Below are 72,089 nucleotides of genomic sequence, written 5' to 3'. Positions count from 1 at the left end.
CCAAGACATCTAAACCAAGCCAAAACATGGATGAACAGCTGCTGCTCGAAGAAGAGGAGAATAACAAGGCCACGGCAAGGGAAGAACCACCCTTGCCGTAGCCCCATATGCCTTCTATGTCGTCCACTACAACCAAGGTAAGCCTAAATTCAATTTGTCCTGACCCCGTTTCACCAAATGTCCTTATTCCTTGCAGGATCATGCAATCTAAGGAAGAAGAGGGTGAGAAAGGCATCTTCGAAACCTTTCCAAAGAATCAAGAGCAATAGGTGGATGGGGAATGTCTAGAATTCATCAAAGAAGATACATTTGAGACGAAAATTCCCAAAGAAGTTGGATTTGATGACACGGGACAAGTCATAACTCTCAAAACACCAAATCTGGCCAAGTCCCATATCCCTGCAACCTACAAAGATGTGGTGTTCGTAATGGAGTTTGTGTTGGAGCAAGCAAGTAAGCCATCTTCTCCAACTTCGATTTTATTATATACTAACTTGCTGATTTTGATGATTCAGGCACCTACACTAGAATTTAAACCATTGCCGGATCACGTCAAGTATCACCGTCCATTCAAGAACCAATTCCATGCTATGGGCCCTATCTAAGTTTAGAAGGAAGTTTCGTCCGGCTGGAAGACGTTAAAGCAAGCGCTTCTTGGGAGGCAACCCATGTATTCAAATAAGGAAGATTTTTTAATTGCTCCACAATCAGTTTTGCGTTTCTAAAAACTTTCCTTTTTTTGTAGTTTTATTTTGCCATGATTGTCATTTTTATTTGTTGCTTGTTTAATTGTTTTTGGTGTGGGTTTATTTTTTGAAACACTAACAATTATGCAAGGTATTTTTACATTCATAAAAACGAAAAGAACATTAAGCAGATAAATACAAGAGGGAGCCTTCACAAAGGTTGCTTAGGAGAAATCTCAGTAATCGGCAGAGCCTCAGCAGTCGGCGGAGCCTCAAAAGAAGGAGGCATCGGAGGTTGATCATTTGGAACTTCATTAAGCGGTACAGCCCCAGAAGATGAAGGAAAATGCTGTTGGAACAAACCCACGAACCTCTGATGATCAAGTAAAATCTGACCATCAGATTCTTGCATCTGGTCAATCTTCTTCTTCATGTTTGTAGCATAGTTATGTGCGAGCCTGTGCAACTGTTTATTCTCATGCTTAAACCTTCTAATCTCCTACCTGAGACTCATCACTTCAGCCGCCAATGATTCAACTTGACGGGTTCGAGCAAATAGGCGTTGGGCCATATTAGACACGGAACCTGCACACTGCACACTGAGAGCCAGAGAATCCTTAACAGCCAACTCATCAGACCGTTTGGCAAGTAGTCTATTATCTTTGGGAGTGACAAGGTTCCTGGCCACCACCGCAGCTGTCAAATCATTCTTCATCACCGAATCCCTAACGGTAAGGGGACCAGTAAGGGATATGAAAGATGGGCACCATATGTTGTCTGGAGAAGGCGGGATTGCCTCTTCACCAAGGTTCAAGCCAAAACGACGGTCGGAGAGGCCAGACATTTTCAGAGGTGTTAAAGAAAGAAGAGGTCGAACAAGTCAAAATCGTAGAAGTGCAAGAAAGGAGTTTTTACAGACATAAATTCAAGTGTGCTTTGAACGTCCTGCGTACCTCTATAAAAATCAGCACTCAATGGGATTTCAGAAATCGAAGAGGTGAGCTCAGAACTCGAAGAAGCCAACTCAAAAATCAAAGAGGCGCTAGCTTTCTCAAAAGTTGGGCTTGCTCAGAAACCACGGCCAATCTTCTTTTCCAGATTTGTTCGCACTTGTCACATGCAACCTCTGCACTCGATGGGATTTCAGAGATCGAAGAGGCAAGCTCAGAAATCGGAGAGGCATATGTTTTTCCAGAGTGTCAGCATCTGTCACATGCAGAGTCAACTTTGCGGAAATCACGGGCAGTTTGTCGAAGAGCTTTTCCAAACGTGTCAACATCTGTCACTTGTAGAGTCAGCTTTGCAGAAATCACGGGCAGTTTGTCGAAGCGCTGATTCCAGATATCAAAGAGGCACTTGCTTTTCCAGACGTGTCAGCGTCTATCACATGCACACTCAGCCTTGCAAAAATTAAGAGCAATATGTCGAAGATCTCTTATGAAGTAGAAAGCATGTGAAGTTTACTATTAAATTATCTAACGGTTACTGCCAAGAGTGAAAGAATAGTACTGGTTATTAATTCCTATAAATGTCACCCTTCACCCTCTATTGCAAGTCAGACATACATAACCCTTCTTCTTCTCCGATAATGCCTTTCCAACAAACCCTCTCGAGTCACTCAATGTTCTTTATTCCTTGGGGTACCTCTGCAAACAACTCATCCAAAGCAAAAGTATTTCATATCATGAAGGTTGAAAGCAAGAGTATCTCATATCATGCTTTCTCCCTGTCCTTCTCCTTGTCATTGTTTTGGGACAAGGAGAAAGAGAGCAATCAGCCAGCACTTGGTATCAATCTTCTGATCTGGAACCGACTGCCTGGAACCCCTTCCTGATTGCTTACCTAGCCTTGCTCTCAAGTACTCATCTTCATCATTTTATGCTTCCTCTTCATCTACCATATTTTCTTGGGGAACAGATAAGGGAAGTGAAAATGATACCTCGAAGCATGTGGAGACAATTTGCCAATTCATCCTCAGCTAGGGACAAGGAGAAAGAAAGCAAGAGGTGGGCACTTGGAAAGATTGAAGAAAGAAACAGACCAACACCTCTACCTTGTGCCTGCCTGCCGTGCAGAAGAAACAAGCAGAGAAGAATGCACTGCACAATCAAATCAACCCACCAGAATGAGTCTGATTTGAAACCAAGGAACTCTCATATTCCTTGCTCAAAATTCCAAACCAGTTCGAGATCAAAGCTATGGAAAGATAACAAGATCATCTATCTCTAAAACCAGATTTGCGTTCTTAAACTTTACTCTTTCTGATTTTTAATTTGCCATACTTGTCATGTTTATTTGTTGTTTGTTTGTGTGAGTTTATGCTTGAAACATTGAGAACAATGTTTGATTTAAGTGTGTGGGGGGGGGGGGGGGGGTTAACCATTGTTTTGTATGAAATTCATAGGAGTTTATCACCCATTACTTCTAGTGTTGTTCCTTGCTTTTTTAAGTGTTTTTAAGCTGTTTTGGAGTGTTTCAGTGTGTTTTGACATAAAAATCCGAAAATCTCATAAAAACTTGAAAAATTGTTTTGAAAAACCCAAAAAGAGTTGTTTTTGTATGTTTATTTGTGTCTTAGGGTACCTTCCAACACAATGATGAGGATTTGGTTTTTAATTACATGACTATTAAAGAGGGTTATAAACATGGATGAAAATTTGATTTACTCTTTGGTGTATGCTTGGTTGTGGTTATAATTTATGAATTCACATGCAATCATAAAAAAAATAAAAAATAAAAAAAAATCAGTTTTTGTAACATGCTTGAAAGAAAGAACTCAAATGAACGCTACAACCTTGTGAGACTTAAGCCTAAACGTTTATTTGGAGAGTTAATGATCTGTGCACTATTGTTTTCTAAAGTCGTTGCATGATCTCATTATTCTTTGCTTGGTTGCTACTTAGAAGGCGTTTCATCAGTTAGTTTCAAATGCTAGAACTCATGCCTATTTCATTCAAAGCATGTTATTGATTTGCATAACACATATTCAAGATGAAGTTGTTTAGTGAGCCAAGAGCCAAAAAGCCTATCCCATTCATTATGTGTTTAAGTTTAACCCCGTTGAGCCTTGTGTTGCCTATGTTCTTTGTTACCCACACTATCCTCACCTAGCCTAGATTAGGACCATCCATACCCTTGTTCTTGAAGCATAGTAAAGCATAATTTAGAAGGAACTCCTTTTGTTGAACTCTTGCAGAAAAACAAGTGTGGGGAAAGTGATTCTTTTGTGTGTGTGTGCGCCAAAGTCCTTAATAAGGCACAGGTAGAAAAGAAAAAGAAAAAAAAACATTCGTGGAAAATAGAATGAAAAGAAGAAAAGTTGTGATAAAGAGCTCTAAAGTGTTGTTTGTTGAAGAAAGGGTCCAAAACATGGAATTCGGCCCTAAGTGTTGCTTGAATTTTCCCTTTGTGTTTAAAAGTTGATTTTTGCATTCTAAGGTGAATTCCAAGTGTCGATTTCATTACTTTGCTTGCTATCACTTGAAGAACGTTTGTTATCCCTATCCTTTCTTTGTTAGCTATTACCCCCAAGCCCTATTACAACCCTTAACTTCATATTGAGTGTTATGTGTTTCAATTTGTGGAGTTTGAATTTGGTATGAGCATATGGTGTCACTGGTTCTCGCATCTAAGTAGTAGCATTCCATTCATGAGATCATATCTAAACATGCTTATTAATACCAGAAAATGCTTTCTTGTTATACATATATGTGAGTACTAGTTTTCATGTTTACATCAATCTTCTCACATGTACCTAGTATAGAGAGTGTAGTCAGAAATTCTTGTGTGAAAATAAGAGTGTATCTAGTAAGGAATTGAGGAAATTCTCTAAGGCATGTTACTATATTCAAAATGTTGTTTTAATTGATTAAATGTGAGCTAGTGAATGGTGACTATGATTAAGTATGCTTGAGGGTAAGGAATGCTTAAATCTATGTAAGTGGTGATCTTTGGCATGTCATGTTTCATTGAAAATCCCTGAGGCAAATGTTGGAAGATTAGGTTGTGTTTTGTTTGTTTTGTTTGTTTTGTTTCATTTTGTTTCTTTTGTTTTACTCGAGGACTAGCAAAAGCTAAGTGTGGGGGAATTTGATAGGAGCATATTTATGCGACTTAGTTAGCTTGTTCTTGTGCATTTGTGTTGTTATTTCTTAGTTAATTATGTATTTTAAGCTATTTCCGTGTGTTTGTAGGTCATAATAACAAAGTTGGCAAGAAAGTGCATTCTGGAGCATTTTAGAGCATTTTTTGAGCCAAGATTGGATAGTGCAAGCATGGAGACATGAGGATAGACGTTTTTGAAGATTTGAAGGCTAGAAATCAGCATGTGTGTGTGCATATGTGTAGACCTACAACTCCAAACATCCATCCACTACACCCATTACATCCACTCATTACCAAACAATTATCCACTACACCCATTACATCCACTCATTACCAAACACTCATCTACTACACCCATTATATCCACTCATTACCAAACATCCACCCATTACACCCATTACATCCACTCTTTACCACAACATTCACCCACTACACCCATTACATCCACTCGTTACCATAACACTCACCCACTACACCCATTACATCCACTCATTACAACTCCATACACTCCTCTCCCTAGCCTATAAATACATCCACCCTTCACCATAATTTGGGGGCCATGATCCAAAGACACTACATTTCACATCTCACAATTCCATACACTTACACTTTCATTCCTTGCCGTGGCACTCATCCAACCAAAAATCAAACACAATTCCATATATTTTCCTTCCCTTGGCCGAGACATTCACCAATCCTAAATACATTCCTAACCCTTCCATATATCCATACACATCCTAGACACTTGTGCTGCAACAAGGTGGTGAAAACAAAGGTCTTTGGCGTTTCAAGCTTGGAACTTTCAAGCGTTTTAGGTGTACTTCATTCTTGCTTTCAATGTCTACTTTGTTATTTTCTAATTTTGTTGCAATTATGAGTGGCTAAACCCCTATTTAGTTTAGGGGGAAGTTTGAAGCCATGAACATGCTTGAGATATGAATTGATTTCTTCCAATTGTGATATGATAAGTTGTGATTGCAATTCAATTATCTATTTTATTTATAACTGATTCTTGTATGTTTATTAAGGATGCATACCTAGTTTTCATGCATGAATTAGATGCTAGAATATAAATGAGTTTCACCTAATCATTACAAGTTTATATTCATGAGTAGTGAAGGTTGTTTATCACAATCGCGTTAATTGAATTCTTGGCAATTGTATCATGCATTCATAGTTATAATTGCCTTGTCAACACTTATGATTTTCATTGAACGTAATGATCTCTTATTGTATCTCTATTATGCATTCATATAGGGGACTTTTAGAGAATGATTTGGGTTGTCGCATGCATTCATCCAATTCAATGAGTAAAGGAAAATCTGAGGGTTAATTTATGCATCACGGTTAATCTGGGGTGTTGAGCATCATAGTTTATTGAAAAGCAATTGGAAATCGATTCATGTACAAGTGTGTCATGTGCAAAGAATGGACCTCTAACTGATAAGCTCATATATATATATATATATTACATAAAATTCACTTGTCTTTTCTTAGTTAGTTCTTTATATTTTTGAGCTATTTACTATGTTTTTGTGTTTTGTGTGATTTATTAAGCAAAGAAAAGAAAAGTAGCACAAGTGAGATATTAAGTAACAAATTCGTCAAAACTGCCTGTGCAGATTAGCTGACTTTGGAAGCATGTTACAAACAGTTCAGAATGAATGAGAGAATGAGCCTTATATGCTTGGAAAGCTACGGATGTCTATTTGTTGGAGCAATTTACAGATTGTTAATATCCGTTTTCTAGAAGAAGTTATGGGCATTGTAACACTGAAAGGTTCAGAAAAGGGCTAAGCAGATTTGGCTAATAAAATGAGAAAGTAAAGGCACTTGTTTTGTGTTTTGCTTTGTCATCAACACTCAGCAACAAATGGGGTTATGATTGCACTCATTTGGCTTTGGAGCAAGTGGAAATGCACAGCTAGAAAGAGAAGACATCAAACAGCTCACACACATGCAAGGATGACATTCACACACATGCAAACTGCATGGACAGGTTGGAGGACAGCAAATGTGTTTATTTTGTGGTTGAAATGATGAGGAACATGTGTGTGCAAATGGGCAAATGAAACACACACACATGGGCAAAGGAAAGGCATGGCATAGGCATAAAATACATCACTACATTCATTCAATACCACAACACTCACCCTTGTCCCCTTCATTATTTTTGTTTTCATGCACCATTACATTTAATCATTGCACTCAAGTGGTGCACATCCCTTGTCCCCTTCACCCATCAGATTTCATTCATTTTCACCTCCACTACATGCACTTATTGATGCACCACTCCTTCACTTTCCTTGCCCATGTCGTGCATCATGAATCCACTTGCACCTATGACTAATTTCTGCACCATTCCACCTCTCTTTCCTTTATCTACCATGTGCACAATCATTCATGTTCCCCACTTGCATTCATAGCTGCAACACCACTCCATTTCATCCCCCATGCTTTGCATCATTACTTCACTTTCACCTTTGAATCATTGCTCACACCACCATTGATGTGAAAATTAAGTTGACACACAAATTAAACCCTATTGATGACAATTGTAGTAATGATGCAAGTAGGGATCGTTCTAGACCGGGGATTAACTAGGGATGCTAATCAACACAAATAAGACTAAAAAACACTAAACTAGACTCTATAGACTCAAAACTAACTCAAAACACTCAAGACAGCAAATAACAATAAAAAAGACTCAATTCTAGACCTAACAAGTGATTTGGACGAAAACAGAACTTAAAAGACTCAAAAGACTTAAAAGAAAACAGGTTTTGACTCTAAAAACAAGACTTAAAAGAAAGGGGTTTGGTTTTGACGAAATTGAAAGTTAAAACATAAACTTTGAAAACAAACTTAACAAAAACGATTTTGGATGAAAAAGAATGGTGAAAGGCTAGTTAGAGGGTTCCTTCTCCACACATGAAACATATGCATACGACTCGATTTCCAGTTACTCTTTCAACAAACCATGAATGACAATGCCCCAAATTAACTAAATTGCACCAATTAATTCTCAGATTTCCCTAGATTCATTGAATTGAATGGAATACGCATTACAACCAAATTATTCTTATCAAGGACCCTAACTATGGAATACGCATGATAGAGACACATATCAAAGATCATTAAGTTCAATGGAAATCATAAGCATTGACGAGGCATTCATAACTATGGAATACGCATGTTACTCTTGCCAAGGATTTACTTAACACAATCGTGACTAGCGACTTTTACTACTTATGAATATAAGTTAATAACAATTAGGTGAAATTCCCTTATACTCTAGCATCAAATTCATGCATGCAAACTAAGTGTCGACCCTCAATCAACATACATAAACATGTTATCAATCAAATAGATAAGTAAACCACATTCACGATTTATGAAATCATAACTGGAGGAAATCAAGTCATATAAAACATATGATCATGGCTTTGAATTCCCCTCTAACTACAAAGAAATTAGTTCCTCATGTTCGTAAATAAACAACGATAATTAAATTTAAACATTGACATAAAGATAGAAAACACCTAGAAACGCTCCAACAATCCAAGCTCCTTGAATGGCATGCACGGCTCCAAGAGTCTCCTTCCTTCTCCTTTGCAAACTCACGGCACAAGAGGGATGTTTGGGTGAATGGTGTAGTGAAAATATGGTAGAGGGTGGTGACTAAATGGTGCAGCAAAGGATGGTATTTATAGGCTGAAATTCGCAGCCCCTATGTAGCAAAGGAAAAGGATTGAAAGGCCCAATTTGTATAGGATAATAACACACAATCCTTGAAGGAAAAGGCTAAGGCTTTTAGAAACCAAGGGGGAAAAGGAATAATCAGGTTTCTAGAAGTTCTAGAAAGGTTTGGGGCGTCACTTTCGTAGGACAAGGGATAAGGCCTTCTAGAAAGGTTGTTTTGTGGCTGATTTCTAGAAAAACAAGGGATAAGGTGTGGCACCTTTGTAGGAAGGGATAAGGCTTATAGAAATCAGGTTTTAAGCATCCTAATATAGTTAGGAATCCTCCCTCGCAGCTGAAATATAGGTGGATTAGGATTAGGATAAGATAGGATAGGATAAGGTTTGTTTGGATAAGATAAGCTAAGATAAGGTTATGGATAATGTTTTGGATAAGGTTTCTTCACTTGAGCTGATTCTTTGGCTTTAACTTCCCTTCTTCAAGTAGGAAACCTTGTTTGAGTAGGAATCTTCAATCTTCTAGAAATCCAACTTCAACTAGGAATCATTCTTCAACTAGGAATCCATTCTTTGTGCTCCACATGCATGAGCTCCATTCTAGCTCAATTTTGCTCCAAAATGCATCTTTTTGGTTACTTTGTCCTTAAAACCTGAAAACACATGAAAATAGCTTAAAAGACTAACTTAACTAAGAAAACACAACATAAATGCATAACAACTAGCTAACTAAGGCGCATAAATATGCTCCTATCAACCATCCATCCCTCAATGCCATGCACTTCCTCTATAAAAGGAAGTGTGTGTGGCAGCCATTACATTTAGTTTTTGCTTGATAATTCATCCCCAATTCAATACAACTTTCATCCAAACACATCCATTCACCTTCACATCCATTCCTCCATACAACCAAACCTTCAAACACTCACCAACACCTTGTGCCATAGCAAAGGAAGGGAAGGAAAGTGCTTGGACGTGCATGTTGTCCAACTTGGATCGTTGGAGCGTTTAGGTGTTTTCTTTCTTTTGATTTCAATGTCTAAATTTGTTTATCTTTGCTTTGTAAGTATGAGGAACTAAACACCCCATAGCTAGGGGGGAATCCGAAACCATGTTCATACTTGCAATATGAATTGATTACCTTCAGTTGTGATTTCATAAGTTGTGAATTCAATTTGTTTAACTGCTTGATTGATAACTTATTCGTGTATGTTTATTAAGAGTGCACACTTAGTTTGCATGCATGAATATGATGCTAGAGTATAAAGGAGTTTCACCTAATAGTTACAAATTTATATTCACAAGTAGTGGAGGTCGCTTATAAACGATCACGTTAAATGAATTCTTGGCAGGAGTTTCATGCTCATCATAGTAACAAATGCCTCGTCAATACTTATAGTTTTCATGATGCTTAATGATCTTTGATTGTATCTTTATTGTGCTGTTCACGTAAAGGACTTTTGAAGAATGCTTGAATTGTTGTATGCGCTTTCCCATCCAATTCAATAACTTAAGGAGAACTTGAAGGTTAATTTAAGCGGACTTAATTAACCTGGGATGTTTAGTTTCATGATTGATCGAAAGAACAGCTGAAAATTGGTTTATGTGCAAGTATGTCATGTGTGGAGAAGAACCCTCTAGCTAGCCCATCATCCATAGTTTAATCCATCACCCATCAATTCACCTAAATTTGTCTAAGAATCTGTTTAAATTGTTCTTGCTTTGTTTCCCTTATCTTCGTCCAAAACCAAAATCCCCTTTATTTTATTAAGTCATATTAGTTAGTACTTGTTTTAGATTGTTTTTTTAAGTGTTTTAAGTCAAGATAAAATCAATTTTCGTCCAAACTTCGTGTTAGTGGTAGAAACTGCCTTAAAGTTGTTTTTAGGCAGTTTTGAGTCTCTATAATCTGTTTTGAGTCTTGTGACTTTGTTTTGAGTCTTGTAAGTTTAATTTCATGCTTTTAAGTTTGTTTTTACATATGTAAGTCAGTTTCAAGTGTTTTAGCAATCCCTCCTAATCCCCGACCTAGAACGATCCCTACTTACATTCTTTACTACAATTGACAACAAGAGGATTTAATTTGTGTGTTAAGTTATTTTCGCATCACTAACTAATCCATCCATCATCTCATTTCTTAAATTCGCTTTACAACCTGTCTAATTTTATAAGTTGTTTGTTTGTTTCGAATTCGTCAAAACCAAAATCTGATAGGAGCATATTTATGCGCCTTAGTTAGCTAGTTCTTATGCATTTTAGTTATGTTTTCTTAGTTTAAAGTAGTCTTTTAAGTTAGTTTCATGTGTTTTCAGGTTTTAAGAGCATATTACATAAAATGATGCAATTTGGAGCATTTGAAAGCAAAATTGAGCTGGAATGGAGTGTATAGGAGCACAAGGAATGGACGAGTTTGAAGGTCAAAGGAGCTTAAGAAATGAAGAAATGAAAGTGAAGAACAAAGAAGTCGGAATTGGCAACCAAAGTTTCTAAAGTTGGAAGTTTCTATTCTTAGAGGTTTCCATTTTTGAGAGTTTCTATTCTTGGTTTTGGGCTTTCTAGAAGCCCTATCTACAAACCCTAACCCTAGCCCACTAAGCAGCCGCACCTAGCCTTCTAGAACACCTATTTCCTTGCCTTGCAAGGCATTCTAGAAGGCCCATCTCTAACCCTAGCCGCACCTAAACCCTAGCCCATTGTCTAACCTGATTTCTTTAGGGTTTGTGGTGCCTATATATATGTGTTTTAAGCCTAAATTTTCGTCCATACTTCCAGCCACACCATTCTACACATCCAAAAACCTCAAAAACACAATTCTAGCCATTTTTCTTCCTTGCCGCAAGCCATCTACCACCATTCTTCCATATTTTCTAACCTTCCCCCATCCTTTTGCCGCAACACTTCCATTCCACCAAAGAGAGGAGCTTTGCCGTGACCTTTGGAGAGGAGGAAGGCTTTGTCGCATGCAATCTTCAACCATTGGAGTTTCTAGAGTTCTTTCTTTCTTTGTTTCTGTTTTCATGTTTAATTTAACTTGCTTTTCAATTATGTTAAACATGTGGAACTAATTTCTTTTTAGTTAGAGGTGAATTTGAAGCCATGGACATATGTTTTATATGATTTGATTTCTTCCAATTATGATTTCAGAAATTGTGAATGTGATTTACTTATCTATTTGATTGATAACTTGTTTATGTATGTGGGTTGAGGGTCGACACTTAATTTGCATGCTTAAACTTGATGCTAGGATATAAGGGAATTTCACCTAATCGTTATTAACTTGTATTCATAAGTAGTGAAAGTCGCTAGTCACGATTGCGTTAAGTAAATCCTAGGCAAGAGTAACATGCGTATCCCATAGTTATGAATGCCTCGTCAATGCTTATGATTTCCATTGAACTTAATGATCTTTGATATGTGTCTCTATCATGCGTATTCCATAGTTAGGGTCCTTGATAAGAATAATTTGGTTGTAATGCGTATTCCATTCAATTCAATGAATCTAGGGAAATCTGAGAATTAATTGGTGCAATCTAGTTAATTTGGGGCATTGTCATTCATGGTTTGTTGAAAGAGTAATTGGAGATCGAGTTGTATGCATATGTTCATGTGTGGATAAGGAATCCTCTAACTAGCTTCTCACCATTCTATTTAATCACAATCTGTTTTGCTTTACCTTTGTTTTTAAAGTTTGAGTTTTAAAGTTTTAATTTCGTCAAAATCATTCCCCCATTTATTTTAAAGTGTTAGATTAGTTAGAAATCCATTTAGTTGTGTTTTTAAGTGTTTTGAGTCAAGTCATAGTCCAAATTCGTCCAAACTAGTGTTAGGTACTCAAAACTGCCCAGAAAGTGGTTTTAAGGCAGTTTTGAGCCTTTTAGTTGCTGTTTTGAGTTTTTAGTTTGTTTAGGTGTTTTAAAACCCTAGTTTTGCATTAATTGAGTCTAGTTTAGTGTTCTACATTATATTTTTATGTTCTTGAGTCAGTTTCACATTGATTAGCATCCCTAGTTAATCCCCGGTTTAGAACGATCCCTATTTGCTCATATACTACAATTGTCATCCATAGGGTTTAATTTGTGTGTCAAGTCAATTTTCACATCAAATTTTGGCGCCGTTGCCGGGGATTAGCAAAAATTGCTAATCCCTTGTGTTATTGCCGTTTGTTTTAGTATAAATTACTTAGTTTCTTATTTTGTTTTGTTTTCTTAGTTTCTCAAACTGTGCATGCAAACACACGGCTTTGTTTTGTTTTCTTATTTTGTTTTGTTATTGCCGTGTGTTTTAGTATAAATTACTTAGCAAAAATTACTTAGTTTCTCAAATCACGATTTTGAACGTGATTTGAGAAGAAAGAGGAGGCATCCCGAACCTAGTGAACCTAGTTCAAGTTCAGAGGCCGAATCTGAGTTTGAAGAAGTGGAAGAAGAAGTTATGGCCGCGGACAATCGGACCATTAAAGAGCTTTCGGCCTCGGGGTTGACCAATGCCGCACCATTATGCATTCAATACCCCGCGGCTGCCCAAGGCAAGACCGACGAATTTGAGCTGAAGTCAAGCTTGTTGCACCACATTCCGAAATACCATGGGCTTTCCATGGAAGATCCCAACAAGCATCTCAAGGAGTTCGAGGTTGTTTGTTCGAGCATGACACCCATCAATGTTGACGGGAGTATTCTGATGATGAAGGCCTTTCCATTCTCACTTTTGGAAAAGGCGAAAGATTGGCTTTACGAGTTAGCACCAGGAACGGTTACATCTTGGGATAGTATGAAAAGAGCGTTCTTGGAGAAGTTTTTCCCAACTTCAAGAGTCATTCTCTTGAGGAAACGGATTAGTGGCATCCAACAAAACCCAGGTGAATCGTTTCCTTCTTATTATGAACGTTTTAAATCACTTGTTGCTTCTTGTCCACAGCATCAAATGAAGGAGGAGCTACTCATTCAATACTTCTACGAAGGACTCCTTCCCATGGAACGCCAAATGCTTGATGCCTCGGCGGGAGAAGCGTTGGTGGATAAGACTCCGGGGGCTGCAAAAGTTCTAATTGCCAACCGAGCACATAATGCACAACAATACGAGGGTGTTGGACAAAGGGACCCCCCACGGCCACAAGTGAATGAGGTAAGTTCTATGCCCGAGATTCAATCCCAATTAGCTAACCTTACTTCTATTGTTTCTCAGTTGGCTGAGGGAATGAAGATTCATGGACCAAGTGTGTGTGGTGTGTGCTCTATGCAAGGACATGCCAACGATCAATGCCCTCAATTGATTGAGAATAGGGGTTGGGAATCTGCCAATGCCGTGGGTTTTGGGAACCAAAATCAACCACGCCACGATCCATACTCTAATTCCTACAATCCGGGGTGGAGGGACCATCCAAATTTCAAATGGCGGGATCCTCAACAACCCCAACAACAAGGAGGATTTAGGCAGCAACCACCGGGTTTTTATACAAAGCCATTCATCCCCAATCAAAACCAAGTGCAATCTGCCCCAACAAACTCAGGTATGTATTTGGATAATGATCAAGTTGTTAAGTTACTTACTACTTTGACGCAGGAAGTTCAAAATCAAAACAAAGAGAGGCAAATCCAAGATAAAAGGGTGGATAACTTGGAAAAGCAAGTGGGGCAAATAGCGGAATTCATGGGGCAGATTAGAGAACAAGGCAAATTGCCTAGTTCAACTATTATGAATCCTAAAGGAGGCTTTGAAACCGTCAATGCAATCATGTTGAGAAGTGGTACACAGGTTGGAGCCGATCCAAAATCATCCAAATCAAGTCACGATGAGGATGAAAAGTTGCTACAAGAGGAAGCACAGGGACTAAAACTCACGGCCAAGGATGAACAATCCTTGCCGACACCATCTAGCCCTCCTAAGCCGTCCCAAACCACCAAGGTAAGTCCAAATTCGACTTTTTCTAGTTCCATTCCACTAAATGTGCCCTTTCCTGGCAGGTTTAGGCAATCAAAGAAGGAAGAAGCCGAGAAGGACATTCTAGAGACCTTTCGGAAAGTTCAAGTCAATATTTTGCTCCTTGATGCAATTAAGCAAGTCCCGAGGTATGCTAAGTTTTTAAAAGAACTTTGTACATCAAGGAGAAGGATTTCGAACAAAGAGGTGGTCCAAGTAAGTGAGAATGTTTCTGCCATGTTACAAAGGAAATTACCCCCTAAATGCAAAGATCCGGGTAGTTTTACAATTCCATGCGTTATTGGCAAGACTAAGTTTGAACAATGCATGTTAGACTTAGGGGCTTCGATTAATGTTATGCCATACTCTATTTATGCATCTATGAACTTAGGTGAGCTTAAAAACGATGGTGTGATTATTCAATTAGCCGATCGTTCTAATGCATATCCAAAGGGTGTTTTGGAAGATGTTTTGGTGCAGGTGGGCAATTTGATTTTTCCAGCGGACTTTTACGTGCTTGACATGGAGGATTCACCCTATTCTACCTCATTGCCGATACTATTAGGGAGGCCCTTCATGAAGACAGCCCAAACCAAGATTGATGTGGCTAAGGGAGAGTTAACAATGGAGTTTGGTGATGAATTGATTAAATTCAAAGTTCCTGAATATGTTAAGAATCCTAATGATGTTCGTTCTTGTTTTGCAATAGATGTGATTAAAAATGTGGGGAAGGAACACTCATGCGCACCAATCAAGAAGGATGTCCCTAGATGCATCATCGAAGAGGGTATTGGAGTGGAGCATACGAAACATGTCATTACACCCAAAATACCAAATCTGGCCGAGAGCACCACCTTTGCTGCCCCTTTTGAGTCTTCATCTACATGCATTGGTAAGCCTCCTCCTCTAATTCCAATTCCCGTTTCCACTAATAGGTTATTGCCTTCTGTGGTGCAGGTACCAAATCGAATCCATGATTATGGGAGTTCTTACTTTGACCTTGGGAAGCTTAATGCCACAATCTGGGACCATCATTATCCACTGCCATACATAGACCCAATGCATGAGTATTTCAAGGAGCATGTCATGGAGGATGTACCCCTCCATGCCATGGAACCTAGTCAAGCTTAAACGGAGGTACCGTCCGGCTGGAAGACGTTAAAGCAAGCGCTTCGTGGGAGGCAACCCATGCATTTGACAAAGGAAGACCTAGAGAGCACTCTAATTCCAGATTTGCGTTTCTAAACCCTTCTCTTTGTTGTTTCATTCGTTTCTCCCATGTTTAGTTTGTTAGTGTTGGTTTGTTTGTTTATGTGTTTTTGTGTTAGTATATGCTTGAAACATTGAGGACAATGTTTGATTTAAGTGTGGGGGGGTAACCAAAGTGTTTTGATGCAAATTCGTAGGGTTTTCTCACTCATAACTTCCAATGTTGGGTTTTCTCACTCATAACTTCCAATGTTGTTTCTTGCTGTTTTTAGGTGTTTTTAGGCTGTTTTGGTGTGTTTTAATGTGTTTTGATTCAAAAATCCGAAAATCCCATAAAAATTTGAAAATTTGTTTTAAAAAACCCAAAAAGAGTCGTTTTTAAGTTGTTTTTGTGTGTTTGTTTGTGTCTTAGGGTACCTTCCAACACAATGATGAGGATTCGGTTTTTAATTGCATGACTATTGAAGAGAGTTATAAACATGGATGGAAGTTTGATTTACTCTTGGTTTATGCTTAGTTGTAGTTATAACTTATGAATTCACATGTAATCAAAAAGGAAAAAATCAGTTTTTGTGACATGCTTGAAGGAAGAAACTCAAACTAAAGCTACAACCCTGAGAGACTTGAGCCTAAACTTTATTTGGAGAGTTAAAATCTGTGCATTCTTGTTTTCTAAAGTCGTTGCATGATCTCATTATTCTTTGCTTGGTTACTACTTAGAAGGCGTTTCATCATTTAGTTCCAAATGCTAGAACTCATGCCAATTTCATTCAAAACATGTTATTGAATTGTATAACACATATTCAAGATAAAGTTGTTTAGTAGTTACCACCATAGCCAAAAAGCCTTCATTCCATACATTTGTTTTTGGTAGGTTTAAACCCGTTGAGCCTTGTTTAGCCTATATTGTTTGTTAACCCACATTATCCTTACCTAGCCTAGATTAGGACCATCCATACCCTTGTTCTTGAAGCATAGTAAGCATGACTTTAAATGAATTCATTTTGATTGAGGGTGTGCAGAAAACAAGTGTGGGGGAAGGATTTTTGATAGGTGGATGTGCCCAAGTCTATTTTGAGGCACGAGAAAAAAAAAAAAAAAAAAAAAGAAAGAAAATTCGTAGAAAAAAGAAGAAAAAAAGAAAAATGTTGAGAAAAGTGTGAAAAAGAGTTGAAAGAGCATGGAAATGAGCTCTAAGGTGTTGGTTATTGAAGAAGGGGTCCAAAACATTGAATTTGACCCCAAGTGTTGCATGAATTTCCCCTTTGAGTTTAAAAGTTGATTTTTGCATTCAAAAGTGAATTCGAAGAGTCAATTTCATTGCTTTGCTTACTATTGTTTTAAGAACGTTTGTTTACCCTTCACCTTTCTTTGTTAGCCAATACCCTAAGCCCCGTTACAACCCTTAACTTCTATCTTGAGTGTTGTGTATTTCAATTTGTGGAGTTTGGGATTGGTATGAGCATATGGTGTCACTGGTTCTCGCGTCTAAGTAGTAGCATTCCTTTCATGAGATCATATACATGCTTATTAAATTCAGAGAAAGCTTTCCTTGTTATAACATATATGTGAGCATTCGTTTTCATATTTACATCAATCTTCTCACATATAACTAGTATAGGGTGTGTAGTCAGAAAATCTGTGTGAAAATTGAGTGCATATCTAGTAAGGAATTGAGCAAATTCTCTAAGGCATGTTACTACGTTCAAAATCATGTTTTAATTGGTTAAATGTGAACTAGTACGTGGTGACTATGATTAAGTGTGTGCTTAAGTGTAAAGATGACTAAAATCTGTGGGAATGATGATTTTTAACTTGTCATGTGTATTGGAAATCCCTGAGGTAAATGTTGGAAGGTTTAGGTTGTGTTTTGTTTGTTTTGTTCGTTTTGTTTTTCTTTAATTCTTTATTTTGCTCGAGGACTAGCAAAAGCTAAGTGTGGGGGAATTTGATAGGAGCATATTTATGCGCCTTAGTTAGCTAGTTCTTATGCATTTTAGTTATGTTTTCTTAGTTTAAAGTAGTCTTTTAAGTTAGTTTCATGTGTTTTCAGGTTTTAAGAGCATATTACATAAAATGATGCAATTTGGAGCATTTGAAAGCAAAATTGAGCTGGAATGGAGTGTATAGGAGCACAAGGAATGGACGAGTTTGAAGGTCAAAGGAGCTTAAGAAATGAAGAAATGAAAGTGAAGAACAAAGAAGTCGGAATTGGCAACCAAAGTTTCTAAAGTTGGAAGTTTCTATTCTTAGAGGTTTCCATTTTTGAGAGTTTCTATTCTTGGTTTTGGGCTTTCTAGAAGCCCTATCTACAAACCCTAACCCTAGCCCACTAAGCAGCCGCACCTAGCCTTCTAGAACACCTATTTCCTTGCCTTGCAAGGCATTCTAGAAGGCCCATCTCTAACCCTAGCCGCACCTAAACCCTAGCCCATTGTCTAACCTGATTTCTTTAGGGTTTGTGGTGCCTATATATATGTGTTTTAAGCCTAAATTTTCGTCCATACTTCCAGCCACACCATTCTACACATCCAAAAACCTCAAAAACACAATTCTAGCCATTTTTCTTCCTTGCCGCAAGCCATCTACCACCATTCTTCCATATTTTCTAACCTTCCCCCATCCTTTTGCCGCAACACTTCCATTCCACCAAAGAGAGGAGCTTTGCCGTGACCTTTGGAGAGGAGGAAGGCTTTGTCGCATGCAATCTTCAACCATTGGAGTTTCTAGAGTTCTTTCTTTCTTTGTTTCTGTTTTCATGTTTAATTTAACTTGCTTTTCAATTATGTTAAACATGTGGAACTAATTTCTTTTTAGTTAGAGGTGAATTTGAAGCCATGGACATATGTTTTATATGATTTGATTTCTTCCAATTATGATTTCAGAAATTGTGAATGTGATTTACTTATCTATTTGATTGATAACTTGTTTATGTATGTGGGTTGAGGGTCGACACTTAATTTGCATGCTTAAACTTGATGCTAGGATATAAGGGAATTTCACCTAATCGTTATTAACTTGTATTCATAAGTAGTGAAAGTCGCTAGTCACGATTGCGTTAAGTAAATCCTAGGCAAGAGTAACATGCGTATCCCATAGTTATGAATGCCTCGTCAATGCTTATGATTTCCATTGAACTTAATGATCTTTGATATGTGTCTCTATCATGCGTATTCCATAGTTAGGGTCCTTGATAAGAATAATTTGGTTGTAATGCGTATTCCATTCAATTCAATGAATCTAGGGAAATCTGAGAATTAATTGGTGCAATCTAGTTAATTTGGGGCATTGTCATTCATGGTTTGTTGAAAGAGTAATTGGAGATCGAGTTGTATGCATATGTTCATGTGTGGATAAGGAATCCTCTAACTAGCTTCTCACCATTCTATTTAATCACAATCTGTTTTGCTTTACCTTTGTTTTTAAAGTTTGAGTTTTAAAGTTTTAATTTCGTCAAAATCATTCCCCCATTTATTTTAAAGTGTTAGATTAGTTAGAAATCCATTTAGTTGTGTTTTTAAGTGTTTTGAGTCAAGTCATAGTCCAAATTCGTCCAAACTAGTGTTAGGTACTCAAAACTGCCCAGAAAGTGGTTTTAAGGCAGTTTTGAGCCTTTTAGTTGCTGTTTTGAGTTTTTAGTTTGTTTAGGTGTTTTAAAACCCTAGTTTTGCATTAATTGAGTCTAGTTTAGTGTTCTACATTATATTTTTATGTTCTTGAGTCAGTTTTACATTGATTAGCATCCCTAGTTAATCCCCGGTTAGAACGATCCCTATTTGCTCATATACTACAATTGTCATCCATAGGGTTTAATTTGTGTGTCAAGTCAATTTTCACATCAAAATCCCCCTTTTACTTTGTTGTTTCAAAGTGTTAAATTTCTATTTCGTTAGTGTTTTTTAGTGTTTTCATTCAAACCAAAACACTAAATTCATCCAAAGTTGTGTTAGAGTCAAATCTGCCCAGTAAGTGTTTTTAGGCAATTTTGAGTGTTTTTAAGTTGTTTTGTGTCTATAGAATCTGTTTTGAGTCCTTTGAGTCTATTCAAACGTTTTTAACTTTGTTTTTATGTTTTTTTGAGTTAGTTTAGAGGTTTTAGTAAGCCCTCCTAATCCCCGGTTTAGAACGATCCCTACTTGCATTTTTACTACAATTGGACAACAAGAGGGTTTAATTTAAGTGCTTAACTTTCATCGCATTAGTTATTGGAGAGCAATTGGAAATGGAGTGGGTGAGCAATGCGGACGAAGTAATTTTGATGAAAGAGGAGTTCTGATTTAATCCCTAAAAGTTTTACTTTTATTTTATTTTATTATTATTAAATCATTTTTCTTTTTTATATACAATGGGTGAGGCATGAATTAGCCTTACATATATTTTTGTTGCATTACCTAGTTATGTGACATATTCTAAAAATTCGTCACTAATTGATTTTCATTTCGGCAGTAAAATTTCCAACACATTTATACGTGGCGAATCTAAAAGTATGTGATGCATAAAATCTAAAAAATATTTCGAGTCCTGCTAAAGTTTTTTATGTGACGCTTTCTCAAATCTCCTCAACCATTTCAGTGAAATATGACGAATGTCTAGGTGCCACAAGTGATGTGGTAGAAACTAACACACAAATTAAACCATATAAATTATGCAATCGTAGTATAAGTAAGTAGGGATCGTTCTATTCCGGGGATTAAAAGGGATGCTAATCAACACAAATTAAACTTATAAAACTGAAAACTAAGTTAAACTAACAACAAAACGGTGAGGGGGGATTTTGGATGAATTTAATTAAAACAGAAGTAAAGGGCAGCAAGTAAATTAAATTGTGAATGAAATATTGGTGAGAGGATAGCTAGAGGATTCTTCTCCACACATGAAACATATGCATACAAATCGATTTCCAATTATTCTTCCATTAAACCATGAATGACAATGCCCCAAATTAATTGTGAACAGCACTAATTAACTCTCATATTTTCCTAAGTTCATTGAATTGGCGACGCAGCCAAATTATTCTTCTCAAGTTCCCTAACTATGAAAAGCATGATAGAGATACATCTCAAAGATCATTACGTTCTGTGAAAATCATAAGTATTGACAAAGTGACACACAAATTAAACCCTATGGATGACAATTGTAGTATATGAGCAAATAGGGATCGTTCTAACCGGGGATTAACTAGGGATGCTAATCAATGTAAAACTGACTCAAGAACATAAAAATATAATGTAGAACACTAAACTAGACTCAATTAATGCAAAACTAGGGTTTAAAACACCTAAACAAACTAAAAACTCAAAACAGCAACTACAAGGCTCAAAACTGCCTTAAAACCACTTTCTGGGCAGTTTTGAGTACCTAACACTAGTTTGGACGAATTTGGACTATGACTTGACTCAAAACACTTAAAAACACAACTAAATGGATTTCTAACTAATCTAACACTTTAAAATAAATGGGGGAATGATTTTGACGAAATTAAGACTTTAAAACTCAAACTTTAAAAACAAATGTAAAGCAAAACAGATTGTGATTAAATAGAATGGTGAGAAGCTAGTTAGAGGATTCCTTATCCACACATGAACATATGCATACAACTCGATCTCCAATTACTCTTTCAACAAACCATGAATGACAATGCCCCAAATTAACTAGATTGCACCAATTAATTCTCAGATTTCCCTAGATTCATTGAATTGAATGGAATACGCATTACAACCAAATTATTCTTATCAAGGACCATAACTATGGAATACGCATGATAGAGACACATATCAAAGATCATTAAGTTCAATGGACATCATAAGCATTGACGAGGCATTCATAACTATGGGATACGCATGTTACTCTTGCCTAGGATTTACTTAACGCAATCGTGACTAGCGACTTTCACTACTTATGAATACAAGTTAATAACGATTAGGTGAAATTCCCTTATATCCTAGCATCAAGTTTAGGCATGCAAATTAAGTGTCGACCCTCAACCCACATACATAAACAAGTTATCAATCAAATAGATAAGTAAATCACATTCACAATTTCTGAAATCATAATTGGAAGAAATCAAATCATATAAAACATATGTCCATGGCTTCAAATTCACCTCTAACTAAAAAGAAATTAGTTCCACATGTCTAACATAATTGAACAACAATTTAAATTAAACATGAAAACAGAAACAAAGAAAGAAAGAACTCCAAACACTCCACTAATGGCAGATTGCATGTGCAAGGCTTCTCCTTCCTTTGGACTGCACGGCACTCCTTCTTTCTCCTCCTTTAGTGGCTGCACAAGGTGGATGAATGGTTATGGAAGGATGTAGGAATGGTTTGGGGAAGAGGATGGTGCGGCAAGGTTGAATTTGGGCAGAAAGTTGGGAGTTTGGGGATGGAAGGCTGCGGCAAGGTGGGAAATAGGGTTTTGGACGAATTTCTGAATATGGAGAGGGTATGTTCGGCCAAAGGGTTTAAAGGAGTATATATAGGCACTTCAAACCCTAGCAATCAGATTAGGGTTAGAGATGGGCCTTCTAGAATGCCTTGCAAGGCAAGGAAATCAGGTATTTTGGGGCCCTAGGTGCGGCAGAGATTAGGGAAATCAGATTTGGAAATGGGCTAGGGTTTAGGTGCGGCATTAAGTGAGGATCCAAGATGAATTGGGCTAGGAGGATGCGGCCTTGTCCAAGAGGTAGGGATGGGTCGTCTAGAAGCCCAAAGCCAAGAATAGAAACTCTCGAAAATGGAAACCTCCAAGAATAGAAACTTCCAACTTTAGAAACTTTAGTTGCCAATTCCGACTTCTTTGTTCTTCACTTTCATTTCTTCATTTCTTACGCTCCCTTGACCTTCAAACTCGTCCATTCCTTGTTCCAAGCATGTACTTTTCAATCCAAGCTCACTTTTGCTCTAAAATGCTCCATTTTGCCATCTTTTATGTCATATGCCCTTTGAACCTGAAAACACATGAAAGTAGCTCAAAAGACTACTTTAACTAAGAAAACATAACGAAAATGCATAAGAACTAGCTAACTAAGGCGCATAAATATGCTCCTATCAAATTCCCCCACACTTAGCTTTTGCTAGTCCTCGAGCAAAACAAAGAAACAAAAGAAAAACAAAACGAAACAAAACAAACAAAAACAACCTAAACCTTCCAACGTTTGCCTCAGGGATTTCCAATGCACATGACATATTAAAAATCATCATTCCCACAGATTTTAGCCATCTTTACACTTAAGCACATACTTAATTATAGTTACCACGTACTAGTTCGCATTTAACCAAGTAAAACATGATTTTGAATGTAGTAACATGCCTTAGAGAATTTGCTCAAATCCTCACTAGATATGCACTCAATTTTCACACAGATTTTCTGACTACACACCCTATACTAGTTATATGTGAGAAGATTGATGTAAATATGAAAACGAATGCTCACATATGTTATAACAAGGAAAGCTTTTTCTGAATTTAATAAGCATGTATATGATCTCATGAAAGGAATGCTACTACTTAGACGCGAGAACCAGTGACACCATATGCTCATACCAATCTCAAACTCCACAAATTGAAATACACAACACTCAAGATAGAAGTTAAGGGTTGTAACGGGGCTTGGGGTATTGGCTAACAAAGAAAGGTGAAGGGTAAACAAACGTTCTTAAAACAATAGTAAGCAAAGCAATGAAATTGACACTTAGAATTCACTTTTGAATGCAAAACTCAACTTTTAAACTCAAAGGGGAAATTCATGCAACACTTAGGGTCAAATTCACTGTTTTGGACCCATTCTTCAACAACCAACACCTTAGAGCTCATTTTCATGCTCTTTCAACTCTTTTTCACACTTTTCACATTTTTTTTTTCTTTTCTTTTCTTTTCTACCCCATGCCTCATTTAAGACTTTGGCACACAATACACAAGGCTCACTTTCCCCCACACTTGTTTTCTGCACACCCTTGATCAAAAGGAATTCATTTTAAGTCATGCTTACTATGCTTTAAGAACAAGGGTATGGATGGTCCTAATCTAGGCTAGGTAAGGATAACGTGGGTTAACAAACAATATAGGCTAAACAAGGCTCAACGGGGCTAAAACCTACAAAAACAAATGTATGGAATGAAGGCTTTTTGGCTATGGTGGTAACTACTAAACAACTTCATCTTGAATACGTGTTATGCAATTCAATGAAATGTTTTGAATGAAATTGGCATGAGTTCTAGCATTTGGAACTAAAGTGATGAAACGCATTCTAAGTAACAACCAAGCAAAGAATAATGAGATCATGCAACGACTTTAGAAAACAAGAATGCACAGATTTTAACTCTCCAAATAAAGTTTAGGCTCAAATCTCTCAGGGATGTAGCGTTAGTTTGAGTTCCTTCCTTCAAGCATGTTACAAAAACTAATTTTTTTTCCTTTATGATTACATGTGAATTCATAAGTTATAACCACAACCAAGCATAAACCAAGAGTAAATCAAACTTTCATCCATGTTTATAACTCTCTTTAACAGTCATGCAATTAAAAACCGAATCCTCATCATTGTGTTGGAAGGTACCCTAAGACACAAACAACCACAAAAACAACTCTTTTTGGGTTTTTTTTTAAAACAAATTTTCAACTTTTTATGGGATTTTCGGATTTTTGAATCAAAACACATTAAAACACACCAAAACAGCTTAAAAACACCTAAAAACAGCAAGAAACAACATTGGGAAGTATGAGTGAGAAAACCCTACGAATTTGCATCAAAACACTTTGGTTACCCCCCCACACTGAAACCAAACATTGTCCTCAATGTTTCAAGCATAGACTCACACAAAAACACATAAACAAAACAAACAAACACTACACAAACTAAACATGGCAGAAACGAAATAAACAACAAAGAGAAGGGTTTAGGAACGCAAATCTGGAATTGGAGTGCTCTCTAGGTCTTCCTTTGTCGAATGCATGGGTTGCCTCCCACGAAGCGCTTGCTTTAACGTCTTCCAGCCGGACGGTACCTCCGTTTAAGCTGGACTAGGTGCAACGGCATGGAGGGGTACCTCCTCCACGACATGCTCCTCAAACATCTCGTAATAGGGCTTCAATCGATGCCCATTCACTTTGAATTCTTGTTGCGTCCTTGCACTCTTGATTTGCACTGCACCATGAGGGAAAACATTAGGGACAATAAAAGGACCAACCCATTTGGAACGCAACTTACCCGGAAACAACCGAAGGCGAGAATTGAACAACAACACTTTCTGCCCAATATAGAACGTCTTGGCACGAATCATCTTGTCATGGAATGCCTTCGTCTTCTCCTTGTAAATCCGGGCATTCTCATAAGCTTCATGTCGGATTTCCTCAAGCTCACACAATTGGAGCTTCCTATGTAAACCTGCGGCATCAAGGTCCATATTAAACGTTTTGACGGCCCAATGTGCACGATGCTCTAACTCGACGGGAAGATGGCATGGCTTCCCATAGATGAGCCGAAAAGGTGACATCCCAATGGGGGTTTTGTAGGCAGTGCGATACGCCCACAATGCATCGTTTAAGCGCAAACTCCAATCCTTCCTTGTAGGCCCCACGGTCTTCTCAAGAATCTGCTTGATTTCCCTATTCGAAACCTCAGCTTGCCCGCTCGTTTGAGGATGATAAGGTGTGGCCACCTTATGCGTGACATTGTATTTCTTGAGCAACGCCTCGATGGTTCGATTACAAAAATGGGAACCTCCATCACTGATGAGCACGCGTGGCATTCCGAACCTTGCAAAAAATTTAGTTTTCACAAAATCTGCAACCACTCGAGAATCATTAGTTCGGGTGGCTTTTGCTTCCACCCACTTCGACACATAATCCACAGCAAGTAATATATAAAGAAATCCATGTGACGAAGGAAAGGGACCCATAAAATCAATACCCCAAACATCAAATATTTCAACACTAAAAATGGGGGTTTGCGGCATTTGTTGTTTAGGACCTATATTGCCCGTTCTTTGGCATCTATCACAAGACATGCAAAATGTTCTAGCATCCCTAAAGATGGTAGGCCAATAGAAACCACATTCTAATACCTTAAGTGCTGTTCTATTAGTGCCAAAGTGTCCCCCACAAGCATAAATGTGACAAAATGTTAGAATAGCATTAAACTCAGAATCGTGCACACACCTACGTATAACTTGGTCAGGGCAATATTTCCATAAATACGGGTCATCCCACACATAAAATCGTGCCTCTTTCTTCAATTTATCACCTTGGTGTTTAAGTAATTCACTAGGAACATGTTTAGACACCAAATAATTCACCAAATCAGCATACCACGGTTCACTTACCTTGACGGACATCAGTTGCTCATCTGGGAATGTCTCCATGATAGGTACGGCATCCTCCTCATGTACAATGCGGCTCAAGTGGTCAGCCACCACGTTTTCACTTCCCTTCTTGTCCCGGATTTCGATATCGAACTCTTGGAGAAGAAGCATCCAACGAATGAGTCGTGGTTTGGCCTCCTTCTTGGTGAACAAATACTTCAATGCTGCATGGTCAGTATAAATAATGACTTTAGTACCAAGCAAATAAGAACGGAATTTATCTAAAGCAAATACAACAGCAAGAAGTTCTTTCTCAGTGGTAGAATAATTCAATTGTGCATCATTTAAAGTCCGAGAGGCATAATAGATAGCATGCGGCCTCTTGTCCTTCCTTTGCCCCAAAACAGCTCCTAATGCATAATCGGAAGCGTCGCACATAAGCTCAAAAGGAAGGCTCCAATCCGGTGGAATTATGATAGGGGCCGAAGTTAGCATGTCCTTTAGGTGATTGAACGCCTTCTCACACTCCTTGTTGAAGTCAAACGCCACATCTTTCTGGAGGAGACGGCAAAGAGGATTAGAGATCTTGGAGAAGTCCTTGATAAATCGCCTATAAAATCCTGCATGACCAAGAAACGAACGAACCTCTCGAACCGAAGTAGGAGAGGGTAAGTAGCGTACATGATCTATTTTCGATTTATCCACTTCAATTCCTCTTTCTGAAACAATATGCCCTAGAACTATGCCTTGTCTAACCATAAAGTGAATTTTTTCCCAATTAAGCACTAGGTTAGTTTCTACACATCGTTTCAAAATTAGTGTGAGATTTTCCAAACATCCATCAAATGAATCACCAAACACACTGAAATCATCCATAAATACCTCAATAATCTTTTCCACAAAATCTGAAAAGATACTCACCATACACCTTTGAAATGTGGCCGGAGCATTGCATAACCCAAAAGGCATGCGACGATAAGCAAAAGTACCAAAGGGGCATGTGAAAGTTGTCTTTTCTTGGTCATCCGGCGCTATGACAATCTGATTATATCCAGAATAACCATCAAGGAAACAATAAAAAGAATGACCGGCTAACCTTTCAAGCATTTGATCAATGAATGGCAAAGGGAAGTGGTCCTTCCTTGTGGTGGCGTTGAGCTTCCTATAATCAATGCACACTCGCCAACCTGTTTGGATACGGGTTGGCACAAGCTCATTCTCGGCATTCTTTACCACGGTCACTCCGGACTTCTTTGGAACACATTGCACCGGTGACACCCAACGACTATCAGAGATCGGATAAATCACTCCACAATCAAGAAGTTTGATAATCTCCTTTTTCACAACTTCCATCATTGGAGGGTTGAGACGGCGCTGAGCCTCTCGAGTTGGTTTAGCCCCCTCCTCTAAAAGTATGCGATGCATGCACGTAGTGGGGCTAATTCCCCTAATATCGGCCAAAGTCCACCCAATGGCCGTCTTGTGCTCTTTCAACACTCGGATCAACTTCTCCTCCTCTATGGCCGTGAGTGATGAAGAGACAATGACGGGCAATGTCTCGTTGTCTCCCAGAAAAACGTACTTTAAATGATCGGGTAACGGTTTAAGCTCAAGTACGGGTGCCTGAATCACTGAGGGTAACATCTTATTAGTGGAAACTGGAATTGAAATTGGGTTAGAAGGCTTACCATGGTGTTGAGGGAGTGACTCAAGGGCAGCCACTATCTCGGCCTCATCCTCACTTCTAGGCACGGCAACACCATTTTTGTGCCCAATTCCTTGTGCAATTGTCGTTTCAAGTGTATCCCTCTCCAAACAATCGAGGAAATCCTGCGCCAAATCATCAATTATATCAATAGAAAAGCAAGAATGATCGTCCTTAGGAAATTTAATACTTTCAGAAAGATTAAAATCAATGACTTCCCCATCAAATTCCATCGTTAAAGTTCCTTTAAACACATCTATCTTGGTGCGGGCTGTTTTCATGAAGGGCCTCCCTAATAGAATCGGCAATGGGGTGGAATGGGGTGAATCCTCCATGTCAAGCACGTAGAAATCCGCTGGAAAAATCAAGTTACCAACCTGCACCAAAACATCTTCCAAAACACCCTTTGGATATGCATTAGAACGATCGGCTAATTGAATTATCACACCATCATTTTTAAGCTCACCTAAGTTCATAGATGCATAAATCGAGTATGGCATAACATTAATCGAAGCCCCTAAGTCTAACATGCATTGTTCAAACTTAGTATTACCAATAACGCACGGAATTGTAAAACTACCCGGATCTTTGCATTTAGGGGGTAATTTCCTTTGTAACACAGCAGAGACGTTTTCACTTACCTGGACCACCTCTTTGTTCGAAATCCTTCTCCTTGTTGTACAAAGTTCTTTTAAGAACTTAGCATACCTCGGGACTTGCTTAATCGCATCAAGGAGCGGGATATTGACTTGAACTTTCCGAAAGGTCTCTAGAATGTCCTTCTCGGCTTCTTCCTTCTTTGATTGCCTAAACCTGCCAGGAAAGGGCACATTTAGTGGAATAGAACTAGAAAAAGTCGAATTGGGACTTACCTTGGTGGTTGGGGACGGTTTAGGAGGACTAGGTGGTGGCGGCAAGGTTTGGTCATCCTTGGCCGTGGGCTTTGCTCCCTGTGCTTCCTCTTTCAGCATCTTGTCCTCCTCGTCTTGACTTGATTTGGATGTATTTGAGTCCGCTCCAACCTGTTTACCACTTCTCAACATGATGGCCTTAGCGGTTTCAAATCCTCCCTTCGGGTTCACAACGGTTGAACTAGGCAATCTACCTTGCTCTCTAATTTGCCCCATAAACTCGGCAATTTGACCCATTTGCTTCTCCAAATTATCCACCCGTTTGTCTTGGATTTGTCTCTCCTTATTTTGAGTTTGTACTTCCTGCGTCAAAGTAGTAAGTAACTTAACAACTTGATCATTATCCAAAGACGTACCTGAGGTTGGTGGGGCGGTTTGCACTTGGTTTTGATTGGGGACAAATGGCTTTGTATAAAAGCCCGGTGGTTGCTGCCTAAATCCTCCTTGTTGTTGGGGTTGTTGAGGATCCCGCCATTTGAAATTCGGATGGTCCCTCCACACCGGATTGTAGGAATTAGAGTATGGATCATGGCGTGGTTGATTTTGGTTCCCAAAACCCACGGCATTGGCAGCTTCCCAACCCCCATTCTCAATCAATTGAGGGCATTGATCATTGGCATGTCCTTGCATCGAGCACACGCCACACACACTTGGTCCATGAATCTTCATTCCCTCGGCTAACTGAGAAACAATAGAAGTAAGGTTAGCTAATTGGGATTGAATCTCGGGCATAGAACTTACCTCATTCACTTGTGGCCGTGGGGGGTCCCTTTGTCCAACACCTTCGTATTGTTGTGCATTATGTGCTCGGTTGGCAATTAGAACTTTTGCAGCCCCCGGAGTCTTATCCACCAACGCTCCTCCCGCCGAGGCATCAAGCATTTGGCGTTCCATGGGAAGGAGTCCTTCGTAGAAGTATTGAATGAGTAGCTCCTCCTTCATTTGATGCTGTGGACAAGAAGCAACAAGTGATTTAAAACGTTCATAATAAGAAGGAAACGATTCACCTGGGTTTTGTTGGATGCCACTAATCCGTTTCCTCAAGAGAATGACTCTTGAAGTTGGGAAAAACTTCTCCAAGAACGCTCTTTTCATACTATCCCAAGATGTAACCGTTCCGGGTGCTAACTCGTAAAGCCAATCTTTCGCCTTTTCCAAAAGTGAGAATGGAAAAGCCTTCATCATCAGAATACTCCCGTCAACATTGATGGGTGTCATGCTCGAACAAACAACCTCGAACTCCTTGAGATGCTTGTTGGGATCTTCCATGGAAAGCCCATGGTATTTCGGAATGTGGTGCAACAAGCTTGACTTCAACTCAAATTCGTCGGTCTTGCCTTGGGCAGCCGCGGGGTATTGAATGCATAATGGTGCGGCATTGGTCAACCCCGAGGCCGAAAGCTCTTTAATGGTCCGATTGTCCGCGGCCATAACTTCTTCTTCCACTTCTTCAAACTCAGATTCGGCCTCTGCACTTGAACTAGGTTCACTAGGTTCGGGATGCCTCCTCTTTCTTCTCAAATCACGTTCAAAATCGTCGTTAAAGTCCAAGATGTTTGCATGCACAGTTTGAGAACTCCGCGTCATGCACTAGTACCTAAACCAAGAAAACAAAACAAAATCAGAAAACTAGGTAAATTAAATCAAGACACACGGCAACAACACAAGGGATTAGCAATTTTGCTAATCCCCGGCAACGGCGCCAAAATTTGATGTGAAAATTAACTTGACACACAAATTAAACCCTATGGATGACAATTGTAGTATATGAGCAAATAGGGATCGTTCTAACCGGGGATTAACTAGGGATGCTAATCAATGTAAAACTGACTCAAGAACATAAAAATATAATGTAGAACACTAAACTAGACTCAATTAATGCAAAACTAGGGTTTAAAACACCTAAACAAACTAAAAACTCAAAACAGCAACTACAAGGCTCAAAACTGCCTTAAAACCACTTTCTGGGCAGTTTTGAGTACCTAACACTAGTTTGGACGAATTTGGACTATGACTTGACTCAAAACACTTAAAAACACAACTAAATGGATTTCTAACTAATCTAACACTTTAAAATAAATGGGGGAATGATTTTGACGAAATTAAGACTTTAAAACTCAAACTTTAAAAACAAATGTAAAGCAAAACAGATTGTGATTAAATAGAATGGTGAGAAGCTAGTTAGAGGATTCCTTATCCACACATGAACATATGCATACAACTCGATCTCCAATTACTCTTTCAACAAACCATGAATGACAATGCCCCAAATTAACTAGATTGCACCAATTAATTCTCAGATTTCCCTAGATTCATTGAATTGAATGGAATACGCATTACAACCAAATTATTCTTATCAAGGACCCTAACTATGGAATACGCATGATAGAGACACATATCAAAGATCATTAAGTTCAATGGACATCATAAGCATTGACGAGGCATTCATAACTATGGGATACGCATGTTACTCTTGCCTAGGATTTACTTAACGCAATCGTGACTAGCGACTTTCACTACTTATGAATACAAGTTAATAACGATTAGGTGAAATTCCCTTATATCCTAGCATCAAGTTTAGGCATGCAAATTAAGTGTCGACCCTCAACCCACATACATAAACAAGTTATCAATCAAATAGATAAGTAAATCACATTCACAATTTCTGAAATCATAATTGGAAGAAATCAAATCATATAAAACATATGTCCATGGCTTCAAATTCACCTCTAACTAAAAAGAAATTAGTTCCACATGTCTAACATAATTGAACAACAATTTAAATTAAACATGAAAACAGAAACAAAGAAAGAAAGAACTCCAAACACTCCACTAATGGCAGATTGCATGTGCAAGGCTTCTCCTTCCTTTGGACTGCACGGCACTCCTTCTTTCTCCTCCTTTAGTGGCTGCACAAGGTGGATGAATGGTTATGGAAGGATGTAGGAATGGTTTGGGGAAGAGGATGGTGCGGCAAGGTTGAATTTGGGCAGAAAGTTGGGAGTTTGGGGATGGAAGGCTGCGGCAAGGTGGGAAATAGGGTTTTGGACGAATTTCTGAATATGGAGAGGGTATGTTCGGCCAAAGGGTTTAAAGGAGTATATATAGGCACTTCAAACCCTAGCAATCAGATTAGGGTTAGAGATGGGCCTTCTAGAATGCCTTGCAAGGCAAGGAAATCAGGTATTTTGGGGCCCTAGGTGCGGCAGAGATTAGGGAAATCAGATTTGGAAATGGGCTAGGGTTTAGGTGCGGCATTAAGTGAGGATCCAAGATGAATTGGGCTAGGAGGATGCGGCCTTGTCCAAGAGGTAGGGATGGGTCGTCTAGAAGCCCAAAGCCAAGAATAGAAACTCTCGAAAATGGAAACCTCCAAGAATAGAAACTTCCAACTTTAGAAACTTTAGTTGCCAATTCCGACTTCTTTGTTCTTCACTTTCATTTCTTCATTTCTTACGCTCCCTTGACCTTCAAACTCGTCCATTCCTTGTTCCAAGCATGTACTTTTCAATCCAAGCTCACTTTTGCTCTAAAATGCTCCATTTTGCCATCTTTTATGTCATATGCCCTTTGAACCTGAAAACACATGAAAGTAGCTCAAAAGACTACTTTAACTAAGAAAACATAACGAAAATGCATAAGAACTAGCTAACTAAGGCGCATAAATATGCTCCTATCACAAAGCATTCGTAACTATGAAAAACATGATACTCCTGCCAAGAATTTACTTAACTCAGTCATGACTAGTGACTTTTACTATTTGCAAATATAAGTTCATAACGATTAAGTAAAATTCCCTTATATTCTAGCATCAAATCCCTGCATGCAAACTAAGTGTGCACCCTTAATAAACATACAAGATTATAAAGCAAATAAGTAAATCGCATTCATGTTTTATGAAACAATAACTGGATGTAATCAATTTATATAAAACATATGATCATGGCTTTGAATTCACCTCTAACTTAAAAGAAACTTAGTTACACATGTTCATCATAACTAAAAAATAATCTAAAATAAACATTGAAACTTAAAACAAAGATAGAAAGAACCCAGAAAACTCTAGCGACTTCAATGGATGAATTGTAGGCATGGCACCCTCATCTCCTCTCTAATTTGCGGCAATAATGTATATATAGGGTAAGGGCACAGCTAAATCCCAGGAGGAAAAAGATTAGGTTGTTTGAATTATTTTAGGACTCCTAGGATCAGATAGGAAGTGTTGAAATATGATAAGGATTCCTCCTTGCAGATGGAGATAAGATAAGGTAAGATTGGATAAGATAAGATAAGATAAGATAAGGTTAGATAAGATAAGGTTCCTCTCCAACTAGAATTCCTCTTTCTTGTGTAATTCCTTGTCTTCCAAACTTCAACTTTAATTTCACCAGATTTTAGCACATATCTAGCACCATTTAAACAACAAAACGTCCATCCCATAAGCTATCCACGTATGCTATCCAATCCAAGTCAAAAACTGCTTCAAATTGCCCCATTCTGCCATTTATTGTCATCTTTACCAATTGGACCTACAATAATACGAAAATAACATAAATTACCAAAATAAATGGAAATTAACTAAGTAAAAGCAAAGAAATAAGATAACAAAGTCACATAAATATGCTCCTATCAACAAGTAATTCCGTCACATATTCTCTATTTTCTTGATGTGGACTAAGAATGTGCATGGGGTTTATAAAACTCTTTATTTAAAGTAGACATAAAATCTAAAGACAGTTTAGATAAAACCTCAGATTACAGATGACCAAGACAAGAGTGCGACAAGGAGGAGGAGATGTCATGGAAAGCAGATAGACGAGATGGAGACATGGGCTAGAAATGATCCTTACAGCGGCCTTGAAACAAACAAAAGATTTTTTTTAAGATAAGGAATATGTAAGACATTATTTAATTGGAATTGAGGAGAACCCAAGTAAAGGGGAAGGGAGCCATGATAAGAGCATATTTATGCGACTTAATTAGCTTGTTTCCTTGCATTTACGTTGCTAGTACTTAGTAATTTTAGTATTTTAAGCTATTTTCGTGCAATTTCAGGTTTTAAGGACAAAGTATGCAAACATGTGCATTTTGGAGCCTTTTGGAGTAGTTTTGGGCATGGAATGGATAGCTTATGCTTGGAGCAAGGTGGATGGACGAAATTGAAGATCAAAAGAGGCTAGGAATGAATAATGAAATGAAGAACAAAGAGTTCATAATTGGAAACCAAAGTTTCTATTCTTTGAGGTTTCCATTCTTGAAAGTTTCTATTCTTGGCTTGGAAGTTTCCTAATCCTTTCTCACCTATATTCCAGCCACAAAAGGGTTTCAAAACATGTTAGGTTGCCTAATTACATGTTTCTAGAAGTCCTAGAACCTGCCTAGGAAGTTGCCGCACCCAACCCTCCAACTTACCTTTATTGCGGCACCAAATCTGCAAGGAAATCACATTCCCTTAATTTTCTAGTCTTTGCCGCACATCACCTTACCTTTTCTCCTTTTAATTCTAATTTCTTACCTTTTCTTGGAGGATTTGGAAATTTAAACTTAGCCAATTTCAGTTCCAAACCGTGCCTTACCCTCTCCTATATATATATGTTATTGCCGCACCATTCTGGAGAAGATTCCATCCTTCACCATAACCTACCTACATCCATCCACCACCACAATTCACCACAGATCATCACCAAACACCCTTGTGTCGCAACAAACAAGAAAGAAGGAGACCCTTGGACGTGCTTGCCATTCAAGACGTTGGATTGTTGGAGCGTTTCTAGGTGTAATCTTTCTTTTGTTTTCAATGTTTCAATTCAATAATCTTTGTTTTGTGAGTATGAGGAACTAAACCCTTTTTGTTAGGGGATGATTCGAAACCATGTTCATGCTTGCAATATGATTTGATTACATCCAGTTGTGTTTTATAAGTTGTGAATTCAATTTACTTATCCGTTCTTATAAAAACTGATTTGTGTATGTTGGTTGAGAGTGCACGCTTAATTTTCATGCATGAATTTGATGCTAGAATATAAGGGAGTTTCACCTAATCATTACGAACTTAGATTCACAAGTAGTGAAGGTTGCTAGTCACAATCGCTTTAAGTAAATTCTTGGCATAAGTTTCATGCAATTCATAGTAACGAATGCTTTGTGAATGCTTATGATTTTCATAGAACTTAATGATTCTTAGTTGTATCTCTATTATGAAATTCATGTAGGGAACTTGTGGGGAATGTGATGCGAAATAGATTAAGCACACAAATTAAACCCTCTTTTTGTCAAATTGTAGCAAAGATGTAAGTAGGGATCGTTCTAGACCGGGGATTAGGAGGGATTGCTAAACGCTTGGAAACTGACTTAAACACTCAAAAACAAAGTTAAAAACACTAAACTAGACTCAAAGAATGCAAAACTAAAAGTTAAAACACTTAAACAAACCTAAAACTTAAAACAGCATCTAGAAGGCTCAAAACTGCCTAAAAACCACTTTCTGGGCAGTTTTGAGCACTTACACTAATCTGGACGAAATTGGTTGAAAACTTGAATCAAAACACCTAGAAACACAAATCAAAACACTTTCTAACTAATCTAAGACTTCAAAATAAAGGGGGAATAGTTTTGGACAGAAATTGAAAACAAAACAGAAACTTTAATTAACACAGATTGTAAAAACGATTTTGGTGAAAAGGATGGATAAAAGGCTAGTTAGGAGGTTCTTCTCCACACATGTCACACTTGCAAACAAAACGATTTTCAGTTGTTCTTCCGATAAACTATGAATACTCAACGCCCCAAGTTAACCGTGAATTGCACTAATTAACCCTCAGTTTTTCCAGAATTTATCAAGTTGGATGATTGCATACGACAACTCAAAACATTCCCTACAAGTTCCCTACATGAATTGCATAATAGAGATACAAGCAAGAATCATTACGTTCTATGAAAAACATAAGCATTGACGAAGCATTTGTTACTATGAATTGCATGAAACTTATGCTAAGAATTCATTCAACGCGATCGTTTTCAAGCGATCTTCACTACTTGTGATTATAAGATTATAACTATTAGGTGAAACTCCCTCATAATCTAGCATCATATTCATGCATGAAAACTAAGCGTGCACTCTCAATCAACATACATAAATAAGTATCAATCAAACAGATGAACGAATTGAATCCACAACTTATGAAATAACAACTGAATGTAATCGAATCAAATTGCAAGCATGTACATGGTTTCGAATCACCCCCCAACTAAGGGGGTTTAGTTCCTCATACTCACAACACAAAGTTTATTGAATTGAAACATCGAAGACATAAGAAAGATTACACCTAAAATGCCAAGGAAGTCCACTTTGAAATCTGCACAGAAAGCTCCTCTTTCTTCTTCTCCTTGCTGCGGCAGTGAGGGTTAGGGGGTTTTTGGATGGTTTTGGATGAGGGAGAATGGTGGAAAACTATCTAGGATAGGTGTAGGGCACGGCTAGGAAGGTTTGGGGTCAGAAAATATGGAGTTGGGTGAAGGTTAGGCTCGGCAAAGGTGAGGGACAGGTTCTGGCGTGAATGGAGTTTCTGGATGTGTTTTTGGTTTTTTAGAAGGGAGTTAGGATGGTAGGGTGGTGCGGCAAGGTGTGGGAAAGAGTTATGGAGGTGTGGAATGGTGTCTAAAGGTGGAGGATGGTGGCTGGAATGGATGAATGGCTGCGGCAAGGAAGGAATTTGGGTGATGGTGGCTGCGGCAAGGTGGGGAAAGGGATATGGTTTTCTGATTTTTATGGAGAGGGAAGAGGGAGTGCGGCTAGGGTGTAGAAATATATATATATAGGCACTTAAAAACCCTAGCAATTCAGATTAGAACAATGGGCTAGGGTTAAGGTTTGTAAAATAGGGCTTTTTGGATGGAAAGGTGCGGCATAGGCTTAGGGATTTCCAATCAGATTTTTGCATGTGAACAAGGCCTAGGTGCGGCTGAAACAATGGGCTAGGGTTAGGGTTTAGGTACGGCATAGGTCCAAGAGTTAAGGATGGGTCATCCAAAAGCCCAAAACCGAGAATAGAAACTCACGAAAATGGAAACCTCCAAGAATAGAAACTTCCAACTTTAGAAACTTTGGTTGCCAATTCCGATTTAGGAAAGATCAACCCAAAATGGAAACTTTTAGGCTTAGCTTTCCTACTTCAAGTAGGAAACCTCAAATCTTCAACTCTTCAATTTCATCCCAACCTTGCGTTCCAAGCATGTCCTTTTTACTTCAAGCTCACTTTCTGCTCCAAAAGCTCCAAACTGCATCATTTCATGTAATACGTCCGCTAAACCTGAAAACACAAGAAAGTAGCTTAAAAGACTACTTTAACGAAGAAAACATAACAAAGATGCATAAGAACTAGCTAACTAAGGCGCATAAATATGCTCCTATCAAATTCCCCCACACTTAGCTTTTGCTAGTCCTCGAGCAAAACAAACAAAAGAAAGAAAACAAAATGAAACAAACTAACCAAAACAAAACCTAAACCTTCCAACAATTGCCTCAGGGATTTCCAATGCACATGACATGTTAAAGATTGTTATCCCCACAAATTTGAGTCATCTTTACACAAGCACATACTTAATTAAAGCCACCACTTACTAATTCACAAGTAATCAATCAAAACAATGCTTTGAATGTAGTAACATGCCTTAGAGAATTCCCTCAATTCCTTACAAGATATACACTCTATTTTCACTCAGATTTTCTAACTCCACACCCTACACTAGTCATATGTGAGAAGATTGATGTAGAAATGAAACGAATGCTCACATATATGTATCACAAAGAACGCAATTTCTAGAGTTAAGAAGCATGTTTAGATATGATCTCATGAATGGAATGCTACTACTTAGATGCGAGAACCAGTGACACCATATGCTCATACCAAATTCAAACTCCACAAATTGAAACACATAACATTCAAGATAGAAGTTAAGGGTTGTAATGGGGCTTGGGGTGTTGGTTAACAAGGAAAGGATAAGGAAAACAAACGTTCTTCAAGCAATAGTAAGCAAAGCAATGAAATTGAGACTTAGAATTCACTTAGAGTGCAGAAATTAACTTTAAAACACAAGGGAAAGATTTAAACAACTCCTTAGGGCCGAATTCATTGTTTTGGACCCTTACTTCAACAAACAATACTTTGGAACTCTTTTTCTCAACTTTTCAACTCTTTTTCACACTTTTCATATTTTTTTCTTCATTTTTTCTTTTTCCACGAATTTTTTTTTCTTTTCTCTTGTTTTTTCTTTTCTTTCCACACGTGCCTATGGCACACAAAATCACAAAAGAAATACTTCCCCCACACTAGTTTTCTGCCAACATCAATCAAAAGGAATTCAATTTGAATCATGCTTTACTATGCTTTAAGAACAAGGGTTTGGATGGTCCTAAACTAGGCTAGGTGAGGAAAACATGGGTTAACAAATAACGAAGGCTAACAAGGCTCCATGGGGTTAAAACCTACAAATCACAATGACATAGGGCACACGGCTTTTTGGCTAAGGTGGTGGTCACTACACAACTTCATCTTGAATATGTGTTATGCAAATCAATAACATGCTTTGAATGAAATGGGCATGAGTTCTAGCATTTGGAACTAAATGATGAAACGCCTTCTAAGTAGCAACCAAGCAAAGAATAATGAGATCATGCAACGACTTTAGAAAACAAAGAATGCACAGATTTTAACTCTCCAAATAAACGTTTAGGCTCAAGTCTTACAAGGTTGTAGCGTTAGTTTGAGTTTCTTCCTTCAAGCATGTTACAAAAACTAATTTTTTTCTTTTATGATTGCATGTGAATTCATAAGTTATAACCACAACTAAGCATAACAAAGAGTAAATCAAACTTTCATCCATGTTAATCACTCTCTTTAACAGTCATGTAATTACAAACCGAATCCTCATCATTGTGTTGGAAGGTACCCTAAGACACAAACAAACACACAAAAACAACTCTTTTTGGGTTTTTAAAACAAATTTTTCAAATTTTTATGTAATTTTCGGATTTTTACTTCAAAACACCCTAAAACACCTCAAAACTTCTCAAAAACACTTAAAAACAGCAAGGAACAAGTCTTCAAGTTTAGGGTGATAAAATCCCACGAATTTGCATCTAAAACACTTAGTTACCCCCCCACACTTAATCAAACATTGTCCTCAATGTTTCAAGCATAAAATCACACTAACCAAAAAGAAACATAAAACAGCAAGTAAAACAACTAAATAGGCAGATTCAAAATAAACAACAAAGAGAAGGGTTTAGGAACGCAAGTCTGGAATTGGAGTGATTCCTTGGGCTTCCTTTGTTGAATTGCATGGGTTGCCTCCCAAGTAGCGCTTTCTTTTACGTCGTACAGCTGGACGAAAAGCCCTTTTATTCTCCATTTGTGCCCACGGCACCCAAAGAAATATCCTCCACGGTTTGTTCAACAAAGTTCTCATAATATGGCTTCAAACGGTGTCCGTTCACTTGGAATTCATGACCTGTTTTGAGACTTTGAATCTGGATGGCACCATAAGAAGATATGTTAGTAATAACAAACGGTCCAATCCACTTAGAACGTAACTTACCGGGAAACAAACGTAAACGGGAATTGAACAATAGCACTTTCTGCCCACTTGAGAATGATTTCCCACGGATCATGTTGTCATGGAAAGCTTTGGTCTTTTGCTTGTAAATGCTTGCATTATCGTATGCCTCAAGCCGTATCTCATCAAGCTCATTCAATTGCAATCTCCTTTGACTTCCTGCTTCCTCGAGGTTCATGTTAAACTTCTTAATGGCCCAAAGTGCTTTATGCTCCAATTCAACAGGAAGATGGCATGCCTTGCCATAGACAAGTCGGAAGGGGGACATCCCAATGGGGGTTTTGTACGCCGTACGATACGCCCAAAGTGCATCATCTAACCGTAAGCTCCAATCCTTCCTTGTTGGCCCCACGGTCTTCTCTAGGATTTGCTTGATCTCACGGTTAGAAACCTCGGCTTGCCCATTAGTTTGAGGATGGTAAGGTGTAGAAACCTTATGGGTGACACTGTATTTCCTCAATAACGCTTCAATAGTCCGATTGCAAAAGTGTGACCCTCCGTCACTAATGATCACTCGTGGCATTCCGAACCTTGCAAAAATGTTAGTTCTAATAAAATCTGCAACCACCTTAGAATCATTAGTCCGGGTGGCCTTGGCTTCCACCCACTTTGACACATAATCAACCGCAAGCAAAATATATGTAAAGCCATACGAAGAAGGAAAAGGACCCATAAAATCAATACCCCAAACATCAAAAATTTCAACATTTAGGATAGAAACCTGCGGCATTTGGTCCTTTGCACTAATACCACCCATTCGTTGGCATTTATCACATGTTAAGCAAAAAGTTTTAGCATCTTTAAAAATACTCGGCCAATAAAATCCACATTGTAACACCTTAAGGGCTGTGCGTTGTGTACCAAAGTGCCCTCCACATGCATATGTGTGACAAAAACTCAAAATTGAATGACATTCAGAATCGTGTACACAACGACGTATAATCTGATCGGGGCAAAATTTCCATAAGTACGGATCATCCCACACATAAAACCGTGCATCATGCCTAAGTTTATCACGTTGGTGCCTAGTGAACTCACTTGGAATACGTTTTGACACCAAAAAATTAACAATATCGGCATACCAAGGCGCACTAACCTTAATGGACAGCAATTGTTCATCGGGGAATGTCTCCAAAATCGGCAAAGGCTCCTCATTATGCACCATTCGGCTTAGGTGGTCAGCCACCACGTTTTCACTTCCCTTCTTGTCCCGAATCTCTATGTCGAACTCTTGAAGTAACAATATCCATCGAATAAGCCGTGGCTTGGCCTCCTTTTTGGTGAGCAAGTACTTCAGAGCTGCATGATCAGTGAAAACAATTACTTTAGTTCCAATTAGATATGATCGAAATTTATCTAAAGCAAAAACAACGGCAAGGAGTTCTTTTTCCGTAGTGGAGTAGTTCAATTGTGCATCGTTCAACGTCCGTGAGGCATAGTAAATGACATGCGGCCTCTTGTCCTTTCTTTGTCCTAAAACAGCTCCTAAAGCATAGTCGGACGCATCACACATGAGCTCGAACGGTAGACTCCAATCCGGTGGGACAATGATGGGTGCCGTGGTCAACAACTCCTTGAGTTGTTTGAATGATGCTGTGCACTCCTTGGTGAATTCAAACGCCACTTCTTTTTGTAGGAGTCGGCAAAGAGGTTGTGCTATCTTCGAGAAATCTTTGATAAACCTACGATAAAATCCTGCATGGCCAAGAAACGAACGAACCTCTCTAACCGAAGTCGGAGAGGGTAAGTGACGTACAAGATCTATTTTCGACTTATCAACCTCAATACCCTTTTCAGAGATTATATGACCTAAAACGATACCTTGTTTAACCATAAAATGACACTTTTCCCAATTAAGCACAAGGTTAGTTTCAACACAACGTTTTAGGATCACACTTAGATTATGTAAGCAACTATCAAATGAATCACCAAAGACGCTAAAATCATCCATAAACACTTCAATTATCTTCTCTACATAATCAGAAAATATACTCATCATGCATCTTTGAAATGTAGCAGGTGCGTTACATAAACCAAAAGGCATGCGACGATATGCAAAGGTACCAAACGGGCATGTAAAAGTGGTTTTTTCTTGGTCCTCGGGTGAAATGACAATTTGATTATAACCAGAATAACCATCAAGAAAACAATAAAAAGCATAACCCGCTAACCTCTCAAGCATTTGGTCAATGAACGGCAATGGGAAGTGGTCCTTCCTCGTTGTGGTGTTTAGCTTCCTATAGTCAATGCACACCCTCCAACCGGTTTGAATCCGTTGAGGGACAAGCTCATTCTCGGCATTAGCTACCACCGTCACTCCGGATTTCTTTGGCACGCATTGAACGGGCGAAACCCACTTACTATCCGAGATTGGATAGATAACCCCACAATCTAGAAGCTTTATGATCTCCTTTTTCACTACTTCCATCATCGGAGGGTTGAGACGGCGTTGAGCCTCTCTAGTTGGTTTGGCCCCCTCCTCAAGAAATATGTGATGCATACAAGTCGTAGGGCTTATACCTTTGATGTCGGCCAATGTCCAACCTAGAGCAGATTTGAACTCCTTCAAAACGCGACGCAACTTCCCCTCCTCTTGTGCCGTGAGGGAAGAGGAAATGATGGCAGGTAGTGTTTCCTTTTCTCCCAAGAAAATGTACTTCAGATGGCTTGGCAAAGGCTTGAGTTCAAGTATAGGTGCCTGAATTATAGATGGAAGCAATTTGTTAGTCGAAATGGGAATGGACTCACGGTTAGTATACTTACCATCAAGCTTAGGTAAGGACTCAAGGGCAGCCACAACTTCAAGTAATTCCTCACTAGGGGGCACGGCATGGGATGAACCATGTATGCCGTGAGCATGCATGCAATCAGCCCCCTTTGTTTTGAGTTCCATGCCTCGTGTAATGACTTTTTCAAGCACATCGTCATTTAAATCGTCGAGATATCCCTGCGCCAAAGAGTCAATTATATCAATAGAAAAGCATGAATGGTCCTCACTAGGGTATTTAATGGAATCAGAAAGATTAAAATTAACAACTTCCCCATCGAATTCCATGGACAAAGTTCCACTATACACGTCAATCTTTGTCCGGGCCGTCTTCATGAATGGCCTTCCAAGTAGAATGGGCAACGAAGGAGCATGGTCCGACTCATCCATTTCGAGGACATAGAAATCCGCTGGGAAGACTAAATGATTAACCTGCACAAGAACATCTTCCAAAACTCCCTTTGGATAGGCGTTAGATCTATCGGCCAATTGTATTATTACCCCATCATTTTTCAACGCTCCTAAGTTCATAGATGCATAAATGGAATATGGCATAACATTTATAGAAGCACCTAAATCAAGCATGGCAGATTCAAACCTATTGTTCCCAATAACACAAGGAATGGTAAAGCTACCTGGATCTTTACATTTGGGAGGTAATTTGCGTTGCAAGATGGCGGACACATTCTCACCTACCTTGACCACTTCCTTGGTCGCCATCCTCTTCCTCGTGGTACACAACTCCTTCAAGAACTTAGCATACCTCGGAACTTGCTTGATTGCATCTAACAAAGGTATGTTAACTTGAACTTTCCTAAAGGTTTCAAGGATATCCTTTTCTGCCTCTTCTTTCTTCGTTTGCATGAACCTACTAGGAAAAGGCACATTTGAAGGGAAAACATTAGTATGAACTGAATTGGACACATTCTTACCTTTGTGGGACGAATTGGGCAGATTTGGGACATTAGGGACTTGCGGCAAAGGTGGAACCACCTTTGCCGTGGGCTGCTTTGATGCCTCCTCTTCCATTTCCAAAAGTTCATCCTCATTATGACCTGTTTTTGGTGTAGGACCTGCCCCAACTTCCTTACCACTTCTTAGGGTGATAGCTTTGGCACTTTCGAAACCTCCCTTCGGATTTGGAATGGTGGAACTAGGGAGTTGTCCGGGATCTCGAAACTTACCTACAAACTCGGCAATCTGCCCAATTTGTTTCTCAAGTTGATCCACCCTTTTATCTTGGTTTTGCATAGCCTTAGCTTGATCTTCCTGCCCATTAGACAACTTAGTTAGTATCTTAAGAAGTGCATCATTGTCAAGAGACGTACCTGAGGCACTTGGGCCGGATTGGGCTTGATTTTGGGGTGGGCCGTAGGTTTTGGGAAAGAACCCCGGGGGTTGTTGCCTAAAGCCTCCTTGGTTCTGAGGTTGCTGGGGATCCCTCCACTTGAAGTTTGGATGGTCTCGCCACCCCGGATTATACGTGTTGGAGTATGGATCATGCCTTGACTGATTTTGGCCTTGAAACCCAATGGCATTCGCACTCTCCCATCCGCCATTCTCAATCAACTGTGGACATTTTTCAGAGACATGTCCTTGGATGGAACATACGCCACATACAGTTGTTCCTTGCATCTTCATGCCCTCGGCCATCTGAGACACAAGAGAAGTAAGATTAGCCAATTGTGAATGAAGATCGGAAGTCGAACTTACCTCATGTACTTGGTGCCGTGAGGGTCCTCTTTGGCCTACACCCTCGTACTGTTGAGCGTTCAACGCTCTATTAGCAATCAAGACCTTGGCAGCCATGGGTGTCTTGTCCACCAATGCTCCCCCCGCCGAAGCATCAAGCATTTGACGTTCTAGAGGTAGGAGACCCTCGTAGAAGTATTGCAACAGTAACTCCTCCTTCATCTGATGCTGTGGACAAGAAGCAACAAGTGATTTAAACCGTTCATAATATGTAGGAAAAGACTCACCTTCTTCTTGCTGAATTCCGCTTATCTTTTTGCGGAGGAGGATGATGCGAGAAGTTGGAAAGAACTTCTCCAAGAACGCTCTCTTCATACTTTCCCACGATGTGACAGTTCCGGGAGCTAACTCATATAACCAATCCTTGGCTTTATCCATCAAAGAGAATGGAAAAGCCTTCATCTTCAAGATATTTCCGTCAACATTGACGGGAGTCATACTAGAGCAAACTACTTCAAATTCTTTCAAATGTTTGTTAGGATCTTCCATGGACAAGCCATGGTATTTAGGAATATGATGAAGTAAACTTGACTTTAATTCAAACTCATCTGTCTTACCTTGGGCAGCCATGGGGTATTGAATGCACAAGGGCGCGGCATTATCCAAACCCGAGGCGGAAAGCTCCTTGAGTGTACGATTGTCCATGGCCATGCCTTGGACTTCTTCAAATATCCCTGCCGTGGCTTCCTCCTCCTCTTGTTGTACGTTTTCTTCAAGGTCAGATTCGGAACTGGTTGGATGATGCTCTTGCTGGTTCCTAGCTCTCCTTAACTTCCTCTCAAAATCGTCGTCAAAATCCAAGATGTTTGTACGAATCGGTTGAGAGCTTCTAGTCATACATTAGTACCTAAGAAACAAGAAACAAAAATTAGGTCAGAAACTTAAATTAAGTCAGAAACAAAGTGAAATAAAAGAAACGAAAACAATCCAAGGGATTAGCAAAATTGCTAATCCCCGGCAACGGCGCCAAAAATTTGATGCGAAATAGATTAAGCACACAAATTAAACCCTCTTTTTGTCAAATTGTAGCAAAGATGTAAGTAGGGATCGTTCTAGACCGGGGATTAGGAGGGATTGCTAAACGCTTGGAAACTGACTTAAACACTCAAAAACAAAGTTAAAAACACTAAACTAGACTCAAAGAATGCAAAACTAAAAGTTAAAACACTTAAACAAACCTAAAACTTAAAACAGCATCTAGAAGGCTCAAAACTGCCTAAAAACCACTTTCTGGGCAGTTTTGAGCACTTACACTAATCTGGACGAAATTGGTTGAAAACTTGAATCAAAACACCTAGAAACACAAATCAAAACACTTTCTAACTAATCTAAGACTTCAAAATAAAGGGGGAATAGTTTTGGACAGAAATTGAAAACAAAACAGAAACTTTAATTAACACAGATTGTAAAAACGATTTTGGTGAAAAGGATGGATAAAAGGCTAGTTAGGAGGTTCTTCTCCACACATGTCACACTTGCAAACAAAACGATTTTCAGTTGTTCTTCCGATAAACTATGAATACTCAACGCCCCAAGTTAACCGTGAATTGCACTAATTAACCCTCAGTTTTTCCAGAATTTATCAAGTTGGATGATTGCATACGACAACTCAAAACATTCCCTACAAGTTCCCTACATGAATTGCATAATAGAGATACAAGCAAGAATCATTACGTTCTATGAAAAACATAAGCATTGACGAAGCATTTGTTACTATGAATTGCATGAAACTTATGCTAAGAATTCATTCAACGCGATCGTTTTCAAGCGATCTTCACTACTTGTGATTATAAGATTATAACTATTAGGTGAAACTCCCTCATAATCTAGCATCATATTCATGCATGAAAACTAAGCGTGCACTCTCAATCAACATACATAAATAAGTATCAATCAAACAGATGAACGAATTGAATCCACAACTTATGAAATAACAACTGAATGTAATCGAATCAAATTGCAAGCATGTACATGGTTTCGAATCACCCCCCAACTAAGGGGGTTTAGTTCCTCATACTCACAACACAAAGTTTATTGAATTGAAACATCGAAGACATAAGAAAGATTACACCTAAAATGCCAAGGAAGTCCACTTTGAAATCTGCACAGAAAGCTCCTCTTTCTTCTTCTCCTTGCTGCGGCAGTGAGGGTTAGGGGGTTTTTGGATGGTTTTGGATGAGGGAGAATGGTGGAAAACTATCTAGGATAGGTGTAGGGCACGGCTAGGAAGGTTTGGGGTCAGAAAATATGGAGTTGGGTGAAGGTTAGGCTCGGCAAAGGTGAGGGACAGGTTCTGGCGTGAATGGAGTTTCTGGATGTGTTTTTGGTTTTTTAGAAGGGAGTTAGGATGGTAGGGTGGTGCGGCAAGGTGTGGGAAAGAGTTATGGAGGTGTGGAATGGTGTCTAAAGGTGGAGGATGGTGGCTGGAATGGATGAATGGCTGCGGCAAGGAAGGAATTTGGGTGATGGTGGCTGCGGCAAGGTGGGGAAAGGGATATGGTTTTCTGATTTTTATGGAGAGGGAAGAGGGAGTGCGGCTAGGGTGTAGAAATATATATATATAGGCACTTAAAAACCCTAGCAATTCAGATTAGAACAATGGGCTAGGGTTAAGGTTTGTAAAATAGGGCTTTTTGGATGGAAAGGTGCGGCATAGGCTTAGGGATTTCCAATCAGATTTTTGCATGTGAACAAGGCCTAGGTGCGGCTGAAACAATGGGCTAGGGTTAGGGTTTAGGTACGGCATAGGTCCAAGAGTTAAGGATGGGTCATCCAAAAGCCCAAAACCGAGAATAGAAACTCACGAAAATGGAAACCTCCAAGAATAGAAACTTCCAACTTTAGAAACTTTGGTTGCCAATTCCGATTTAGGAAAGATCAACCCAAAATGGAAACTTTTAGGCTTAGCTTTCCTACTTCAAGTAGGAAACCTCAAATCTTCAACTCTTCAATTTCATCCCAACCTTGCGTTCCAAGCATGTCCTTTTTACTTCAAGCTCACTTTCTGCTCCAAAAGCTCCAAACTGCATCATTTCATGTAATACGTCCGCTAAACCTGAAAACACAAGAAAGTAGCTTAAAAGACTACTTTAACGAAGAAAACATAACAAAGATGCATAAGAACTAGCTAACTAAGGCGCATAAATATGCTCCTATCAGAATGCTTTGGGTTGTCGTATGCAATCATCCAATTCAATAACTTTTGGAAAATCTGAGGGTTAATTAGTGCAATTCACGGTTAATCTGGGGCGTTGAGAATTCATAGCTTATTGAGAAGAAACTGGAAATCGTTTTGTATGCAAGTGTGTCATGTGTGGAGAAGAACCTCCTAGCTATCCTTTTATCCATAGTTTTATTCAAATTCGTTCAAACTTTGCTTAATTTAAAATCTGTTTTGTTTTGTTTTCAAATTCGTCAAAATCAAATCCCCCATTATTTTAAAGTGTTAGACTAGTTAGAAATCAATTTAGTTTGTGTTTTTAAGTGTTTTGATTTAAGTTATAACCCAAATTCGTCCAAGTTCGTGTTAGAGTTCAAAACTGCCCAAAAAGTGTTTTTAAGGCAGTTTTGAGTGTTTTTGTGCTGTTTTGAGTCTTTTGGTTTGTTTTAGTGTTTTTAGACTTTGTTTTACATATTTGAGTCAGTTTAGAGTGTTTAGCAATCCCTCCTAATCCCCAGTTTAAGAACGATCCCTACTTATCCATACTACAGTTGTCAACAAGAGGGTTAATTTGTGTGTTTAGTTATTTTACGCATCAAATTTTGGCACCGTTGCCGGGGATTAGCAACTTTGCTAATCCCCCGTTGTTTCTTTTTGTTTCTTTTTCATGTCTTTTGTTTTAGTTACTAACTTTGTTTCTTTTCATGTCTTTTGTTTTGTTTTGTTTATTTTACTTCTGATATGTGATTTAGTCTCTTTCTTTGATTTAAGGTACTAGAGAAGTAGGACATGAATTTTTCTAGCATTCAAGCTCAATTGGCAAATCTTACTTCTCAATTGTCACAGTATGCCGAAAGGCCCATAATGCAAAGTGTCCCTACATTTGGTGTGTCTTATAGGCAAGGATATCAAGCCAATCAATGTCCACAAAGAAATTGGAGTGATCATTCAACTTCTATATGGTGGGAATCTCAACAAGCTCAACATGAAGGATATTGGCAGCCATATGAGGAGTTCTATTCAAGACCTATGCAATATGCTCAATCAAACTCCGGTTCGTCAATTGGTTATAATCAAATTCTTAATGAATTAAATTCTTTGGTGCAGGGCTCACAAAATCAAGCCAAGGAGGCTCAGCAAGATACATATTGGCAGCCATATGAGGAGTTGTACACCACGCTTATGCAGCCACCACAACGTCCCCCACAATTTTCCCAAACAAATTCAGGTATGTCTTTGGATAATGATATGTTTAGTAAGTTACTCACCTCTTTGAACTAGGAAGTAGAAAATCGAAACAAAGAGATGCAAAATCAAGCCAAGAAGACGGGCGAATTGGAGAAGCATATTGGGCAGATTATGGAGTTCATGGCGCAAATTCAAGAGCAAAGTGAACTCTCCAACTCACCTATTGAAAATTCGAAGGACGATTTTGCAATTGTTGAGGCTATTACTTTGGGAAGTGAAATGGAGGATGAAGCTGTCCCTGAACCATCCAAACATAGCCTGAAAGTGGATGAATTGCTGCTGCAAGAAGAAGAGGAGGATGACGACATGGGCAGTTTAGAAGAACTCTTGTCGCAAGCCCCTCAAGTCCCTATGCCGTCCAACTTAGGTGAGGTGGTTCCTAATTCAATTCATTCTAACATTATTTCATCAAATGTCCCTTTTCCTCGCAGATTTTTTATTCCCAAGAAAGAAGAGAGTGAAAAAGACATTGTGGAAGCCCTTCCCAAGGTGCAAAGTGATATCCAAATTCTTGGTACAGCAAACCAAGTTTCAGATTGTGTTGAATTGTTTGAAGAACTTTGTACATCAAAAAGAAAGATTCAAGAAAAAGAAGTGGCTGGAGAATGTCAAGGATTCATCAAAAAGGACGTATTTGAAACAACAAAGCCCAAAGAAGTTGAGTTTGATGACACGGGACAAATCGCAACCATCGTAGTAAATCTGGCCAAATTCAAAGTCCCTGAAACGTTCAAAGAAGTGGTGTTCGTCCTTGAGTTCTTATCAGAGCAAAAAGGTAAGACATTTTCTCCAATTTCAAATGCGTTTTTTACTAACATGTTGATTTTGATGATTCAGGCACCCACGTTAGAATTTAAATCCTTGCCGGATCATTTAAAATATCACCGTCCATTCAAAGATCAATTCCATGCCATGGCCACCAATCAAGTTTAATTGGAGGTATTCGTCTGGCTGCAAGACGTTAAAGCAAGCGCTTCTTGGGAGGCAACCCATGCATTCAACTTAAGAACGATGGAACTTTCACTCCACACTCAGATTTGCGTTCCTAAACCCTTATCTTTGCTGCCTTTATTTTATCAAACTTAGTTGTTTTTTTTTTTTTGTTTGCTTTCTGTGAGTTTATGCTTAAAACATTTAGGACAATGTTTGATTTAAGTGTGGGGGGATAACAAAGTATTTTTGATGCAAATTCGTGGGTTTTATTACCTATCCCCTCTAAAGTTGTTTCTCACTGTTTTTAAGTGTTTTTAGTGCATTTTGAGCTGTTTTGGTGTGTGTTGAAGTAAAAATCCGAAAATTTGATAAAAATTTGAAAAATTGTTTTGAAAAAGCCAAAAAGAGTTGTTTTTGAATCGTTTTTGTGTGTTTGTGTCTTAGGGTACCTTCCAACACAATGATGAGGATTTGGTTTTTAATTGCATGACTGTTAAAGAAAGTTATAAACATGGATGGAATTTTGATATGCTCTTTGGTTTATGCTTGGTTGTAGTTATAGTTTACGAATTCACATGTAATCACAAAAGGAAAAAATCAGTTTTTGTAACATTCTTGAAGGAAAGAACTCAAACTAACGCTACATCCTTGTGAGACTTGAGCCTAAACATTATTTGGAGAGTTATTAATCTGTGCATTCTTGTTTTCTAAAGTCGTTGCATGATCTCATCATTCTTTGCTTGGTTGCTACTTAGAATGCGTTTCATCATTATAGATCCAAATACTAGAACTCATGCCCGTTCCATTGAAAGCATGATATTGAGTGCATAACACATATTCAAGATGAAGTTGTTTAGTTACCACCAAAGCCAAAAAGCCTATCGCTTTTGTCATATGTTTTGTAGGTTTAACCCCCTTTGAGCCTTCGTTAGCCTATTTTCTTTGTTAACCACATTATCCCTACCTAGCCTAGATTAGGACTGTCCACACCCTTGTTCTTAAAGAATAATGAAGCATGACTTAGAAGGAATTCCTTTTGATTTTTGCAGAAAAACAAGTGTGGGGGAAGGGTTTTCAAAGTGTGTTTTGTGTGCCAAAAAAAAGAAAAGGGCATAAAAAAAAATAAAAAAATAAAAATTTTCATGGAAAAAGAAAAAGAAAAAGAAAAGTGTGTGAAAAGAATGAAAAAGAGCTGAAAAATAAGTGAGAATGAACTCACATGTGTTGGTTGTTGAAGAAAGGGTCCAAAAGTTTGAATTTGACCCTAAGTGTTGCATGAATCTTCCCTTGTGTTTAAAAGTTGATTTTTGCATTCAAAAGTGAATTCTAAGTGTCAATTTCATTACTTTGCTTCCTATTTCTTTAAGAACCTTTGTTTATCCTTACCTTCCTTTGTTAGCCAATACCTTTAGCCCTGTTACAACCCTTAGACTTCAATCTTGACTGTTGTGTATTTCAATATGTGGAGTTTGGAATTGGTATGAGCATATGATATCACTGGTTCTCGCTTCTAAGTAGTAGCATTCCGTTCATGAGATCATATATATACATGCATTAATAATTCCAGAAAAGTGTTTTCTTTGCTATAACATATGTGAGCACTAGTTTTCATGTTTACATCAATCTTCTCACATATACCTAGTGTAGGGTGTGTATGTTGGAAATATGCCCTGAAAGTCAATCTTTGGAAGAAACCTTTCAAGACAAATGAATCGATGTATGGATGACTCTTATACATCAAATGGCAAAGACACGAATTAGGACTATCTCAATAAACGATATATGTCCTAAATAGTGTATCCATGGATAATGGATTGATTGAAGAAGTAATCTAATGATGTTAGACTACAGAGACCTTCTTCACATAACCATTATGTCCAAAAGGTTCCTAGTCATTGGATTGTCAGAGGGAAACTGACAATGCTTAGACCGGTACATACTGTGTCCGCTTCAAATGGAAGGATGGAAAGTTTCATCCCATTCGTGTTGTGACACTAAGACAAGTATGTAGGTGCTCATTAAGAGAATGAGTTCACTGAACACAATCGAACGAGAGTACTTGCATGGAGGTCTACTCACATGTCAAGCAAGTAACTATAATGGTTGGAATAATGTAAGTAGTCCTTTGACCTGAGGCATCGTCGTTGTCTTGTGGCTAAGTACTTAATCTTTGATTATGTCAAAGTCACCCCATTCGCGGATGTCCACGGCATAATTGGGGTTAAGCCACTTAGTCATGAAGGCAAGTGAATGCGCAACAAGGAATCTCTAATCCTCGATTAGAGAGGAAGAATACTCTAAGATATGATTCGGGAATCTTCGGCCGAAGTATCGAGCGTAATAAAGGAAAGCGTTCCTATACGACTCAATAGAATCATATAAGAAGGAATAATCACATTAGGGGTTTAACATAATATATCCATACCCTAGTAATGTGATTGAGAGTATTGTTTTAGAGAAGGATCGAATTACATTGTAATTCCAACTGAATAGGTTCTCTAAACAACTTCTACATTAGCTTGGGTAGCTATAACATATGGTTAGATGTCACTCATAGCTTGTGAGTTTTTCTAGATGATTAAATGTAGTCATCAAAGAAGAAAGGTGAATTAAAATGAAGTTTTAATTCACTAAGTGATTGGATTAAATATAATCAAATGAATTGATGTCAATCACCTCACTGCCTTGCTAATTAGAACCTAAAATGATTGTACACCGTTACACTCTTGTAGTGAGTAATTAATGGATGAAGGAAATAATTAATTGGATTAATTAAGTGTTGTGATTAATTTAGAAAGTCTAAAGAAATCATGAAAGCGATAAAAGATCGTTTTGGGCTTAAAGAAACGTTCGGGTTTAATTGGGCCCATTGGGCCTAAACCCATTGGGCTTTTATTCAAGCATAGGATGACTTGAAATAATAAAAGGCCAAAGCCCAAACCAAACACTAAAGGGCCGGCCACTTAAAGGGTTTGGGAGAGATATTTAGTCAAGTTGTTGACTAGGTTTCTTTTTGTCTATATAAGGAACTTTATAGCACAAAGTTCATTAGGGTTTTTGTGTGTTTTTGAACAACAAAGAGGCAAAAGAAAATAGCTCTCTAAAACCACAAAGGCCGGCCACCTAGAGGGTGAATTTACTAACAATCTTTCACCCTTTTGGTTATTCCTCCATCCATCTCACTACACTAGTGGGTGTGGATCTTTAGAGGTCTTCTCCTTTGGAGACTTAAGGAGAACCTTGGAGCACTCTTACTAACAAAGTGGAGGAGGCAAGGAGGGAGGCTAGGCTCAAGGACTTCAAGGAACAAAGGGCTTGGAGGTGGTCCATCCTTGGTCTCAAGTCTAGATCAAGAGGTATAAGACTAAACTTTCACTTTGTTCTTTACTAAAATGTTTTGATGCATTATATATAAACCTATGAACCTTGAAGGGGATTTGCATGACTATAGCTTTGATTTTATTTGATAAATTGCTTCCGTTGCTCATGTATATAAATTTTGAATTGTATGTGCATGCTAGTCATTTAGAAATCCCACATGTTAAGCTCATAATTTTCCCTTCAGTGTAGTCAGAAAATCTGAGTGAAAATTGAGTGCATATCTAGTAAGGAATTGAGGAAATTCTCTAAGGCATGTTACTACATTCAAAAATGTTGTTTTAATGGATTATATGCGAACTAGTGAATGGTGACTACGATTAAGTATGTGCTCGAGGGTAAGGATGACTAAAATCTGTGTAAGTAATGATTTTTAGCATGTCATATGCATTGGAAATCCCTAAGACAACTTTTGGAAGGTCTAGATTGTGTTTTGATTTGTTTTGTTTTGCTCGAGGACTAGCAAAAGCTAAGTGTGGGGGAATTTGATAGGAGCATATTTATGCGACTTAATTAGCTTGTTTCCTTGCAGTTACGTTGCTAGTACTTAGTAATTTTAGTATTTTAAGCTATTTTCGTGCAATTTCAGGTTTTAAGGACAAAGTATGCAAACATGTGCATTTTGGAGCCTTTCGGAGCAGTTTTGGGCATGGAATGGATAGCTTATGCTTGGAGCAAGGTGGATGGACGAAATTGAAGATCAAAGGAGGCTAGGAATGAATAATGAAATGAAGAAATGAAAATGAAGAACAAAGAGTTCATAATTGGAAACCAAAGTTTCTATTCTTTGAGGTTTCCATTCTTGAAAGTTTCTATTCTTGGCTTGGAAGTTTCCTAATCCTTTCTCACCTATATTCCAGCCACAAAAGGGTTTCAAAACATGTTAGGTTGCCTAATTACATGTTTCTAGAAGTCCTAGAACCTGCCTAGGAAGTTGCCGCACCCAACCCTCCAACTTACCTTTATTGCGGCACCAAATGTGCAAGGAAAACACATTCCCTTAATTTTCTAGTCTTTGCCGGACATCACCTTACCTTTTCTCCTTTTAATTCTGATTTCTTACCTTTTCTTGGAGGATTTGGAAATTTAAACTTAGCCAATTTCAGTTCCAAACCGTGCCTTACCCTCCCCTATATATATATGTTATAGCCGCACCATTCTGGAGAAGATTCCATCCTTCACCATAACCTACCTACATCCATCCACCACCACAATTCACCACAAATCATCACCAAACACCCTTGTGTCGCAGCAAACAAGAAAGAAGGAGACCCTTGGACGTGCTTGCCATTCAAGACGTTGGATGTTGGAGCATTTCTAGGTGTAATCTTTCTTTTGTTTTCAATGTTGCAATTCAATAATCTTTGTTTTGTGAGTATGAGGAACTAAACCCTTTTAGTTAGGGGATGATTCGAAACCATGTTCATGCTTGCAATATGATTTGATTACATCCAATTGTGTTTTATAAGTTGTGAATTCAATTTACTTATCCGTTCGTATAAAAACTGATTTGTGTATGTTGGTTGAGAGTGCACACTTAATTTTCATGCATTAATTTGATGCTAGAATATAAGGGAGTTTCACTTAATCGTTACGAACTTATATTCACAAGTAGTGAAGGTTGCTAGTCACAATCGCTTTAAGTAAATTCTTGGCATAAGTTTCATGCAATTCATAGTAACGAATGCTTCGTGAATGCTTATGATTTTCATAGAACTTAATGATTCTTAGTTGTATCTCTATTATGCAATTCATGTAGGGAACTTGTGGGGAATGCTTTGGGTTGTCGTATGCAATCATCCAATTCAATAACTTTTGGAAAATCTGAGGGTTAATTAGTGCAATTCACGGTTAATCTGTGGCGTTGAGAATTAATAGCTTATTGAAAAGCAACTTGAAATCGTTTTGTATGCAAGTGTGTCATGTGTGGAGAAAAACCTCCTAGCTATCCTTTTATCCATAGTCTTATTCAAATTCGTTCAAACTTTGCTTAGTTTAAAATCTGTTTTGTTTTGTTTTCAAATTCGTCAAAATCAAATCCCCCATTATTTTAAAGTGTTAGACTAGTTAGAAATCAATTTAGTTTGTGTTTTTAAGTGTTTTGATTTAAGTTATAACCCAAATTCGTCCAAGTTTGTGTTAGAGTTCAAAACTGCCCAAAAAGTGTTTTTAAGGCAGTTTTGAGTGTTTTTTTGCTGTTTTGAGTCTTTTGGTTTGTTTTAGTGTTTTTAGACTTTGTTTTACATATTTGAGTCAGTTTAGAGTGTTTAGCAATCCCTCCTAATCCCCGGTTTAAGAACGATCCCTACTTATCCATACTACAACTGTCAACAAGAGGGTTAATTTGTGTGTTTAGTTATTTTACGCATCAAGCCATTGTAAGCAATAGGAGGAGAAGCCCCGTTACTAAAAAAAATAGAATCGTTATCGAGATATGGAGACATGTCTTACAGAGCAGCTCCGTTATTAGTCATGTGATGAGTGGCTCCCATATCAAAGTACCAAGTAGGATCATGAGTCGTGCCAGGTGGAAGACGATGAGGGCAAGTAGAAACATGATGACCTGGAGAGTTGGAAAAATCACATTAAAAGGAAGGAGGGGCAGTAAGAACACCTTGTTGGTTAGGATGAAAAGCCCATTGATTGAATCGCCAACCACCACGACCACTGCCACGGAAGCCACCGTAGCTGATGTGAAAATAATGTTGACACTCAAATTAACCCTCTTTTTATCAATTGTAGCAAGTATGTAAGTAGGGATCGTTCTAGGCCGGGGATTAGGAGGGATTGTAAAATCACTTGGACTTGACTCAAAAACGTAAAACCAAGTTTAAAACACTAACTAGACTCAAAGAATGTAAAACTAAACTTTAAAACACTAAAACAAACCAAAAGACTCAAAACAGCAAATAAACACTCAAAACTGCCTTAAAACCACTTTCTGGGCAGTTTTGGACACTAGGGAAGAATTTGGACGAAAATTGGTTTAAACTTGACTCAAGACACCTAAAAACACAAACTAAATGGGTTTCTAACTAATATGACACTTAAAACTAAAGGGGGATTGATTTTGGACGAATTTTGAAAACAAAACAAAACTTTGTAAATTGAAAAGTCTCTAAAACGAATTTGGTTTAAATGGATGGATGGAAGGCTAGCTAAGGGGTTCATCTCCACACATGTCACACTTGCATATAAAACGATCTCTAATTGCTTTTCAATAAACCATGAATTCCCAACGCCCCAAGTTAATTAGGTCCGCTTAAATTAACCTTCAGATTTTCCTAATGTTATTGAATTGGATGATTGCATACGACAACCCAAAGCATTCCCCACAAGTCCCCTACATGATTGCATAATAGAGATACAAGCAAGAATCATTAAGTTCTATGAAAACCATAAGCATTGACGAAGCACTTGTTACTATGATTGCATGAAACTTATGCCAAGAATTTACTTAACACGATTGTGATCAACAACCTTTACTACTTGTGAATATAAGTTCATAACGATTAGGTGAAATTCCCTTATATCCTAGCATCAAATTCATGCATGCAAACTAAGTGTCGACCCTCAATCAACATACAAGAATAAGTTTTAATTCACATAGATAAGCAAATTGAAATCACAACTTATGAAACGCAATTAAAAGTAATCAAATCATATAGCAAGCATAATCATGGTTTCGAATCCCCCCCTAGCCAAGGGGGGTTTAGTTCCTCATATACTCGCAAATAAACAAAGATAAATAAATTTAAACATTAAAACAAAGATAGAAAACACCTAGAAACGCTGCACAATCCAAGCTCCTTGAATGGCATGCATGGCTCCAAGTTGTCTTCCTTCTTCTCCTTGCAAACTCACGGCACACAAGGTATGTTTGGGTGAATGGTGTAGTGAAAATATGGTAGAGGATGGTGACTAAATGGTGCAGCAAAGGATGGTATTTATAGGCTGAAATTCGCAGCCCCTATGTAGCAAAGGAAAAGGATTTAAAAGCCTAATTTGTATAGGATAATAACACACAATCCTTGAAGGAAAAGGCTAAGGCTTTTAGAAACCAAGGGGGAAAGGAATAATCAGGTTTCTAGAAGTTATAGAAAGGTTTGGGGCGTCACTTTTGTAGGACAAGGGATAAGGCCTTCTAGAAAGGTTGTTTTGTGGCTGATTATTAGAAAAAACAAGGGATAAGGTGTGGCACCTTTGTAGGAGTGGATAAGGGCTTCTAGAAACCAATTTTAATGTGTCCTAATCTGAAAATAAATCCCCCATGCAGGTGGAATTAAATTAGGATAGGATTAGGATAGGATAAGATAAGATAGGATTGGATAAGATAGGGTTTGGATAATGTTTTGGATAAGGTTTCTTCACTTGAGCTGATTCTTTGGCTTCAACTTCCCTTCTTCAAGTAGGAAACCTTGTTTGAGTAGGAAACTTCAATCTTCTAGGAATCCAACTTCAACTAGGAATCCATCTTCAACTAGGATTTCATCTTCAATTAAGCACTTTCCCACTTCAATTAGGAATCTTTGTATCTTCAATTCTTCAACTTCAAAACACATTCCTAGCTTCATCAATCCTTCAAATTCGTCCATCCCTTGTGCTTCATGTGCATGAACTCCATTCTAGCCCAATTTTGCTCCAAAATGCTCCAAATTGCATCCTTTTGCTCACTTTGTCTCTAAAACCTGAAAACACATGAAAATAGCTTAAAAGACTACTTTAACTAAGAAAACACAACATAAATGCATAAGAACTAGCTAACTAAGGCGCATAAATATGCTCCTATCAGTAGCCACCATTACCACCTCAGCCACCATAAGGGCACTAGTTGGAAGGACCATGGCTTGGAGGAGGTTTGTTAGAATTACCTCCGCGATGGGCTTGCTATGCAGGTTGGGGAAAATGTTGCAGTGCTCGTCCTTGGGCCTGGTAAGCAACAAGATGCTGCTACAGTGGGAAAGCTTGTTGTGGTAGTGGATGCTGCAGGTTCTGAGGCTGACCAGACTACTGGTTGTTGATGTGGTATAAAACAACACTCAAATTAAACCCTCTTATTGACAATTGTAGTCAAGATGTAAGTAAGGTTCGTTATAGGCAGGGGATTAGGAGGGATTGCTAATCTACTTAAAACTGACTTAAAAACATAAAACTAGGCTCGAAAACACTTAACTAGACTCAATGAACTCAAAACAAACTAAAAAGACTCAAAACAGCACAAAACAATCAAATAAACTCAAACTAGACACTAAGAGGTGATTTGGACGAAAATTGATTTTAACTTGACTCAAAACACTTAAAAACACAAATTGGACAGATTCTAACTACCTTAACACAATAAAGTAAAGGGGAATTGGGCTTTTGATGAATTTAAAGTAAAAACAAGCATATTGTAAACTTAAACAAAGTTTGGACGAAATTGGGTGAATTAATGGATGATGGGCTAGCTAGAGGGTCATTCTCCACACATGACTCATATGCACATGAATTGATTGTTCCAGTTACTCTTTCAATAAACCATGAATGACAATGCCCCAGATTAACCATGTCATCACTAATTAACCCTCAGATTTTCCTTAAGTCATTGAATTGGACGGACAACGCATCGACAACCAAATTATTCTTCCCAAGTTCCCTACATGAACTGCATAATAGAGACACAAGCAAAGATCATTAAGCTTTGTGAAAATCATAAGCATTGACCAGCGACCTTCACTACTTGTGAATATAAGTTTGTAACGATTATGTGAAACTCCCTTATATCCTAGCATCAAATTCATGCATGCAAACTAAGTAGGCCTCCTTAATAAACATACAAGAATAAGTTTTGAATCAAACAATTAAGTCAATTGCATTCACAATTCACAAAATTATAACTGGAAATAACCAACTCATATTGCATATATAATCATGGTTTCAAAGTCTCCTCTAGCTAAAACGAGTTTAGCCTCTCATGTTCACAGCAAAACAAAGAGAATATAAATTAAACATTGAGAACTAAAATAGATTACACTTAAAAACGTCCAGCAATCCAACTTGAATGGCCAATACGTCCAAGGCTCCTCATTCTCCTCCTTTGCTGCGGCACAAGGTGTGGGTGAAGGATGAATTGATGAATTGTATGGAAGAATGGCTAAGAGTGAATGATAGTGAATGGATGATTTGAATGGTCCGGCAAGGGCTTTTATTTATAGCAAAGTATGTCAAAACCCTAGGGAATTAAGGCTAGGGTGCGGCAGAAAATAAAGGGAAAGGAATAATAAAGTTTTAATTATTGTAGAAAGATTTTAACTCTAAATCCACAAGGAAAAAGGCTAAGTCAAATCAGAATCCAAGGGAAAAGGGAAAGAGGATACGTGGCAAGGGTTTAGGAAAGAGGAAAGGGTATGTGCAACAAGGAAAAGGGAAGGAAAGTGGATGCCTTGCACGGCAAGGGAAAGGGAAAGGGAAAGGTGGTGCGGCATCCCTTTGTGGCTGGGATTAGGTCAACCTTAAATTAAGTGTCCTAATATCTTTGGGAACCTTCCTTGTGGCTGGAACTTAGTTGGATTAGGATTAGGAAAGGTTAAATCAAAATAAGGTAACTTGACTAATGTTTGCTCTTTTCTTGATGAGTTTCCTTGTCTTCTTTTGTCTTGAATTTATTTCCTTCATCTCTTTGCTCATTCCTAACGTCCTTTGGTCTTCAATTTCGTTCATCCTTGTTGCTCCAAGCATATGCTATCATTCCAAGCCCAAAACTGCTCCACAATGCACCAAAATGCACTTTCTTGCTACTTTAGCCATTTGGACCTACAAACACATGAAAATAGCTTAAAATACTAAAATAACTATGAACTAACAACATAAATGCAAGAAAACAAGCTAACTAAGTCGCATAAATATGCGCCTATCAAATTTCCCCACACTTAGCTTTTGCTAGTTCTCGAGCCAAACAAAACAAACAAAACATAACCTAGACCTTCAAACATTTGCCTCAGGGATTTCCAATGAAACATGACATGCCAAAGATCACCACTTACATAGATTTTAGCAATCCTTACCCTCGAGCACACACTTAATCATAGTCACCACTTACTAGCTCTCATTTAATCAATTAAAACAACATTTTGAATGTAATAACATGCCTTAGAGAATTCACTCAATTCCTCTCCGGATTTACTCTCTATTTTCACACAGATTTTCTGACTACACTCCCTATACTAGGTATATGTGAGAAGATTGATGTAAACATGTAGACTAGTACTCACATATGTTTTAAACAAAGAAGGCAATTTCTGGAATTATTAATGCATGTATATATATATGATCTCATGAACGGAATGCTACTACTTAGAAGCGAGAACCAAGGATTCCATATGTGCATACCAATTTCAAACTCCATAGATTGAAACACATAACACCCAAGATAAAAGTCTAAGGGTTGTAATGGGGCTAGGGTATTGGCTAATAAAGAAAGGTAAACATAAACAAACGTTCTTAAAGCAATAGTAAGGAAAGTAATGAAATTGACACTTAGAATTCACTTTTGAATGCAAGAATCCACTTTAAACACAAAGGGAAGATTCACAAAACACTTAGGACCGAATTCAAACTTTTGGATCCTTTCTTCAATAATCAACACTTGTGAGTTAATTCTCACTTATTTTCAACTCTTTTCCTTTCTTTTCTACACATTTTTTCTTTTCTTTTTCTTTTTCTACGTTTTTTTTTTCTTTTCAAACCCGTGTGCTATTTCTTTGGCACACAAAACACACACTTTGAAAACCCTTCCCCCACACTTGTTTTCTGCAATAATGTCGTTCAAAAGGAATTCCTTCTAAGTCATGCTCCACTATACTTCAAGAACAAGGGTATGGATAGTCCTATTCTAGGCTAGGTAGGGATAATGTGGCTAACAAAGAAAATAGGCTCAATAAGGCTCAAAGGGGTTAAACCTACAAAACTAATGCATGGGATGAAGGCTTTTTGGCTCTGGTGGTAACTACTAAACAACTTCATCTTGTTATATGTTAAGCACTCAATTTTAAGCTTTGAATGAAACAGGCATGAGTTCTAGTATTTGGAACTATAATGATGAAAACGAATTCTAAGTAGCAACCAAGCAAAGAATAATGAGATCATACAAAGACTTTAGAAAACAAGAAATCACAGATTAATAACTCTTTAAACAAGGTTTAGGCTCAAGTCTCTCAAGGATGTAGCGTTTGTTTGAGCTTCTTCCTTCAAGCATGTTACAAAAACTGATTTTTTTCCTTTGTGATTACATGTGAATTCGTAAGCGTCAACTACAACCAAGCATAAACCAAAGGCATATCAAACTTCCTCCCATGTTTGTAACTTTCTTTAACAGTCATGCAATTAAAAACCAAATCCTCATCATTGTGTTGGAAGGTACCCTAAGACACAAACACACAAAAACGACTCTTTTTGGTTTGTTTTTCAAAACTTTTTCGAATTTTTTCAAATTTTTGTATTTTTCTTTCTAAACACACTAAAACACTTCAAAACACACTAAAAACACTTAAAAATAGTGAGAAACAACTCTAGAGGGGATAGGTGATAAAAACCAATGAAATTCAATGAAAAGCACTTTGTTTACCCCCCCCCCCACACTTAAATCAAACATTGTCTTCAATGTTTCAAACATAGACTCACATAAAAGCAATCAAACAAACAACAATCAAACATGGCAAAATAAGTGCAGTAAAGAAAAGGGTTTAGGAATGCAAATCTGGGTTTCGAGTGAGAATTCCAACATTCCCTAGTTGAATGCATGGGTTGCCTTCCAATAAGCGCTTGCTTTAACGTCTTGCAACCGGACGGATGCCTCCATTCAGACCTCATTGGAGCCCACGACATGGAGGGATATGTCCTCCACAACCTGCCTCTCTACATTCTCATAATAGGGCTTTAAACGGTGCCTGTTCACTTTGAATTCTTGGCCGTTCCTTAAGCTTTGAATTTAGACTGCACCATAAGGAAAAACATTAGTAATAACAGAAGGACCAATCCATTTAGAACGTAACTTGCCGGGAAACAACCATAGGCGGGAGTTGAAAAGCAACACTTTCTGCTCTTTAGTGAAGGTCTTGTCACGAATCATCTTGTCATGGAATGCCTTGGTTTTCTCCTTGTAAATACGAGCGTTCTCATATGCTTCGTTCCTGACTTCGTCAAGTTCGTTCAATTGGAGTTTCCTATGCATTCCAGCCGCATCTATGTCCAAATTGAATGTCTTGACAGTACAATGTGCCTTATGCTCTAATTTCACAGGGAGATGGCATGGTTTACCATAGATTAGCCGAAATGGAGATATCCCAAGTGGTGTTTTGTAGGTTGTACGATACGCCCACAGTGCATCAACCAAACGCATGCTCCAATCTTTCCTAGTTGGTCCCATGGTCTTCTTCATAATCTGCTTGATTTCTTTATTCGAAACCTCGGCTTGCCCACTTGTTTAAGGATGGTAAGGTTTCAAAACCTTATGCTTGACATTGTACTTCTTTAATAGCGCCTCAATGGTCCGATTGCAAAATGGGAGCCTCCGTCACTTATGTACACCCGTGGCATCCCAAACTGGAGAAGATGTTAGTTTTGTTGAAATTTGCAACCACTCTACAATCATTAGTACGGGTGGCTTTTGCTTCCACCCATTTCAAGACATAATCAACCGTAAGCAAAATATAAGTGAAACCATAAGAAGAAGGAAAATGACCCATGAAATCAATGCCCCACACATCAAAATTTTTGACATTGAAGATCAGTGTCTGCGGCGTTTGGTCATTTGCACCTATGTTTCCTATTCTTTGACAACGATTATGTGTTATGCAAAAAGTTCTAGCATCCTTAAATAGAGTAGGCCAATAAAATTCACATTCAATAACCTTGCTATTCTTTGGGTGCCAAAATGACCCCCCACATGCATAAGTGTGACAAAAAGTTAAAATTGAATGAAATTCGGATTCATGCGTGATAGGAGCATATTTATGCGCCTTAGTTAGTTAGTTCTTATGCATTTATGTTGTGTTTTCTTAGTTAAGTTAGTCTTTTAAGCTATTTTCATGTGTTTTCAGGTTTTAGAGACAAAGTGAGCAAAAGGATGCAATTTGGAGCATTTTGGAGCAAAATTGGGGTAAAATGGAGTTCATGCACATGAAGCACAAGGGATGGACGAATTTGAGGAATTGGTGAAGCTAGGAAGGCGTTTCAAAGTTGAAGAATTGAAGATACAAAGTTTCTTAGTTGAAGAAGGAAATGACTTGAATGAAGGATTCCTAAATGAATTGGGATTCCTAATCACTAAAGGAGTCCTAATTGAAGATGGATTCCTAGATATATGAAGTTTTCTACTCAAGCAAGGTTTCCTACATGAAGAAGAAGAATTAAAGCCAAAGAATCAGCTCAAGATAAGGAATATTATCCAAAACCTCATCCATAACCTTATCTTAGCTTATCTTATCCAATCAAACCTTATCCTATCCTATCTTATCCTTATCCTAAACTATCCACATTCCAGCCACTTAGGAGGGTTTCTAATTAGATTAGGATGCTTAAAATGGGATTTCTAGATGACCTTATCTTATCCTATCAAGATGACACCTAAGAACCTTTCTAGAAGCCTAAAAATCTGCCTTGCATTATCCTTCTAGAACCCTAGATCCTTGCCGCACCTAATTCCTATTTCCCTTGGGATTTTTGGTTTCTAGAAGCCTTATCTTTTCACACTCTTTCTGCTGCACATGATCTCCCAATCCCTTTGGGTTTTTGACTTGTTTTCCTTATAGGATTGGATGTTATTATCCTATGCAATTTAGGCCTTTAAAACCTTGTCCTTTGCTACCTAGGAATGTGAATTTTCAGCCTATAAATACAAGGCCTTGCCGCACCTATTCATTCACCACCCTCTACCAGATTTTCACTACACCATTCACCATTCATACCTCTTGTGCCGTGACTTTGCAAGGAGAAGAAGGAAGACAACTTGGAGCCGTGCATGCCATTCAAGGAGCTTGGATTGTGGAGCGTTTCTAGGTGTTTTCTATCTTTATGTCAATGTTTAAATTTATTTGTCTTTGTGTATTTGCGAACATGAGGAACTAATTTCTTTATAGTTAGAGGGGAATTCAAAGCCATGATCATATGTTTTATATGACTTGATTTCTTCCAATTATGATTTCATGAATCGTGAATGTGGTTTACTTATCTATTTGATTGATAACATGTTTATGTATGTTGATTGAGGGTCGACACTTAGTTTGCATGCATGAATTTGATGCTAGAGTATAAGGGAATTTCACCTAATCGTTATTAACTTATATTCATAAGTGGCAAAAGTCGCTAGTCACGATTGTGTTAAGTAAATCCTAGGCAAGAGTAACATGCGTATCCCATAGTTATGAATGCCTCGTCAATGCTTATGATTTCCATTGAACTTAATGATCTTTGATATGTGTCTCTATCATGCGTATTCCATAGTTAGGGTCCTTGATAAGAATAATTTGGTTGTAATGCGTATCCCATTCAATTCAATGAATCTAGGGAAATCTGAGAGTTAATTGGTCAATCTAGTTAATTTGGGGCATTGTCATTCATGGTTTGTTGAAAGAGTAATTGGAAATCGAGTCGTATGCATAGGTTTCATGTGTGGAGAAGGAACCCTCTAACTAGCCTTTCCCCATTCTATTTCATCAAAATCGTTTTCATTAAAGTTTGTTTTTAAAGTTTTTGGTTTAAAAGTTAAATTCGTCCAAAATCAATCCCCATTTACTTAGTTGAGTCATAGTAGTTAGAAATCACTTTAGTTTATGTTTTTAAGTGTCTTAGGTCAAGATAAAACCAATTTTCGTCCAAGATTGAGTCTAGTGTTCAAAACTGCCCAGATTGTGGTTTTAAGGCAGTTTTGAGTGTTTTTGGGCTGTTTTGAGTCTTTTGGTTTGTTTTGGTGTTTTAAAGTTTAGTTTTGCATTCTTTGAGTTTAGTTTAGTGTTTTAAACTTGTTTTTACGTATTTGAGTCTGTTTTCAAGTGATTTTGCAATCCCTCCTAATCCCCGGTTTAGAACGATCCCTACTTACATACTTTGCTACAATTGATAAAAAGAGGGTTAATTTGAGTGTCAACATAATTTTCACATCAATGCGCACACCTACGTACAATCTGATCAGGGCAATATTTCCACAAATATGGGTCATCCCAAACATAAAATCGTGCATCCTTTTTAAGTTTATCACGTTGGTGCTTGTTTAAGTTGCTTGGAACTTGTTTAGACACCAAATAATTCACCAAATCAACATACCATGGTTCACTTACCTCAATGAACAACAATTGCTCATCAGGGAATGTTTATGGGATAGGTAATGACTCCTCATTATGCACCAAACAGCTCAAGTGGTCAGCCACTATGTTTTCACTCCCTTTCTTGTCCCTAATTTCAATATCAAACTCTTGGAGAAGAAGCATCCAGCGAATAAGCCTTGGTTTGGCCTCTTTCTTTTTGAGCAAATACTTCAAAGCTGCATGATCAGTGTAAACAATGACTTTAGTGCCAATTAAATAAGAACGAAACTTATCTAATGCAAACGCAACAACAAGGAGTTCTTTTTCAGTGCTGGAGTAGTTCAATTGAGCATCATTCAAGGTCCGGGAAGCGTAGTAGATGACATGTGGCTGCTTGTTCTTCCTTTGGTCTAAAACAGCTCCAATTGCATAATCTGAGGCATCGCACATGAGCTCAAAAGGAAGACTCCAATCTGGTGGAATTATGATAGGGGCCAAAGTGAGCATCTCCTTGAGGTGTTTGAAAGCCTTCTCATATTCCTCGTTGACGTCAAAATGCACCTCCTTTTGAAGGAGACGGCAAAGGGGCTGTGCAATTTTTGAAAAGTCCTTGATGAATCGCCTATAGAATCCTGCATGTCCAAGAAAAGAACGAACCTCTCTCACCGAAGTGAGAGAGGGTAAGTAGCATACAAGATTTATTTTTGACTTATCAACCTTAATTCCTTTTTCAGAGTGTTGGAAATGTGCCCTAAAACCAATCATATGATGACATTTCACATGTTAAACTAATCTAGTTTAACTATAAAGGGCAAAGATTATTGTTTGAGCCGTCTCATATAAATGTTATATGCTTAAACGATAAAGTCCAAGGAATATGTGATTGGGAGAATACGATCTAAAGAAGTTAGATTCATGAGACCATTCTTTCGTAGACACATCCTAAATGTTCCTGATCATAGGATTGCCAATTGGGCATTGACAGTCCGTTAAGATCAGTACGTACTGTGTCTTCTCTTAGGGAGAGTGACTAGTCTCGAGTCATTGGTGTGTGTGACATCAAGTCAAGTACGTAGGTGCTCAATAGAGAATGAGTTCACTGAACACGATCAACGAAGAGTTCTTATATTCATGTCACATGAGAACTCATGGTTGGGATAATGCAAAGTAGTCCTTTGACCTGAGGCATCACAGTTGTCTTGTGGTTAAGTCCTTGATCTTTGATTATGTCAAAGTCACCCCATCGGGGTGTCCACGGCATCATTGGGGTTAAGCCACTTAGTTATGGAGACAAGTGAATGCGCAACAAGGGATCTCTAACCTTTAAACCGTTTGAGGGAGAATACTCTATGATATGATTTAGAACCTCTGGCCAAAGTATGAATGAGATTTAGGAAAGCGTTCCAAATCACATTCAAGGTAATCATATAAGCACACGAATCACATTGGATAGTAGACATGAATAAATAAACTATCAAACCAAACAATGTGGTCAAGAGTATTGTATTAGAGAAAGACTGTATTGCATTTGTAATCCTAAACTGAATAGGTTCTCCACCTCTTCTGATTAGCTTGGGTAACCATGATATGTTGCTAGGTGTCACTCATGGTTTGTGGAAGCCCTAAACGTGTGTAATCACTAAAGGGAGAATTGAAAGTAAGTTTCAATTCACAATCGATGTAAAATGGTTTTAATCGCCCACTGCCTCGCTAAAAAGAACCTAATGGATCGTACACCGTGTAAGGTGGAGATTGAAGAAACAATGGAGATGAGTAAGAATAATTAAATGGTTTAATTATTTATGGCAAGGATTAATTAATATGTTAATTAATCAAACGAATAAGTTCGTTAAAGACCTCGGGATAGTTTTGGACCTTAAGGCCCAATGGGCTTCGAACGTCAAGCCCATTGACTTAAGTTGTATGACAACTTAATGAATAATGATTCACAAAGGCCTAAAAGGCCCAACGAAACCCCAAGGCCGGCCATGATGCTTTTGGAGTGGGTTTTGGACTTATTTACAAGTTTGCCACTCCAATGAATTAAGGTATAAATATGACTTTATAGCCAAAATCCATTTAGGGTTTGTTTTGGAGAAAATTTGAGAGAACATGTCTCTCCATTTCTCTCTAAAGAGGCCGACCCCTTGGAGGGTGTATCTAGCCATACTACTACTCCAAGGTCACTCATTTTCTTCTCCAATCTCTCCTTGGTGTGGAGACTTAGAGGTTCTCAATTTTGGGAACTTGGAGAAACCTTTTCATCCATCCAAATCCATAGATTTTAGATGCAAGGAATGAAGGCTCCTCTTTGGGTGATTAGCCTTTGCTTATGCAAAGAGGAATCTACAAAGGTACAATTTCAACTCACTTTGTTTTGAGTTGAGTTTTGGTTCACCAATCTACTAGGCTTTGAATTTCTTGGTTAATTTTTTGTTTTTAAGTGCATGCAAGCATGATTCCGCCTTTAATTGTTAATTGCATGCTTATAGATGTTGCTTAAATGAACATGTTTTCACAAAATATTCCTTCACAGAGATTATGTGACCCAAAACTAGGTTGTTTGACCATGAAATGACATTTTTCCTAATTTAAAACAAGGTTAGTTTCAGTGCATCATTTCAAGATTAAAGTGAGATCAGCCAAGCAATCATCAAATGACTTACCAAAAACACTAAAATCATCCAGAAAGACTTCAATGATCTTTTCAACATAATCTGAAAAAATACTTATCATGCATCTTTGAAATGTTGCTGGTGCATTGCATAAACCAAATGGCATGTGATGATAAGCAAAAGTACCAAATAGGCAAGTGAAAGTGGTCTTTTTTTTTTATCTTCCGGTGTTATGACAATTTGATTATAACCTGAATAACCATCAAGAAAACAATAAAATGCATAACCAGCTAACCTTCCTAGCATTTGGTCAATGAACGGCAAAGGGAAGTGATCCTTCCTTATGGTGGCGTTGAGCTTCCTATAATCAATGCAAACTCTCCAATAGGTTTGGATACGGGTAGGCACAAGCTCATTCTCTTCGTTCTTCACCACAGTAACTCCATATTTCTTGGTAACAACTTGGATCGACAAAACCCAACGACTATCAGAGATTGGATAAATTACTCCACAATCAAGTAGCTTGATAATCTCATTTTTAACTACTTCCATCATTGGAGGGTTGAGTTGGCATTGAGCTTCTCGAGATGGTTTAGCCCTCTCTTCAAAGAGTATACGATGCATGCAAGTTGTAGGACCTATACCCTTGATGTCGGCCAATGTCCATCCAATGGCTATTTTGTAGTCCCTCAATACCCTCACCAACTTTTCTTCTTCTTGTGCCGTGAGTGTGGATGAGATTATGATGGGCAAAGTCTCGTGTTTTCCCAAGAAAACATACTTCAAATGGCTTGGTAATGGTTTGAGTTCAAGGGATGGTGGCTGTATCACTGAAGGAAGCATCTTATTAGTCGAAACGGAATTTGAAATTGGGATTGGAACCTTACCATATTGTTGTGGCAACGATTCTAGGGTAGCCACCATCTCAACTACTTCTTCACTAGGGTGCACGGCATGGATGTCTTCATGCTTGTCGTGGGTGAGCATAGATTATGCCCCATTGTTTTTTAGGCACATTCCTTTTGTAATGGTTGTTTCAAAGGCATCCTTATTCAAATCTTCAAAGTATTGTTGGGCCAATGAATCAATTATATCAATAGAAAAACAAGAATGATCATCACTAGGATACTTTATAGTTTCAGAAAGATTGAAATTAATAACTTCCCCATCAAATTTCATGGATAACGTCCCCTTGAACACATCTATCTTGGTGCGGGCTGTTTTCATGAATGGTCTTCCAAGTAGGATTGGCAATGGAGGAGAACAGTCTGCATCTTCCATTTCAAGCACATAGAAGTCCGCCGGAAAGATTAAGTGATTGACCTGCACCAAAACATCCTCCAAAACTCCTTTTGGATAAGCATTAGATCGATCGGCTAATTGAATAATCACTCCATCATTTTTCAGCTCACCTAAGTTCATAGATACATAAATTGAATAAGGCATGACATTAATGCATGCACCTAAGTCTAACATGGCATGTTCAGACCGAGTATTGCCAATAACACAAGGAATTGTAAAACTACCGGGATCTTTGCATTTAGGGAGCAGTTTGCGTTGCAAGATGCGCTGAAACATTCTCACCTACCCTTACCACCTCTTTGTTTGAATTCCTCTTCCTTGTTGTGCAAAGTTGATAAGAGCATATTTATGCGACATAGTTAGCTTGTTTTCTTGCATTTTCATAGCTAGTTTCTACTTATTATAGTGTTTTAAGCTATTTTCGTGTGTTTGTAGGTCCAAATGACAAAGTTGGCAAGAAAGTGCATTTTGGAGCATTTGAAAGCAGTTTTGGGCTGGAATGGATAGCATACATATGGAGCACAAGGAATGGACAAATTTGAAGTTCAAGAGAGGCTAGGAATGTGCTAAAGAGTTGAAGAAATTAATTCAAGATATTGAAGGTAAGGAATCAACTCAAAAGAAGGAGATATTATCCAAACTGCCTTATCTTATCCAAAACCTTATCCAACCTTATCTTATCCAAACTAACCTTATCTTATCTTATCCTATCCTAATCCTATCCTACCTTAATTCCAGCTGCAAGGGGGACTCCTTATCACAATAGAATACCTAATATCTGATTCTAAAAGCCCTGAAACAATGCAAATAACCTGATCCTTTTTCCCCTATAAATCTGACGAATTTAATCCCTTTCTAGAACTTCGTGCTGAATTTCCTAGTCCTATTCCTCTAGGACTATGTAATCCTTCTCCTCCACTACTTTGCGCAAAACCCTAGCCTATAAATACATATTTTCTGCCACAATTCAAACCACCACCCTCTACCATCAAATCATCACACCATCCACCACACATACAAGAGCCAAAACATCAGAAAATACATACTTGTGTGCAGATTTGCAAGGAAGGAAGGAGAGGAGACCCTTAGAGTTGTGCCCTGCCATTCAAGCTTGGATTACTGGATGTTCCTAGGTGTATTCTATCCTTAGTTTTAGTTCAATGTTTGTTTTAATTTGGTTTTATGTTTTCAAAGACATGAGGAACTAATTTCTTTATAGTTGGAGATGAATTCGAAGCCATGATTATATGCTTTATATGAATTGATTACATCCAGTTATTGTTTTTTGAGTCTTGAATGTGATTTGCTTATCTGAGTTATTAAAACTTGTTTATGTATGTTGATTGAGGATGCATACTTAGTTTGCATACATAAAGTTGATGCTAGAGTATAAGGGAGTTTTACCTAATCGTTATGAAGTTATATTCACAAGTAGTGGAGGTTGCTAGTCACGATCGTGTTAAGTGAATCCTTGGCAGCAGTATAATGCTTTTCATAGTTACGAATGCCTCATCAATGCTTATGATTTTCAAAGAACTTAATGACCTTTGATATGTTTTCTATCATGCTTTTCGTAGTTAGGCGACTTGAGAAGGATAATTTGGTTGTGATGCATATCTCATCCAATTCAATGAAATAAGGAAAATTTGATAGTTAATTTGTGCTGTCACGATTAACTTGGGGTGTTGTCATTCATGGTTTAAAGGAATAATAACTGGAAATTGGTTTATATGCATATGTCATGTGTGGAGAAGGACCCTCTAACTAGCCTTTTACCTTTTTTAATTCACCAAATTCGTTTTATTAAAGTGTTTTATGCAAAGTTTTTGTTTTAAGTTTTAAATTTGTCAAAAACAATCCCCCATTCATTAAATCTTGTTAGTTGAGTCATAATCTGTTTTCTTTTAGTCTTTTGAGTCAAGTTAAGTCTTATTTTCGTCAAAATCACTTGTTAGGTGTAAAATTGAGTCCTCTTGAATGTTTGTTGTTGTTTTGAGTGTTTTAAGTTAGTTTTGAGTCATAAGAGTCTTGTTTTCTGTTTTAGAGTTTGGTTTAGTGTTTTTTAGTCTTATTTGTGTTGATAAGCATACCTAGTTAATCTTCAGTCTAGAACGATCCCTACTTACATCTTTGCTACAATTGTCAACAATAGGGTTTAATTTGTGTGTCAAGTTAATTTTCATATCAAATTTTGGCGCCGTTGCCGGGAATTAGCAAAATTGGTAATCTCCTTATGTTTCTGTTCGTGTCTTTTACTTTTGATATTTGATTTAGTTTTGATATTTGATTTAGTTTTATTTCATTGATTTCATGTACTCGAGAAGTAAGACATGGCAATTGCTATCTTCAAGCTCAAATGGCGAATCTTACTTTTCAGTTAACGTAATATATCAAAAGGAGCACAAGGCAAAGTGTCCCTACATTTGGTGCGTCTTATAGGTAAGAATATCAAGCAAATCAACGTCCACAAAGAGGTTGGGAGAATGTCAAAACCTGGGGTTATCAAGATCATAATCAGTCAGGGAACAATTTGTTTTCCAACATGTACAATTCAGATTGGAGTGATCATTCAAACTCTATGTGGTGGGAATTTGAACAAGTTCAACAAGGAGGACATTGGTAGCCATTATCAAGGTATTCTTGATGATATATGTCTAAAACTGGGAATGACAAGATGTATGAGTTGTAGAGATCTATCCACCATGAACCTAAGAAAGCTAGTAGGAGCGATAAACATCTCATGATAAAAAAGATCAAATCATTTGGTTTCTCATATTCCTAAAGGGAACTGTTATTAACACTCTAAAAATCTCAATTGACACTCCTCACAAGTGTATTTGAGATTTTTGGAGTGCCAATAACAATTCTCATTCCTAAATTTGGACGTATATATATGATTTATTAAATTTTGGAAATGAAAACGATTTTTCTTAGATAAAGTTATGACTTTAAGCATTCTATAGTGATAGGAAGTATATGGGAGACATGGTCTATATACTTGGGATGGAAACCTATAATGATAGGTTTCAAGATATAATTTGATTATCTCAATCCCTATTTATAGATAAAAGATGCTATGAAGTTTCTTAAATGATAAACTTCTAAAGAAAGACAATTCTAGTAAGATTAGGAAGTTGTTCTTCTTAAAGGGAATGTATCCTTTGACTCCCAAATAAACATAAAGCGTAAATGGAATTCTTTATGCATATGCAGAGAGGTTATCTATGTATTTCATATAGTATGAAACTTTGATATTAGATGTACCTAGAATAGTACAAGACGATATCAATGCAAGCCCAAGATCAGAACCACAACAACTGTCAACTGAGTCCTTACATATTTGAGAAATACTAAAGCATCAGTTCTTCAAGAATGAGAAAGAATTAGAGTAAGAAGTGGAATCGTAAGAGTAAATGTAAACATGAATCTTGGCTTCTTGAAGTGTCAAGCTGCTAAGCCTGTCGTGAGTTGTTATCCCTTGACCATATGCTACTTAGCTATTCTTTGATG

This window comes from Malus sylvestris, chromosome 16 (assembly GCF_916048215.2).
Source record: "Malus sylvestris chromosome 16, drMalSylv7.2, whole genome shotgun sequence".
NCBI lineage: Eukaryota > Viridiplantae > Streptophyta > Magnoliopsida > Rosales > Rosaceae > Malus > Malus sylvestris.
The sequence above is the reverse complement of the archived record's forward strand: the minus strand, read 5'-3'. Positions refer to the sequence as shown.